The sequence below is a fragment of the Salminus brasiliensis genome, chromosome 15 (assembly GCF_030463535.1).
Source record: "Salminus brasiliensis chromosome 15, fSalBra1.hap2, whole genome shotgun sequence".
In the NCBI taxonomy this organism is placed as follows: domain Eukaryota; kingdom Metazoa; phylum Chordata; class Actinopteri; order Characiformes; family Bryconidae; genus Salminus; species Salminus brasiliensis.
The window spans coordinates 26,987,018-27,057,268 of record NC_132892.1 but is presented as its reverse complement, the minus strand read 5'-3'; the positions used below and the strand labels follow the sequence as shown (position 1 = coordinate 27,057,268).

At 41.7% G+C, this 70,251-nt stretch overlaps 1 protein-coding gene across 10 annotated transcripts; it reads left to right on the top strand.

Annotated features, from left to right (window-relative positions):
• Positions 1-10,511: 10,511 nt before the first annotated feature.
• lmo7b (LIM domain 7b) lies at positions 10,512-54,000 on the top strand. 10 transcript variants are annotated; one of them, XM_072656768.1, is made up of 29 exons: positions 10,512-10,684; positions 10,847-10,938; positions 15,241-15,311; positions 15,908-15,977; positions 16,938-17,044; positions 21,466-21,496; positions 23,771-23,884; positions 24,871-25,069; positions 26,518-26,689; positions 32,583-32,612; positions 33,161-33,368; positions 34,541-34,689; positions 35,016-35,496; positions 37,145-37,417; positions 38,639-38,753; positions 40,304-40,465; positions 41,692-41,867; positions 42,950-43,013; positions 45,457-45,482; positions 45,602-45,709; positions 46,298-46,387; positions 47,167-47,366; positions 48,028-48,072; positions 48,214-48,269; positions 48,373-48,538; positions 49,818-50,087; positions 51,194-51,302; positions 52,444-52,549; positions 53,832-54,000. In XM_072656768.1, the coding sequence occupies exons 2-29, from the start codon at positions 10,870-10,872 to the stop codon at positions 53,852-53,854; spliced, it is 3,690 nt and encodes a 1,229-aa protein (XP_072512869.1). In that variant the 5' UTR covers positions 10,512-10,684; positions 10,847-10,869; the 3' UTR covers positions 53,855-54,000. The 10 variants fall into 10 exon arrangements, with proteins under 10 accessions (XP_072512869.1, XP_072512870.1, XP_072512868.1 ...); XM_072656769.1 differs by having other exon boundaries at positions 10,512-10,734; XM_072656767.1 differs by having other exon boundaries at positions 10,512-10,744.
• The last annotated feature ends 16,251 nt before the right edge of the window (positions 54,001-70,251 follow it).

Here is a 70,251-nt window from a genome sequence, read left to right as displayed (position 1 = left end):
TACTAGGCTGACCATATGTCCACTCTCTCCCGGACATGTCCTCTCCTTGAGATGTGAAAAGTGCATCCAGACAGAGCTTCCACATTTTCTGAAATGTGTAAGATTTCACATTAATTTCTCGTCAGTTTGCTTCTAAAGGATAAAGGATAAAGGTGCACGTATTTGTCATTTTAGACAAATATGCACGTATTTTTCTATAGACACCACCCATTCTGCGTACAGATTTTTACAGCTATAAACATGTCGGTTTAAATCCCGCCTTCTCACTACCACTATTGGTCTACATGTACCTGCATCCACAACATCCATTGGTCAAACTGTTTAAGAGGGGAAAAGCTCACTTCTACGATAATGCTATTTTCTGCTAGCCTCACTATGGGGATCTAGTAGTGTATGAACTGAATGCTAATGGCAATGCACTGGCCATACAAGATTAAACATATCGTCATGCAAAAACCTTGTATCTCGACATTTGCTGATTTTGGCTTTTTGACATGATGTGATCTGGCTGCTTGTCTTCACATTGTACATTTTATGATGCATGGACCAATAGAAATGCTCCAAAATTACTTGGAATAAAAGCTTTTTGAAAGTTAGGCAGGTTCTTGCCCTCTTGTAAAGTTGCTGTTTCAAAGATACAAGGTTTTTGCTTGCCAGTGACAATACACATCATTGTTCTCATCTAATTTGCAAGATCCCGCCAGAACGTCAGCTTGTGTTCATTCTAGAGGTTTATGGCACAGTTACTGTGGAAGTCCTGAAATGTAACACAGTACAGACACACACACACACACACACACACACTAGGGCGGATCCACAAGCTGCTTCTTCTAACAGGCCGAGTTCCGGAACTCTCTCCCCCTACGGATTCCACAACAGGGAATCGCTATGGCAACGTCTGTCACTGTCTCTCCTGGGGTCCTTTTGAGGACATGCTCACATACAAACACACACGCACACACACACACACACACACACACACAGAGATGATCTAACTTTGTTCCACTTTACATAATTCGGCACAGGCTCCATTACTCATTAGACTAATAATCGTATGACAAGAATATTCAAATTGTTCCTAAATGAGTGGTCGTTACAGTCATACATGATTACCAACGAACAAGCGAATTGAGCAAATAGCTTTCTTTAAACGTACTGGCTCTGAATCACGCACTTTTATGCCTGTGGAGTGCTTTGCGCTTGTCATCACATATTTCTCGGATTAGATTATGCCAAGCGCAAGGGTGGGTGTGGCCCCAGAGAGTGGTAATGGGGTGTGTATGCACGCGTATGTGTATGTGTGTGTGTGTGTGTATGTGCATGTTAAAGAGACCAGAGTTTGCCCTTGGCTAGACTAACACAGCTGGCTTCCTCTCTCCTGCTGTTGTTCTCTGGTGCCAGGTCAGGACAAAGCTGCAGTGTTTTGGAGCCCCGTTCCTGCTGCTCCCGCAGTACACACACTCAACAGCTGGGCAGCTCCAGGTGAAATACGCCACCAGTTCTGTGGCCAGGGATGACACACATCCACTCATGCGTACAAAGAAAGGACAGTCTATGTTGTTGCTGTAACACCGAAAATATTGTACCTCAAATTTTTGCTGATTTTCACTTTTTGACGTTATTCGAAACTGCTAAATATGTTTTTTATATTTATATCTTTATATTTATATCCAAATTTAATGATGAATGGACCAATAGAAATGCTCCAAAATGACCTGGAATAAAGTCTTTTTACACTGACTTCCATTAGGAGATAAGAAGGTGATTTCCTTCTCCTGTAAAGCTGCTGTTTTGGGGATACAGTGATTTTGCGTGACAGTGACTATACGTGTCATTACAGCATACAGAAGAAAACTCTATGGCTATGGCTCTAAGGAAAAGAGGTACTTGAAATCCGAGCTGACTGTTCACACTCATGTCGCATGCCTACGAATTGGATCCCTACTCACATGTCCATGTGGGGCCTGTATGGGTAGCCCAACTAGGAACCAGAAAGTTTTGTCCTTGGCTTTCATGTTGGCCCCACATGTGGACACCGACCAGGGTCAGTAATGTGACCGGGAGGGGTTAAGCACGGGTCACATCTGGGTTGTACACTGCACATGGGTCATGGATGGGTTGTGCGTCCCAGTAACAAAGTATGCACAAACCCACTCAGAGTCCACCTATTCCACGGCCCACTCCTGTGAGCCCCACAAGAGCATGTTGGTTGGGATCGGATCGCATTGGATTGGTGGGATCGGATTGATGTGCTCACCTGCCACTTTCAGCCTGGTAGCCTTTTGTACACAGTGTATCCTACTACCACAAATGTAAGCGCTTGATCGAGACATCTCGAGACGAGTTTTGACTCAGTAGGTTTGTACTGAAGCTATTAAGCTAATGTCGCTAACAAGTAACCGTTTTGAGTCTTGTTTCCTTTCAAGGTTTCTTCCTCTCGATCTGAGGGAGTTTTTCTTTGCCACTGTCTCCCTTGGCTCACTCAAAACAGGCTCGGACACGGATTTCTGCAATGCTGCTTTGTGCTGCACTGTACCACCTCTTGTCAGTCAATAAATCCTGTCCAAATGCGATTCTAGTAGTATATTAGTTCTAAGCTAACACCAATGCACTGACCATTTTTGGTCATTCCAAATTAAACACATATATTTACAGCATGTAAAAGACCTTTAACATGTCTTGACATATATTTCACCTTGTATGCAACTGACTGACTACATGTGGAGTAAAGAGGAAATGGTGTAAATTAGTGTCTTCCTGAACTTCTCCTTTTAGCTCCAGTCAAGAGCCGACAGACTGAATAAAAATACAGAATGATAAATCCTGATAAAAACTATCTGCTGAGCTACCTTAGCGTCATTGGCAGGAAGAGAGTGAGAGAGAGAGAGTGAGAGAGTGAGAATGAGGCAGAGAGAGAGAGAGATACTGCTCCTGTAAATCGGTATACAGTACGAAGCTAGCCAGCAGCTCCGACCAGATGTTTATTTTGTTGGCAGTGGCCTCAGACTTCATTGTTTACTGACCTAATGCTTCTGACGCAAGTCCACAGCGCTCATTCACGCAAACCCTGCCGTTTATTTATTCGGACATCGATATTCATTTTGTCACTGTACTCTAACATGAAACTGAAGGCACGACTCCCCCTTGCTACAAACCCACAGGCCTGAAAACACTGAGAGGGATTGTTTTTTGTGACAAAGCTCCACAACACCTTTAATAAACATCACCTACCTCATAGATTCAGCACAGATTTCCTTAGCCTGGAAAGAGTGTAGTCTCAGAGTCCAAGAGCACAACAACAGCAGCTTCATTGCCTCATTTTTTCAAGGCCAGACTGCAAATGTTTAGGTCCGACTTGGCTCCTATATCAAACTCACTGCTGCACATAACATGAAAGCCCAGTGTAGATGAGTTTGGCCTGACCATTAGGAAAGGGCTCAGTGTGAAGGAAAACATATTCAATACAAAAGAGAGAATGTGGGATCAAAAGGTTGTGAATATGCAGAGATTCAGAAGCCTGAGAGGTTCAGAGGTTCACTGGTGGAAATGCTTCTGTTTTGTCTTCTTAAGTTAATATAAAGTTTTTGTTCTCACGTGATACCAAACAAAACAGTTAGAGTGAATTTGCTTTAATGAAGTGTTCACTTTACCTGCAAGGACTCCATAAATAAAAGAGAGACGACTCAAAAAACATGTGAATCATTTTACTAATTATAACTTTATTTGTTGGATTTTTAAAAATAAAAGTAAACTCTCTGTTTATTTCCAGGTTTAAAAAAACAAACAAACAAAAAAATTCAATGTATAAAATTTATTTTATCACAATTGTTGGTTTTTGTTATGTACAAAATTAGAACATACATATTTTATTCAATGGTTCAATTATTTTTACATTTTTACAATTTTACAATTTCCAACCTTCTAATTAAACAAGTCGTTTTTTACTGCACCTTTAAGACAGGCACGCGCTTAAAAATAAAGGTGCTTGAAATAGTTCTTTGGTTGATGCCATTTTGGTTGCATAAAGAACCATGTTTGTCAAAGAGATGTGTGTGTGAAGAACCTTTAAAAGGCCCAAAAACATTTTCTTGATGTAAAGGTTCTTTATCAATATGTAGATCACATCTCTATTCTGCTGCGTCTGCATCAATTAATGTTATTATACGCTATTATGTAACAGTGGGTGGCGACCTTCCGAATGTTCACTTTCCCACTGGTCACCATGGCAACAGATGAAGCTGAAACGCCTCTGATGGGCTGCTTTCTACCCATTAAGCCCCTCCTCCACACACTGGTTATCAACCACCTAACGTGTATTTGGGAGATCTGCTGATATAGAGAGTGGATCCACTCCTTAAAAAAGGATTCACAAATGGCCTTAATATAATTTTAAGGAACAGGTATTCAAACAGGCGTTTCTGAACAGGGCTGGTTGCACTAACAAAGTACTGTTTTTGCTGGACCCTATTAACTAAAGCATGTGACTTGCAGAAAAGGGTTTATCCCCTTAAACCCTTTAGCGTCCATATGTAAGCCCACACTTCACTGCTGTCATAATTTACAGCAGTTTCATAGGCCCTAAAATAGAACCCTGTGGGACTCTAAAAAATCTGGTAAATGAAATTGCTATACAATAGTTGTTGTTTTTTGTTTAGGATTGATAACTAAATCATTGGCTTAGGGTTTAAGGCGTTTAAGTGAAAATAAGGAGGTTTCATGTTAGCAAAACCCTTTTTTTGTAGTAAACAGTGCAAAGAACCTGTGATCTTAACTGTGGAGAGCCTCTGATACAAGCACTGGCCGACTCTGAACATACCTGAATACAAATGCTACATGGATATTTTTCCACATTGTGTGTTATTTTGCAATGAGGGCGAGAGAGGCACATGTTACAGCAATTAACAAAAAGGCCAGGTCTCTCAAGTGTCTCCCCATAGTGCTATGAGATGACAGCACACCTGAGAGAGAGAGAGAGAGAGAAAGAGAGAGAGAGAGAGAGTAAAAGAGAGAGAGAGAGAGAGAGAGAGAGAGAGAGAGAGAGAGAGAGAGAGAGAGAGATGGATGTTATTTTTGTGGTGAGAGATCTCTCTCAAAGCTCAAAGCAGAAAACCAGAAGTTTAAACCACACTGCATAAAAACAGTTTGACCTCACTCTGTATTTCTCTACATTGCCGCTGACCTTTTCGTTTCATTGTGTTTCTGTGTTTGAGAGGTTACAAAGTAAAGACTTACAAACTTTGCTCTCACCACAGATCACACCAAGTGAGTAAAATGAATACTGATCATTTTGAAGATTTTTGAAGTTATTATTTGTGTTTTTTAAAAGCTGAACAGTAAAATGAACTGAACATTAACAACCATGCAAAGCCTTTCAACAATTCCAGGTTTCTTCATAGATGAGCTAGGTGATGAACCATAGGCGATTTTATGTGTTTAGCTTTGTTTTGGTTCAGTCCATGGAATAGAAAAAGTGAAGTTGGACGTTCTACAAGAAAACATTCCCCACTTCATTACACCACCCTCACCAGCCTGGACTGTTGACACTCTTTGGGTTCACGGATTCCTGCTGTTGGTGCCCATCTGAGAGCCCATCAACACTTATCAGACCAGGCTGCGTATCTCCAGCCTTTACATAAATCCAGCAGCTTTCTGTTCTCGGGTGACTCGGCTGAAATGGAAGCTTGTGTGTTATTCAGTCTTAGGATTACCCCAATCGATCTGAGAGTTACCGTAGCCTTTCTGTCATCTCTTTCGATTAAAAACTCTGGGCCCTATTTGGGAGATCTTTTTGTGTGTTGTGTGATGTGTTTTGGCAGAAACATGTTCCCTTTAAGAGCCAGGTGTGGTCTGGTTCAGTGGTGCAAAGTGGGGATGTACCTGTGCTGACAATTCACTGCCAACATAGCAATGAACGTCTGACTGTTGATGCCTGCCTAGGTTGTTATCGGTAAGTAAGGGCACCTGTGTTTTTCAATGCCAAAATGGCAATATGCCAGAAATGTAACTGAATACACCTCATTTCGAGAGCACCACGCCCATCGGCGTAGACATATTTGCAAGCAGTGTTGCTATTTAAACTACGCAAGCAAAAGGTGTGAAAATAGACTGTTGGCGGGGTGTAAGAAACCAATGAGGCCATCAGGCCCCTGCAACTTATCCAGAATGCAGCGGCACGGGTCGTCTTCAATGTCCCTAAATTCAGCCATGTCACTCCACTGCTGCGTTCTCTTCACTGGCTTCCTGTAGCTGCCCACATCAGATTCCAAACTCTGACTCTGGCCTACAAAGCCCAGAACGGACCAGCCCCTCCGTACTTGATGGCAATGGTCAAAAGCTGATCCGCACCTAGAGCCCTTCCAGCTTCAAGTACGGCTCGGCTCGACCCGCCATCCCTCAAAATCTGCGGAAGACGAGCGTCCAGGCTTTTTTCTGTCCTGGCACCAAAGTGGTGGAACGAGCTTCCCCTGGGAGTCGCTCGCTGTCTTCAAACGCAGACTGAAGACCACCTCTTCAGAGAGTACTTGGACAAATAGCGAATAGAGTACAATGGTCACCTTATTGACTTGTGTTTAGTAATGTCTAAAGCTTAGAGGTATCTTTGAATTTTAGTCTATTCAAACTAGCTGAGGTTTTTCTTGGGTAAATAGCAAAGCACTTTTGTAAGTCGCTCTGGATAAGAGCGTCTGCTAAATGCCGTAAGTGTAAATGTAAATGTAAATGTAAAAGAGCATTGCAACACGCCTAGCACAAGGTATAACATAGGGCCCTCAGTGTGAATGGGCGGGAAGAAATTAGGAAATCTAAACATCACATGAAAAAAAAAAGGACCCGAAATCGGGTTGTTGAAAGTGAGGAGTAAATGCAATGTTTCCACATTTGTTAAACATTGTTTTTAAAGAAAGGAAGGAATTTTATATTGAATAATATCATATTATCTACAACTGATGTTGCAAAGCAGCTTTACAGAAATCCAGTAATAAAACAAAAGATCAGCAACACATAAAACATAAAAAACATAAAGGTGACAGCGGCCTGGAAGATCTCATTTTGTGGCGTTGCTGTCTTTGTTTCAAAAGCTATTTGGGTTAGATGCTAGTGGGAGGCAGCAATGGACTAAATACTGAAGGTAAAGTTCATGCATTGTTTGCTAATCTAAGATCCCTGCAAGACTTCAGCCCTGTAGCCTTAAACCTTTAAAGCGAAGCCTCAAAACTGGTATGAGATCAGCAATAAAGAGATCAGACGTGTGTCTGTCACCAGCCTCCTGCAGAACAGACGTTTGCATACAGTGAGGAAATGGTTAGCACCTAGCAAGTCGAATATGGGACAGCTATTAGACATGAGTTTGTGTGCACGCGACAGTCTATGTGTGTACGTGTGTGCACGAGTGTACATGTGTTTGTGTGTGTGTGTGTGTGTTTATGATTATCAGACAGCGGGCTAGTCACACAGGAAACCAGTGGGCAGACAGTCTTGCATTTCGCTCCAGCTCTGGTTACAGAACTTCCTGTCGCTGGGTGAAGCGCTTCCTGTTCTTGCTCCAGCTGTTGAAAACTGATCTCAGACCGAGTTAAGGCCTTGTTCGCAGATTCTGTTTCATCTAGCTATTAGGGGGGTAATTGTTCACAAAACTCAGAATTCAGCTTGACTCTGTACAACAGTGTTGATCTGACATGTTTTTCAATGCAGCAAAATCAGGAGGGGCTGGAAATGTGCTTTATAATACTTACATATGGGTTAATATGGTTGTGTTATGTATTGTTTATGGGAGCATTCAACATCATACCAGTGATATTTCAGTGGTATTCAGAGGTCCAGGATGTTCTGTAGTTAACTTGGTCAAGCACTTTTCATTCACTTCCTTCTATAGGGTAAAAAATACAATCATGTTAAGACACTCGGCTGGGCAGCAGAAACTGCTTGATTGGTTTAATTAAGACTGTAAAATGTTCTGCAGTCCCCTTTCTGCTTTAGTAGCTAATGCTAATATTATGTCCATGACTTGTCTTGGATTAGCCATGCAAGTAAACTTTCTGTCCACTGCTTTACTTTAGGACTATGTCAGACATTGGTTTGTTTTATGTTGATGTGCTCTTGTTTACTGATTTAAATGGGTTGAACAATGAAAGCAAGTTTATTTGCCCATATGGAAAATATATATATATGGACATGCATTTTTATATGTTTGTATTTTATCATTTGTTATATATTTCATTTTAAAAATACATTTCATGTGATAAATAGTTTTGTTTTTTAAGAATATATTCATTATTTTTTTGTTTGGGGCAATAATAAAAACAATTACTGTTTTTGTTTTTGAAGACCCCTGTTTTTGAAATATAAACCTCTTATAAATATTTAAGATGGCACTTTGTGGTAAAACAAGCACAAACCCAAATACCAACAAAAATGAATGAATTAAAGTGTATGTTGCATAAAGTCACATCATTCTGTTCATCAAAACCTCTGAAACTGTAATATGTCACATGTAATCTTCAAAAGTCACAAATGTGTGGAGAGTGACAGAGAAGTGAAAAGCATGCAATTAAAAAACACAGAGACCTCTAGTGGATTTTTTTAGCCTAACATACCTCTGTTGATTGGTAGAGATATCACTGTTGGAGTGAATTTTAACCCCTTCTTCAATAAAATATAGTGACTCAAAATATGCTGTACCAAAAAGTTGAGCAGAATGTTAAAGCATTATAAACTATATATATATATATATATATATATATATATATATATATATATATATATTTATATATATATAAACTAGATATAAGATACAAGATAAAAAGATATAGTAAAATGCAGTAAAAATGCAGTTGGATGATTTGATAAAGTTTTAAACTGAGAACTAAAGCAAATGTATTTTATAATATACTTCATACAAATATATTCATTGGTCAGTTTTATATTTGCCAAACATGTGTTTAACAAATAAATTGCAAATGTATTTTATAATATATTTACTGCACTTTGCTCCCTCATTCTCTGAGAAAACTACAGGCTGAATTGCCCGCTGTTGTTTACTGAACACAGCAGTGATCTGATCATTTCAGTCCTATCTGGATACACATCTCTGTGATTTTCCAAGCAGATGTCTCCTAACATTCGAAAAAAAATGGGGTTTTGGCCATGTTTAGTCTCTGAGCGCATGTATCCGTCAGAGATCCTCTGATAGATCCTAAACACTTTTTCAATCAACAGTGAAAATTCTACGAAACTACTGTCAGAACTTTGCTTTACCTGAAAGTCTCTTCCTTACTCCAGCGTCTCTACAACAAGCTTTAATTGAATTACATATATATATATATATATATATATATATATATATATATATACATATATATACACACACACACACACGCACAATGTATATGTGTTGGCTGGATCACTAGATGGAGCTCTATCACTCCAGAAGAAGGAATACCACAACCAGACTAGCAAAACCCACCCACTTTCGGGTGATGTACCTTGAAGGTGGGAGGAACATTTCTTTAGGAAACACTGTATATTGTAGTTTGTTGGGGAATTGGTGGTGTCCAAAAAGGGTTTGAACAGCCCATATCCTACAGTTATCTTTTGTTTTATTTGGTCCCTGGGGCCCACATTTAACCTTTGTGTGGATTTACATCCAAAACCCATTCAGAAATCTAACAGACTCAGGACATAATTGAGGATCTTCTGTCCTAAATGGCCTCGGCCTCTAAAAATCAATCTCAAAAGAATATTAGATGTTAGGATTGATTCTTTTAGTTTTCAGCATTTGTGCCAAAAGCTTTTCTCAATTCCCAAAAACAGATATCAGCAAAATATAGGTTTTCAAGATTTTCAAAATACAGTTTTTGGGCAGTGGTGGCTAAGCAGTTAGAGCACTATGCTATCGATGACAGGGTTGTGGGTTGTGTGATACCTGAAACTCCCTTGAGAAAGACCCTTCACCCTTTCTGCTCCCCAGGCGCTGCAGCGATTGCTGCCCACCACTCCGGGCACGTGTACTCACTGTCTCTGTGTGTGTGTGTGATCACTAGTGCGTATATCTGTGTGTTTACTGCACATATGGGTTAAAGGCCGAGGTCAAATTCCATCTGTGTCCAACAGAAATAGTAAATATGGTTGTCTTATCTTGTCTTATTTGGGTAAGTAAGAAAACGTAGTCTAATTATATTTAAACACTTTAAAAATACAGGAATTAATTCAGAGTGAATCTACTACTTGCATTTGTAGTATCCAGTCTAAAAGTGCAGTACTGAGACCTTTTTGGTGGGACAGCAGATGTTCCAGCAGATGTTCCAAAACTAGAACGAGGCCTAAATGTTAAACGTGGCTGCGTTTCAGTCACCACTGATGAGAAAGAAATGCGTTTGGCGCCATCGTGTGGTTGACCGCGGCGGTACACTTGAAATCCGCAGTCCCCGCTTAGACCTTATCGCTAGAGGGCGTGACCTGCGTATTAAAGCCTCTCATTCAGGCTGGCTGGAGCTTCAGACCTCACCTGCGGTCCTGCCCGAAGCTGCCAGTGTAGAGCCCAGCACTTCTGAGCGATACACTGTTGCTGTACTCGCGTTTTCGGGTCACAGGGGGTGGAAGGTGGACTGTGCACTTCTCTGGCTCTTTGGTAGGACAGGAGGGAAGCAGAGCGCGTTGGCGGCAAAATCAAGGCGCACCAGGTTTGTAGGTGAGGACCGTTTCACCACGGCGTTGGAGTAAACGTTTGCCTGGGGTGAGGTGAGGTGAGGTGAGGTGAGGTGATGTTATGTTATAAATGTTTGGGGTTGAACACTGGGTGTCCCGAGTGTCACCCTGCACCATTTAATGTGGAACCTTGGAAACTTCACAGATACTGGAAAGAGGTGTTTGGGGATGGAGTGGAGGGAGCAGTCAACGCTCAGCTGTGAGGAGGCCTTCGTTGAGGCTCAACGTTGGGTGGAGGTAAGTCCAGTCCAGTCCAGTCCAGTCCAGTCCAGTCCAGTCCAAGATCATCTACCATGCTAGTTTGGCACATACAGAGCAGGTATGATGTGTGTTAACCTGGTATTGGTCAGGACAGGGGTTTGTCCACCTTATGTTGGACCAGTCATGTTGTGGTGTCATTTCTCAAGTCCAGTCCAGGACAGTCCAGACATGCTAATATAGTTTCTCCAGAGCTTCCTAAGGAACCCTGGTGTTCCTCCACTGCTCACGTTTCTTAATGCTGTCAGATCTGAGGTGTATTAATTAACCTGGTGGTGGTCAGGGCAGGTTTTCCACCACTTATGGCCCAGTCTACCAGACCATCTACCATGCTAGTTTGGCTCATACAGAGCAGATATGATGTGTGTTAACCTGGTACTGGTCAGGACAGGTTCTTGTCCACCTTTTGCTCTTGTGTTGTTATTTCCTAAGTCCAGTCCAGCCAGTCTTCCAGAGTATCTACTATGCTAATATAGTTTCTCCAGAGCTTCCTAAAGAACTGTGGTGTTCCTCCATTGCTCACGTTTCTTAATGCTGTCAGATCTGAGGTGTATTAATTAACCTGGTGGTGGTCAGGGCAGGTTTTCCACCACCTCCGGTCCTGTGCTGTCCATGTAGAACGGTATGAGGCTACAGTGGAGGTAAGGAATGACGTATTTTCAGAGTGATGAATGTGGTTCACTTATGGTTACCGATATCTTATCGAAAGCATTTGCCTTGTGGTTTAATCCCGATAGCACAGCACGCGCACACACACACACACACACACATGCACGTCTGCAGTGTTTTATGAATTTATAGCTGTGCGGTACTTCTGATCGCTTTGAATAATTGATGTAATGCGTTGACTTAAGTAAAGTCTTTTATTTCCTGTATGAACCGAGGTCTGTTCTGTAATGTTTGAAGGTGTGTTATGACTCTTCTCATCTCATCTGACTGTGGAATCGCTGCAAGCCACGAGTGATGCCTGCGTTCACAAAGTTATTTTAACCTGGATGTCAAATGAATTTCTGGACTGAATGGTTGTTGGTGTTTCTGTAGTAACCCGGACTGCTTGTGTTTGTGGTGCTACGACCTAAACCACCATTTCCTGCTAGAGAAGTGATGCTGTTTCCTTTTTCTCTCTCTCCCTTCACAGTTTTTTTGGGCATGTGTTGTAGCCTTTGCATATTGTTTGTACATTAAAAAATGCAGTATGATGTTTGGAGGGGTCTAATGGTACACAAGTCATGGTTTAGTTCTCACAGTTTGGTGCAACATGGGAGGGGAAGTGCAATTAAGCTATATGACTGTTTCTTTGCACGTCTTTTGCAAAGACAGTTGTGCAAGGTACAGTTTGTTCCACCTAGTGTTGTGTAGTGCGCGCCCCTGGGGTAGTTGTACAGCCTGTAGTTTGTAAACGGTAGCACGTGTGTTTCCATACTCAAAATAAAGTGAGACATTTGCTGTACCTGTGGTGGCAGGAGGGGCAGACAACCACGCTATCATACTGTAGTGATGCCCCTAAATCCACTACAATTCCCAGAGTACCAAGCAAATGCAAACTTTCCTTTCCTTGATGACCTGCAGCTTAAGGCTTTCACATGAAACTGACCCTTCCATTTGCCCGTCTTCGTCCAGCAGTAGCTGTGTTCTAAAACCTAGACGACCTTTCTCGGCTGCTACGTCAAAGGCGGCTGCTCCAGTGTGAAGGACCCTTTTTACAGCTTAGAAATGTGGCACATGTGCTGATCAATTTGGAGGATGCACCTAATCTATACAATCCGGCCATCAGTTATTCACTGTTCTCTGTGCACATACAGCGCAGCACCATGAAAATTTACAGAAAATGAAAACTCCAGAACAGTTTAAAAATGTTAATGTAAATGTATCGAATTTGTTGCTGTGAAGAAATTGAAACCAGAGGCACAATGCCAAGTTTTGTGCTGCTATTGCGAGAGGCGGGACCACGCTGCCTCCTTAGACTGCCTCCATTTGTTTGAACAGTGGGCTCCTAAGAAGGCGTCTTCGCAGGACAGCCTTACCGAGGACCTATCTTACCTGGGCTGCAGCCTAAGTTTGGAACCCCAGTAGTGTAATGGTTTGGGATGGATACACTTACCATTATTAGTTTGTGATCACGTGGCTCCCAGTTGTTCTACCTAGGTATGGTTTGCAGAGCACTTGCAAGATCCCACCAGTAAGGGTCTCATTTGCTGTGATCCCATTGTCCTCGTAAACTGAACAAATCCAAAATTAGAGAACACTAGTGGATGCCAGATTGCTCGTGAGTAGGGTTTAAGAAGAAATTTCTTATTAAAAATGATTGGGTGAATTGGGCCTATCATTCTTGTTAGTGCTGAAAACAAAGCTATGCTATCCAGCAGTAATGTGAGCCGAAAAATCATTGTTTCATGCATTCTGAGGTCATATAGCAGGGTTGTTAATGGGAGTGTCTGGGCATTTTTCACCCCAACCAAGGTCTGATACTATTTATGCATCAAATAACAACCTAAAATACAAATTAAATGCCTTTTATGACCCCATTAGAAATGGCTAAATAGTAGTATTTAGAGAGCCTCAGTATGTATGCAAGTTCATCATGCTGTAGTGATGAGTGCAACAGTGAACATGGCTGTGTCAGCTGAGTGCCAGGCCAGGCTGTTGGCTTCAGAAAGAGTATGCTGTCCTTATTTCATTATTTCTCAAAACTCTTTTCTTCTTGCTTACGTCATAGCGCCTCTATGAGCCTGACCACCTCCTGCTTGTGCAACTGGTCATTAACCGGGCTGCATTCCATGTGTTCAAACAGACTGATGAGAGGGGGAATAGAATCTGGGCAAGCGCTGGGCATAGATGCCTCAGCGCCCCTCAATCTACAAGTACAAAGGCCCCTGGAGCTGAATCCCACTGCAGGGCTCCTTCTGTGCTCGCCTAATGCCCGGTCCACCGTGTGACTGGAGGTCAGATGCTTGTTTGCTTGGGTTCCTCCTCCTTTAGTCAGTACACATTTTTGAGTGAGAGTCGGGGGGGGGGGGGGGGGGTTTGCGTGTTCTTGTGAATTGTGAGCGTTTGTGGTCTTAAGCTGTATGAAGAGTTTGAGTAGTAGGTTGAATAAATGCTGGATTCAGTGCAGCGTGTAGCAGCTCTCTCAGTGGGGCTCGGCTAATTGTTGCTGCTTCTGTTCCAGATCAGTTCGTGTGGAACAGCTGAGTGGGCATGAAGTCTCTGCTGTTGTTAAGTGTATAGTGGTGCTGTGGTGCCTTGTCTGGAGCTCTTTAGGAAAAAGGATAGCTGGAGTGGGTTTTATTGTTGGGCATAATTGCCATAATATGCTATGTATGACCTCATTGCTGTCACAAACACCTTGTATCTCCTAAATTTGTAGGGGCGGGGGGGGGGGTCCTGTATTGGCATTTAATGAAAGTCAGTATCAAGTCAGTTTAATTCCAAATAATTGTGGAGGATTTCTATTGGTTCATTCATCATGAACTTCTGATACATTGTAGAACAACTAATGCAGAGAAAAACCACCAAATCTTAATAAAAATGGCTTAAATGCACATGCAAAGTTTTTGCAGGACACCGGTAATCTAGACAAAATATCACAGTGCCTCATGATGTATAAAAAACACACTGCGAGGACCCTGAGTAGTCAAGTGTAAGAAGGCACTATTACGGTGACCAGAGGTTGCGCTGCTAGCCATCAGCAGCTGGGGCCCAGGGAGAGCACACTTTTTTCCCCCCACATCACTCCAGTGCAGTGCTGGCCGGCGCTGGCGCCTGCTGGCCGACGCATCAGATCCAGATGCATGGCCCTCTCAGTGTTTGGGGCATTGCATATGAAGGGAGGGGGGGTTCTGTTTGGTTTGGGCAATTGACGTTCCAAAATGAGGAGGAAAAAGGGAACAAAAACATCAGCAGCCGGCTGCTTAAAAGAGAACAATAGGCAAATGGCATGCTCTCCTCTCATCACTGTTAAGCTGGTGTGATGAAGCTGGGGACCCAGTGCTTTTTCAGAGTGTGTCGGGTGCCTGCCAATGCTGCATCGGTGGCAGGTCGAAAAGAAGTGTTGGCTGGCTTCCCGTGCATGGCAGGAGACCTTACCCTCCTAGTGTGGAGATCATTGGTCGTGTTCTAAGGAGTTATGAACGTGTGGGTTAATTGACAGTATTAATGTTTATTTTTTTAAATGTATTAATTTTATAATTAGTGATTTGTGCAGAATGGAAATGTTGCCAAGATCATCTTGTTTAACTTGTTAAATCTATTGTAATTATTTTCATTTTCATTTCAAAACAGGAGGTCACCAGGAAGAAATTTGGGAGTGGTAACTTCCGATCTGCTCTGGAGAATGGAGTTCTGTTATGCGAGTGAGTGTTTCTAATCTATACCTGGGGAAGAATGTCTCTAAGCCAGGGTACTTTTGTGGATATTGTCGGTGTACGCATACCAATTATTCTATTACTGAGAAGTCATTATTAGAGCTGTTCAGGTTAGCATTCCACACACTGTACTAGAGTTAATCTTACTGAATTCACTGTGGACAAAGGTTTTGGCAAACCCAACCAGAGCTTTAGTTTTTGTGTTTGTTCCAAAGGATCAAGTCTTTTGATAATGTTAATATTATAATGCACCAAGTGGGGGGGGGAAAGAAAGTACAAATATCATATGATTTATGTTTTTGTAGAAATATCCAGCCCATAATCTATATTCACTCATTAATAGGGGTGCAATGACTAACTGGCTAGGTCTGCTAAAATCCATGACCGAATTAGCTAATTAACTAATTTAATAGTTCATTAGATGGGTTAGTTTGGCACCAAATGACCAAAAGCATCTATGTAAAAACCCTTTTGGAAACAGGGTATCAACCAATATGTCTGTTGGTCTGTTACACTTGGCGAGTAACTGCTTTTATGTGAAAATGTTCATAATCTGCTTCTCTCTGTGCTTCACCCCTGTACAGTCTCATCAACAAGCTCAAACCCGGGATCATCAAAAGAGTGAACAGGCTTTCTACACCCATTGCAGGCTTGGTGAGCATGGTTTAGTTGTTAACAGTTTGCATGCAAGATTATTCAGTTGGAGCAAAGAGCCTTGGTCAACGTGCTCTCATTTGTCATCTTGGGTCAAGTAGGAATGGAACCGGTGTGTTTTGCATATATTTGCTTGCAGGTCAGTTCTGAATTTGCTTGCAGGTCAGTGCTGTCTTTTCTTCCACTCATTAAGATGTTTCTGAATTAGTTTTCGGAAAGAAACTTCTCCCAAATGTAGTTGATCAGTCAAGAGTTAAACAGTATCTAGACAATCCCCAGTATCTATTATTCCATTTTGATTATTTTATATTGGCCATTTTCCCCAGCACAGATGGGGAAATTTATAGTTTATCATTTTTACATTCTTAAACTGGGCAGTTCTGATCTGTAAACCTGCTTTTCTGAGACCTTGGGTGTATTTCTATTTCAAGAGCAACATATATCCATCTCAATGATCAGGATAGATAAGACCCATCCACTGTTGACCACTCTAATCACTACACTTCTGCTTGTTGGAGAAAGTGAAGAACAAGACTCTTGGTTGTTCCAGAAGTCTGATCTGATCTGCTAGCTGCTGATCAGAATACGGTTTCCTGCTAAACTTGAACAGCAAATAAACGGCAACGGAAATATCAGAAACGGGAGTTGTTGGATCTCCAGGATAAAACCAGTAGTAGCAGCTTTTCTGGGGCCACAGTTTTGTCTGTACTGTTGGTCGTTTTGACACTGTTTTAGGTGTTTGAGATTCTCATAACTTGGTGTGATTTTTGTAAAAACATTTCATGCAGTTTGTTCAGTGCTAATTGTGGGGCCCATACGCCTGTGTTACTCGTCAGCTATGTTTGCCACACGCTGTTGCTTCATTGTGTTCACACTTTAAGCAGCTCTGTAACTTGATCTTGTCTGCTGTGCCTGTGTGTGGGGATCTGCCTTTAACTACTGCTGGTTTGGATTCTGCAGGACAACGTGAATGTGTTCCTGAAAGCCTGTGGGAAACTTGGACTGAATGACGCTCAGCTCTTCCACCCAGGAGACCTGCAGGACGTGTCCACTCGCGTCACAGTGAGGTAAGCCGGGCATTCCCAGGAACGCAACGAGTTGCAAATGTAAATGTGAGTAAATGGTTGTAAAAGGGGAAGGATTGTCCGTTTTTATATGTTTGATATTTTGCAAGAACAGAAGACAAAGACGCAAATATAACAAATGTCAAGGTTTCTGAGGCAATACCTTTTTTTTTTTTTTTTTTTTTTTTTTTTTTTTTTTTTTTTTTTTTAATTGTTTGTAAATATGAGGTGTTTTGGCAGGAAGTAAATTGCTATAAACATTTTATATAATATATATAATTTTTTATTATTATTATTATTACTAACATGGACTGTACAGTCAGCTACTTGTTACTATACACTAGCCTCTCTACAGACTAACTGTTTTGTGATTATTAGCAGGTTTTAATGTTCTAGAAATACTGATGATGCCTATGAGTTAATTTATTGTAATACACTTTGTCACAGTACTGGTACCATATAGTCATACAGCTTTATTCTTTGCTCGTTTCACAGTTTTTGAAATGTATAAATGGGTGAAAATACAACAACATTCATCAAGTTTTTCCATGCAAACCGTGTCTGTGTGGGCATGGACTCATTTGAATACTGTTAAGTGGAAACATTGCTCATGCATTGACTGGCAGGACAGTACTGTGCCAATGCAGAAACCACACATGCCTGTGTCTGTGTCCGTGTCCCCACGTGCTGTCTATCAGCGAAACTCAAACAGTGAAACTCATCTAACCACTGTTTAAAGAAGTGGCTACAGAAGGTGTAGCTCGCTCCAGTTCTTCTCAGGATTGTATGGATGCAACAATGTTCCAAGTTGACCCTATGCCCTGTGACCTGTCGTTAAACTCACTGACTCTCATTGAACAACTGTTCTGACCGCAGTAACATGATTCCAATTTAAACTGGAGAATGACTTTCAACTAGTTCCTCCCCCACAATGGCTTAGATGTGGACAGGTGGAGCAGAGGAGTTAAGCCTAGTCAGCAGCTCTTTAGGTCAGCACTCCAAGTGGCCTGGCTGAGATTCTGGGGCTGAAAAGAAGTGCTTAGACAGAAATGAGGATGGGTGTTTCTAAGGCTTTATTTAAAAAAAAAAAACAAACAAAAAAAAAAAGGCAGCATTTACTGGTTGGCGAACTGCACATTAGAAAAGTTTCAGAGCTACGGAAAAAACGTGCACTTCTGTATGTAGGTTTAAATTGCTAAGCTTGCACAGCTTTTAATTGTGTACATGAACTCTTGTTAATTTGTGTGTGTGTGTGTGTGTGTGTATGTATATATATATATATATATATATATATATATATATATATATATATATATACAGTGAGTCCAAGAAGTATTTGATCCCTTGCTGATTTTCTTCGTTGGCCCACTAATAAAGACATGATCATTCTATACTTTTAATGGTAGATGTATTCTTACATGGAGAGACAGAATATTAAAAAGAAAATCCAGAAAATAAATCTAAGGAATATATATTAATTGATTTGTATTTCATGGAGTGAAATAAGTATTTGATCCCTTAGTATTCATTAGCAGTTCTGGCTTTTACAGACCAGTTAGACACTCCCAATCAACTTGTTACCTGACCTGAAGCCACCTGTTCTCACTAATCACTTGTGTGAAAAACACCTGTCCACAGAATCAGACAGATCACACAGATTTCAAGTCTCCAACATGGGTAAAACCAAAGAGCTGTCACAGGACCTCAGAGTCAGAATTGTTGACCTTCACAAAGCTGGAATGGGCTACAAAAAGATTAGTAAGGTGTTGGATGTGAAAGTAACAACTATTGGTGCAATTATCAGAAAGTTTAAAGAGTATAACATGACAATCAACAGACCTCGGCCCGGTGCTCCAAAGAAGATTTCGCCTCGTGGGGTGGCAATGATGCTGAGAACAGTCAGAAATCGTCCTGCAACCACTCGGCAGGAGTTAGCAAATGACCTGAAGGCAGCTGGGACCACAGTTTGCAAGGAAACAATTGGCAACACTTTGCGCAACAATGGATTCACATCCTGCAGTGCCCGAAAGGTACCCCTGCTGAAGAGAGCACATGTGGAGGCGCGCCTCAAGTATGCCAATGATCATTTGAAAGATGAACCAAGTTATTGGGAGAAGGTTTTGTGGTCAGACGAGACCAAAATTGAACTTTTTGGCCTCAACTCCACCCGCCATGTGTGGAGGAAGAAAAATGCTGCCTATGACCCCAAGAACACTGTGCCCACCGTCAAGCATGGAGGTGGAAGCATAATGTTTTGGGGGTGTTTCTCTGCCAAGGGTACAGGGCTACTTCACCGCATCACTGGGAAGATGGATGGAGCCATGTACCGCACAATCCTGAGGGACAACCTCCTCCCCTCTGCCAGGGATCTGAAAATGGGCCGTGGTTGGGTCTTCCAACATGATAACGACCCTAAACATACAGCAAAGGCAACAAAGGATTGGCTCAAGAAAAATCACATTAAGGTCATGGAGTGGCCCAGCCAGTCGCCAGACCTCAATCCGATCGAAAATCTATGGAGGGAGCTGAAGGTCAGAGTTGCCAAGCGACAGCCCACCAACCTTCATGATTTAGAGAGGATCTGCAAAGAAGAGTGGGCCAAAATTCCCCCTGGTGTGTGTGCTAAACTTGTGGTTAACTACAACAAACGTCTCACCGCTGTGCTTGCAAACAAAGGCTTTGCCACTAAGTATTGAGTGTGTTTGGCAAGAGGGATCAAATACTTATTTTCCTCATTGAAATACAAATTAATTAAAATATATTCTTTAAAATTATATTCTGGATTTTTGTCTTGATATTCTGTCTCTCCATGTTAGAATATATCTACCATTAAAAGTGCAGAAGGATAGTGTCTTTATTAGTGGGCAAACAAAGAAAATCAGCAAGGGATCAAATACTTCTTGGACTCACTGTATATATATATATATATATATATATATATATATATATATATATATATATATATATATATATATATATATATATATATATATATATATATAAAAAGACCTGAAAAGGAACAATGCATGGATGCATTAAAGTCCTTCAAGCTTCAAGTATGGCTCAGCTTGACCCACCTTCCCTTAAGACCCACAGAAGACAAGTGTCCAGGCTTTATTCTGTCCTGGCACCGAAGTGGTGGAACAAACTTCCATCTGCTAAATGCCATGAATGTAAATGTTAAAATCCTTGCAAAAATGCATATTAAAATTTGCACCAAATCTGTTCATTTTGATGGGTGAGGTGGTACTTTGTGGCGGAGCTGTTCTACATGTGCTGTATACAGTTTGAGTTTGGGACACATATTTGATACCAGTTCTGGCTGCAAAAACACTGCAGAATTTAGCACTCCTCCTCAATCAACGCACCTGATTCAACCCCTCAGCTAATTAGAGAGGCCTTTGTGACTGGAACACAGTTGGAAAGCCCAGTTTGACAACCGTGGTTGAGTGCTTTTCCGAATTGATTCTTCTATTGCCTCAACCAAAAAACTCTGTGGCACCTTTTTTTATTTTTTAAAACCCAAACATCTGAGCTTCGAATGTGACTCAACAGTCCGCTTGAATTCTACTGCCTAATCAAATCCTTCCACTGATTAGGCCTCCCATAACATGCAGTGCATCCCTAAAACGCAGGAATTTCTGCCATTACAGGTAGCCAGATCTTGCAATAGTGTGTGTAGACTGTTCAATTACTAATACAGTTGATGATGCTGGCCTTAATGTATAGCGCAGTCTACTGCTTCACTTTGTTGTCCAGCAGGCAGTTTTCATGTATCAGAAATCTAGTCCTACAATAAATTGTGCTTTGCTGAAAGCATGATGTCCCAGAAATGGACAGTGTGTGTGCGTGTGTGTTAAGCAGGGTAGCATGACTTCCAAATTTAGCCTCAATCAGTCACTCCTTAAGGCCGCATGCTATAGTTGATCTGTCTCTGCGGAGTGGCTATTTTTAACTGACTTGCGCTCACAGTTTTATGACTACATATCTCAACTAAACACCGCTTGTGTGTCAGTGTAGTCTCTGCATGCGTTTGTGTAATGATTTCAGTAAAACACAGGGTCCTCAGTGTTGTTTTTACAGGTTATGAATACTGTAAGAATGTGATCTTCATTGCGTAACCCCTTCAGCGGGTTATTTATGATGGCCTCGTATTTGAAAACCCTTGGTCTGTCTGTGAAAACATGTGATGTGTCCAGTGTTGCCTACTAATCAGGAGATTACACTAAATTAAAACGTCAAGTGTTTGTGGTTTTCTAGGTTTGCGTTGCTGTTGTTGGCATTCACAGTGACGTGAAGTCCATTTAAAGTGATGACGGACAGCCAGTGGCATTAGGAGGGGTTCAGTTACTGTAATCTGCAGTACAGTAAGCCTATGTGAGTGGACCTGTAAGACTGATCTTGATTCTTTTCTTTAACTACAGGCGTGAAGAGACGACCAGAAGACTGAAAAATGTAAGTTAATTATAACTTTATATGTTGTTGCTGTTATGTCAAAAAAAAAAAATCTCCATTTTTGCTTTTGTGTTTTGATATGAGTTTAGCAGTTGTATGGTGTTTTTGTTTGTTTATTTATTTATTTTTATTTTGAATTTTTTTTAATTGTCAGATTTCACAAGTGATTTCATAATAGAAATGCTTGAAAATTATGCAATATTTTTTAATAGTCATTGTATCATTGGAGCGATTCAGTTTCAGTATGAAAAACATTACTGTTATCACAAATATCAGCATAGTTGGAGCACTTCTTAACCAATCAGATTGAGGTTGGAGGTGACTGAAGACTACCACAACCACTGCATAGCAGTGTTGTACCCGGTCTTCAGATCCACTGTTCTGATTAGGTAAAAAGTCTTGCTTGGGATTTATGCAAATAGTAGTATGTTGTTTTTAAACTAAAGCCCTATTCGGACAGGATTCGTTTTTTTGGGGGGGTGGTGCAGTAATGTAACTTTGCTACAGGACGTCTGTGAAATTAGTGACCAACCTCCACGGGATAAGAAATCTCTGCTTAAACAACAGGGATAGGAGTGGCTACTCGATTTGCGCACTGCAGTCACCTCCAAAAAACGTGATGATAATCTTATGATAGATCTTATGACCTACTTACAGTAGTAATGATCTTTTAGTGTAAAAATGAGCAGCTACATGTCCATAACATGTATGTAGGCTATATTATTCTTTACACAGTGACTTGCCTAATGCTAAAGGAAGTGTCATGCTTTTTTGGAGTTTTCTGGGTTTGACTGAGGTTTGCCATAGGTGTGAACGGCCCAGGGTATCTGTGCCATGCAAAACAAAAGTAAATGCCTCCTCAGGTGCCTCCATACTGGAGAAGGAAATGCATAAAACTCGATGTAATATTTGCCAACCTGTCAACTCACGTAGGATTTAAATAACTTAAGGTTATGTTATGGCTTGTTTTACAGAAGGTAAAAGGTGCTGGAATCTTTACTAAAAATAAATAAATAAATAAATAAATTGACGCGGCACAGTCGATCGGGGATAATATCACTGAGAAACACTGGTATTAAGTTACCCCACCTCACTATGTAAAACAAATCCCGTCCAAATAGGCTGTATGACTGGAATAGGGATTTTTTTTTTTTCATTATTATTATTATTTTATTTTATTTTTTATTATTTTTTTTATTGTAATCAAATGTAATTAAATTATTTATTAAATGAAAATAATAATAAGTGCACAGTGCTTACAATATTAAAATATGACCATGTAATGTAAAACTAGCCCTGTAATAATGGTGTTTAATAATAATATTTGGGGCTATACAGTAATGGCCCTAAACATCAGCTGTAAAGCCATTTGAATTGCGTTATCTGTTCAAAGTGCCGTTCATTTCCAGACAAGGCTTTCCGTTGTTTCTGCTTCTGCTAGTCATTAGTCTGCAGTTTCAGTACAGTGAGTTTGAATGTTCTACAGCTGTACATGTGTATTTGGATCTTATCTATGTCCTGCACTTTCAGAGGCTGTAAAAGGAGTCCATGTGCAAGTTCATGTTTTGCATGCTGAAGTTTTGCATGTGGTTTTGGAATGACTTGAGTGGCTTTATTGCACAAGTCATTGTGTTTTAGATGCAGGTTATGTTGCAAGTACTTTTTAGTGAAGTATTTTTGGTGTTTGCAATATTTCTCCCAGTAATGTCTTAGATTTCTGGATGCCCATTTGTTCTTTGAGCTTGTGTGTGTGTGTGTGTGTGTGTGTGTGTGTGTGTGTGTGTGTGTGTGTGTGTGTGTGTGTGTGTGTGTGTTTTTGTGTCTGTGCTCAATGAGGGTCAGAGTTTTCTGGATGAGAGGACACAAAAGGAACACTGGGACACAGAGCCATTCATACAGTCACACACACACAGCTCACAAAGTGGTGCTGGAGGGCTAGAGATTGGGGTTTTAGCTGCAGATTTAGGGCTGTGTGTAAGTGACAGTAGTGTCAGGACGTCATTGAAAACATCTTATGAAACCCGTTTGAAAAGCAGAGTTGAATGCCGATCATATAAAGTAGATTGGTGAGTATGTTGTATATCTGAGCATTTCTGGTTGAATTGCTAATATTGAACAGTAACTGAGGTCATGTCGTTTTGTGCTTGTGACTCTGATCTGCTGGGGTTTCAGTCAGTAACACGCATGCATTTTAAATGATTTCAAGCTTTGAAAGTTTAATAATTTATGTTTTTAAATCCTGTCAAATTTCTGTATGTTTCTTTTTCTTGTCAGGTTCTGATAACAATATATTGGCTGGGTAGGAAGGCCCAGGCAGATCCCTCCTACAGTGGACCACAGCTCAACTTCAAAGCTTTCGAAGGCCTCCTGGGTGTTGCCTTGTCCAAGGTAGGTCCAAGAAGTATTGGGACAGCTGCTTATTTATTGTTTCTTCTGAAATCAAGGGTACTAAAAAGGAGTTTATCCTTGAGTAACTGTCTCTACTGTCCAGGGAGGCCCTAACTCCCCAACTCGCCCCAAAAGTATTGGATGGAGCACAATCGTTGCAGAGAACACCGTGCCACAGCTCAATGTTGGGGTGCCTTAAATTCTTCTAGTCCACGCCTGGCTTTATTGAGATGGTGCCAAAAGGTTCATGTTTATCTGGTCTGAAAAGTCCTGTTCTATTGGCAGTACTTCGCAACATAGGTGTGCAAATGTGCACACATAAACACACACACACACACACACACAGTTTGTCTAGTCTGTGTCAACAATGGCTGCAACTTAAAGTAGCTGAATGCATTTATTAAAAGGGGTGTCCGTTAACATTTGGACATGGTGCATGTCACATCCATGTACTGAACTCTCATTATTGACCATGCTAAGGTAAATACAGTGTTCCATTGACTGGGCCCCTTTAAATCAGTAACTGGTTCTGATACTAATAGTAGGCTTCATCAACCGGGCCTAGTATCCTAACTAATTAACCTGGTTGGCCTCTCGGCCGCTTTTTTTTACAATGGCAGTACATTGGTTTCCTCAATAAACACCACCACCCCCCCCTAAACCTCCAGACTGAACTTGTACTACTGAATGAGGGTACACTGATGGCTTGAAATATGAGTGGTGACTCACTGCGTCCAGATGCAGCACAGCTGTCTTTGTGTCCTATGTGAAATTCCTGTGTTTGCTTCCATGATTCAAGAGCTTATCTTAGCAATGTAGTGCATGTGGATTATTTGGCACTATGGTGTTGCACTGATTTGAGGGGCAACTGTTTTGTTCTTACTCCCGTTCGTGGCTACATATGAGCTATAATGCTATGGATGACCTCTGTTTGCTTCCATTAACTGTGTGCCACTACTGCTGTATTGCTCTTGTTCTTTCTGTAGGCACTAGAGGAGTCTTCGTGCCCCAAGCCCAGTGTGCGGGACAGTGGATACGTGGAGAATTGGTACCCTGAGAAGGAGGACCTGTTCGACACTCAGCAGCTGAGCTACAAGAGGGGAGATTCAGTAGATAGCATAGACTCTGTGGAGTCACGAACACTGAGCGTAGCGTCTGACTGTACGCTCATAGCAGGCAGTGAAGGTAAGCGCAGCGAAGGAGACAGTGTGCGCACCCTGTTGCTTCTCTTTGAACATGCTTAGTTCACCCTGATAACAGATAAATTGACTGTATTTAATGTATATGTGTCAAGCTGGCAAAAGAATTCTGGCATTTTGTTTTTGCAATTGGTTTTGTTTGGTTTCCTCAGCAACATTATGTGGGGTCTGCCCCCTAGTGAGGGTTTGTGTGAAATGCAGTTTAAGAAGTAGTTTGCAGCCTGGCTTTATTTATTTATTTGGTGCGTTTCCTTCATGGGAAGTGTGCAGGACATCACAGCCAGGACTCGAGATTCTTCTGTCCAAAGCACCTTGATCCAAAAGTTCTCGTCTTAGTCTAGATGTTCTCTGGCAAACTTGCTCTGATATTTGTGGTGGTGTTTTTTTTTGGGGGGGATAATGCTAAGGGTTTCCTCCTTGGAAAACCTCCCATGAAAATGGGAGGAAATGGGAGGAATGGGACTGCGTACTCTGCTGTACTCTGACCTAAACTGTGTTGAGAGCTACATGTAGGTCCCATGATGACATTTTAGGATTGTTTGAGATTTCTGTACTCATCCTGAGGTCTGCGCTTGGGCTAAACTTGCTAGGGCGGCCTGACCTGCCCATGTTGGAAGTTGTTCAAAATTATTTTGTGAACAGTGGAGTGGCTGTTCTGAGATCTTTTCAGACTCTCTTGCATCTACAGCCTTTTTTCTGAATGCCTCAGAGAGCTCTACTGGAACTTTATTTTACCGGGAGCTCTGATACCCCTTAGCAAACCAAACTAAATGTCTGGGGTTTAAATTGGACTCCTCCTAAATCTTTAATGACCATCTTCGAATCATCTTCATATATATATTTTTATAACTGATATTTATTATATATATATATATATATATATATATATATATATATATATATATATATATATATATATATATATATATATAAAATAATAATATAGAATTGTCCATATGTTTAAATATACTAAAGGCAAAGGTTTCTAACCACTATGCAACACCAAAGCAACCATTTGGGATGCCTTTGCACTGGGCACCCACTGCAGCAGCTCCCTGGCAAAACATATTGACTACATAAACACAGCCTTGAACTTTAAATTATATCTAATCTTTAAAATTGGATTCCATGTTGACAGCCCTAAACTTTCATCTGTTTACATTCCCTTTGTAATCCATTAACCATCAAACACATGTTAATGAAAGTTCAGCACCTCATGCTCATCGCATCATTCTCACTATTCACGTAAGTGTGACATACTCGGTCATTCCACTCGTGTGTGGTAATGCACAGTCCTGCGAGCAAACATAAGAGTGTGTGTCGTGGACGGTCCTGGACTGAAGGTGCTCAGTGGACTTGGGTCTGGGCCTCTTTTGGGCTTTACCATAGTGTTCCATACAATCTTCCTCTCATTCTTTCTTATTTCCCTCTTAGGGTTTGGAAGTGACGCAGAGGCGGAGCACTGTTTCATGATGTCTGAAGGCAGTAGGAGTGAAACCCACTCTGGACCCGTTAGAGAGAAGGGGAATGTCCCGATTGCTCTGAGGAGGAAACAAGGTGGCCGGCACCATGAGGGAGGCAGAAGTCACGTGAGCCAACTTCCCAGGTACTGTTATTTAGGTTGTGCTCAATAGGTTAAGTGGACTTTTTCCAAGCATGCTGTGATCTGAACTGGGCTTTTGGGTCATGGTTTGCTTCCCATGTGTTTCATGTTCAGTCCTGATGAAGCGCTTCAGATTGTAGAGTAATGGTGTTACTATGTGATTATTTAGATGACACTGGTCATTATGGATGTCCCGATCTGAACCAGTGGATCGGGATCAGGGCTTATTCAGGCATGTTGTAGTGAATGGGATATCGTATCGTATCAATTCGTTTCAGAGTATTTGTTTTAAGCACAGTGTTCAGAGCACCATCTGGTGTCCTCAAGGCGCCATTAACTGATTATTGCCCACCCAGCAGAACTAGGGAGCGTTTTCAGAAGGTAAATAAGAGTTGAGAGTCTGCAGTGTGGAGCTATTTTAAAGTGGAACCTGAAAACAGACTAATATCTGATTTTACCAGCGGGAGAACCGCTCTCCTTTCTCTGTTTTTAAACCAGCCCTGAAGAGCCCATTCAGAACCGAACACTAATGCTAATAATATACACACACTATAGAAACCCATATCACAGCACATTTACCCACTATAAACCAGTTATTTCACACCAGTAGACCAACAACAACAGACATCTGTCCAAAGTGTGTACCACTATATATACACACACACACACACACACACACACACACACACACACACACACACACACATACTCTAAGTTATTTTTAACTGCAGTGTTTTTAAAGGAGGTGGGAGATGATTGGTCAGGGAGGAGAGTTTTATAGTGTGTTTAATATCTTATAATCCAGTTATTTTAAGAAAAGTCTCTACTAAACTAAATCAGTCAGTCCAGTTTTATTTGGGTTTTAAAAATAGCCTTAGGTTGTGCTTTTTTAATATATATTATTTATTTATTTATGTATTTATTTATTTTATATAAACTTTATTGAATATATTTGCAATGAAATAAAATTTGTAGAATCTGCAGACTCTATTTGCATCATAATGCAGCAATGCATCACTGCCCATAGCTTACTGGGGTTTTATACTAAGGCTGTGTATTGGCAGGAATCTGGCAGTATAACGTTATACTATAAGCAAGACAATTGACTTCAGTATATCAACATTTTCTTACACCTCTAGTTCTCACAAGACCAAAGGATATCTGAAATGTCATTTGCATGTGCAAGCGCTCCTGAAATGTCTTTGCCGTTCTTACCTGCTTCCCGTCTTTTGGCTGTAGTGAAAATGGAAGGGGCTTATTTGTGCCCCCTCTTGAACTCCCTCCTGCTTCTGCCTTCCACCAATGGGCGAATTCTTACCAGAGTGACTCTGATTCTGACTCTGACCGGCCAGAACCTGACCTCATCCAGGACGACCTTGCGAGTCGGCGTTTTCGCTCGACAACCTGCGCTACTCCCATGAACTTTGCTATTCCTCAGAAGCCCAGAAGTCAGAAGCTGCTCCCCTCAGTGACCCAGAGTGCTCGGAGGTCATGGGTTGCCATGTCGGATGCCTCGCGGCTTGCTACAGTCCCCCACAAAAGGCCAGACCAAAGGTCAGGGTTTGGAGTGACCTAATGTGCCATGGCATCCTAACACTTGTGCTTCTGCACGTATGTCAACTTCTGATGCTCCTTTTGGGCTGTAATGCTCCTCTGCTTGATGCGTGATGTACATTTATACATCTCCAGCATGAGTCGAAAAGCTGACGTTCCTAAAATTGACCTAACGTTCTTCATCATCTGTTCTTTGGGATTGTTTTTGGCAAATAGTATCTGGCTGACCTTTTGAATGCAGTGGTGAATCACTAATCTGCATTTATTCTTTCATCTGCGCTGGCAATATTAATACTGTCCCACTAACCTTTTGTGGTTCATTGTGCCAGGAGTGACTGTTTCCACTACTCAACCATGTAGATCTGTGCTTGAGTTGTCTCTGATCCTTCCCTGCTGCCTGTTTAAAGGAAATCTTTGCATCTCGTGTGGGCAGCTCTCTCCAGGAAGGCAGAACGGCACTCCCACCTTGTAGCACAAACGGGCAAGACAACTATGACCAGGTTTCCCTAGAGGACGAGTTTCTGCTGCGAGCTTTGACTGAAGACTCGAGCGAATCAGACGATGGCAGAGGCGACGCAGACCCCGTTCAAGATGACCTCTACTCGCGCAGAGTTCTTCAGGCCACCCATCAGACCTCATCCAACACTGACTCTGACAAATTCCTGCCCAAATTCTGGACGCCTGAGGAGGAGGCTCATGTGGGGAAGATCAGACTGGGATCCCAGAGCAGACCCTGGTACAGGAAGATGCAGGGCTTCAGGTTGGTCCAAATAGCAGCATGGTGGCGCCACCTGACAGAACAACTTGAGCCACTTTAAAGTCACACCTGGAGTGTGGAGATTCCAGAAGCCACTAATAATGGAACCCCTTGCTAGGTTTTTAATTTAAGACACTAATATGACCGAAATAATCTGATAATGGATCTTAACTTGATGAATCTGAAACCCAAATGTTAGCAGGAGTGTCTGTCTTGAAATGAATGAATCAAAGGTTTTTCACAACAGCACTACCTATATCTTTACTGGGAGATGGCTTTACTTCTAGTATCTACTTTCTTAAATAAAGGTGCTGCCAATTAACCCACCTCTTCTTGGCTCCCCCTATCAGTAGTAATTCTCCCAATACTAATAGGGTAAGTGCCTCTCTGATGCATGCAAAGCCAGCCATCGCCTCTTCTCAAACCACCACAGATGCAGTTCCTCAGCTCCACCACACCAGCTAACAGACACCTGTGTCAGACAACATCCCAATTGTGCTCTCTCAGACTCCGGCCACTGATGGCAAAGCAGAATGGGTATTGATTTTCTGTTAAAATATGTGACTGGTGATAGGCCAATGTGACCCAAAAACACAGAACTCGTTCTTGGAGTGAAGAAGAATAACTACTGTTGGTTCCATGACGAAGCATGTTTGTAAAAGAAATTATGTGTATAAGAAGAACCTTGAAGAACCCCGATCTCTTTTACAGACTTGTATTTTTATGGAACCAAAAGTGGTTCTTTTATGTCACTGCTCATAGAATGCTTTGTAGCAGCTCTGCTTGTGGTGGTTTTGTAGTTGTTGCAGAGGCCAGTTGATCTTTTATTATGTAAAATTTATGTCCAGCTTTTGCATCTAGATTCAACCGGAGCCCAACAAGATTCTATTAAAATCTGACCTAAACCTAACCATACAAAATGTAAAGAATGAACACTACAGTCTGCAATTTAGGTGTGTTAGTTTTAGTTTTTTTTTTTAATTAAAAGAACCATCTATTTAAATGCTCTCCAGGAAGTGTTTCTCTAAATCTTTTTTGTTTTATATATAAATGGCCTTTTTTTATTTTCAAGAGTGTCATTTACCTAAGGAGGAATAATAAAGAGGGAAAAACTAAATGAGGAGTAAATGTAGGCCAAAATCTGTTGTACAGGCTGTGAGAAATATGAACCTAGCCTGAGCCCAACAAATTACATCAAACCCAGACATGAGTAATCTGGTCCCATTGGGTTCAGACCAATATTTCAGGGTCTATTGCTGTACTCTGGCTGTCCAGGATCAGAACTGGGTACTGTAATCCACTGTTTCTTTGACCTTCTAAAGTCGTCTTTCTTGTATTTCTTTTCTTTCTCTTTCTCTCCCTCTCTCCTGGCTTTAGCCGAAAGACGTCTGGCTCGTCTGAGGAAGACTCTGACTATGATGTCACTCCCTGGCTTGGCGCACCTGCTCGCAATTTCTCACCCCCTTCCAAACCCCCCCACGCCTTCTGAGACACGAGCACTTCTCCCATCCCCTCCTCCTTCTTTCTTTCTTTTAGTGCCTCTTAGGCTAGACTTTTTTCTGTTACTGTTCTCAACACACCTAAAACAGAACACACATATGAACTAGCTTGAAGACCTTGATGACTGGGTTAGGAACCTTTGCCTTGGGTGGAATGTAAGCCATGTGTACTGAAGCTAACACAATGTTTTGTTTGTTGGTGGATAAAACAACTACCAAAGTATTTACATGTTATGTTCATGAAGGCCAGGAATGCTTGTGAAGTTTAGTTCATTACTGCATAGAAAGGTCCTGTGTTCTTCACTCTGAAAGGATGAATCCTGATCAGTTCAGCTGGGAAATGCAAGGTTTAAGACTCTGGATCCTATGGCTGCTGCTTCCTAGACTGGAGTGGTCTTAAAATGGCAAAAAAAAAAATGCTTGGATTCTCTCGCCAGTGGAAACCTGGACAGTGTAAAAACTGTCTGCTCCTGCATCGTGTGGAGAAATCTGGAGAGCTCCGGGTCCTGAAGGGGAAGACGGTTAGCAGGCCACAGTGTGACCGGAGATGAACCATTTCCAGGGGGATTTCTGAAGGCTTTACTGGACTTATAAAAGCACGTTTTGATTTATAGTCTGTGACTCACTGTCGGAGTACAGAAACTGTATAGACACAGTTCAGATGTTAACCACAGGAAAGGGTAATTTTTGTCCATAGGGTCCATAGTACAGTGAACCTAAGACCTCAATTAAACCCCTTAGTTGATTAATGATTGCCCAAGCAGATATGAGAATTATTGTGAACGTCTACATTAATTGATGTAAGTGTACCTTGCAAGTACTTATGTCTGCAACCATTCTTTGAAAGTCTGGAAGTAATGTTGAATGGGGGTTTGAAGGTGGTGTTATTCATTAGACTCTCAATTTGTAAATTTAGAAGAAGCAAGATCATAGGGTGCTACGGTATTGGTTTTGCATCAAAATTGGACTGATTGTTTTTTTGTTTTTTTTCTGTTTATTGCAGCAACAAATATCATTATACTCCTAATTCTGTTTTTAAGGTTTACACAATAGCTCAACAGCTTGCAAAATAACCTTTGCAGTCCAGTGTCCAGTGCCCCATAAAAGTGCACATTGCTCTAAGAGCTGAGAACTGCATACACGTCACACTTGTAGTTTGTTTACTTTGGGCGTTTTCCCCTTGGTTCAGTTTTTCACACATGGAAAAATTCAGGCACCCCAAAATGTGTCACTATAAATCACCCGAGCTTGTTCTCTCTGCTTATTGGTCAGACCTGTCTGGGGGAACACCTCCTGCAGAGCAGTTTAGCTCAAACTTGCAGAGTACACCCGATAGTTGGATTGGATCAAGGTCCGATCATGGTATCGCCACAAACAACCCGAACAGCATTTCCCCACTTTGTTTAGCCATAATGAGTACATATGAACTAGCTATGCTCTTCATGCATTTGGGAATAGTAGCCATGCTAGCAGGGTTCTCCTATTTAAAGGCCATGTTGCTCGTGTAATGTTGTGTTTTACAGCAATGTCAGGTCTCCAATTGGATCAAAAGGGATTTTATAGGCCTTGGACTACACACACACACACACACACACACACACACACACACACACACACACACACACACTCTGAATTTGCATCATTCATATGATGAATGTCTTGGAGTTGCTTCTCTTTGATGATCTCACCCCGGTGGGAGCAATGGAGGCCTACTGACCTTTGCTTGTAATTTCTCACAGACATGGAAATGGCACTGAAAGACCTTTTGAGCTGTGTAGAATTTAATAAAAGAACTTTATGCTGGAGGCTTCTCTGCCTACTGCTAATCTTCTGTGTCTCGGATGACTTTTCTTTATGTATTTTTGCATTTTATAACATCCTTAATGTTGTGGTACGACTACGTTTTGCATTGAGGGAGAAACTACATTAGCATAGTGAAGAACAAACGCCCCTCTCTCCTAATGCAAACCTGTCAAAGTGAGTTATTATGGATTCTCTAAAGACGTCATTGTCTCCAAAATCTCTTCTCAGTTATGAAATTGAGAATAACTTGGTTCGATTTGTCGTTATCTTCCTGATCTCCTAGAGTGCCAGTGAGACGTTCTCGCCGCGCCGGGTGAGTGAGTGCGCTCTGTTTGTGGTTGTGTTTTTTTTTTTTGTTTTGTTTTTTTTGTTTTTTCTCTCCTGCCTGCAGTTCTGCTACGGTGGCTTCATCCGCCCGCTGAGTTGACTGGTCATTTGATTGTGCAGCATCTGCTGTTATTGTCAGATGTGTTTACAAATTCAATTTGGGCTGGTGGGCTTTGCTGACCCTCCATTCACTCCAACTGTCTTGAAGCTATTATGCTATGCTGTTCTTCAAACTGTGCTGGCTGTTCCAAACACGTCATTGGCACTTCATTCTGCTCGAAGGTGGTGCTTCTGTGGCCAGCGTTTGTCCTTTGCTTTAATGCAGTAGATGCTGGGGTGACCTTTTATTTGCACACTTGCAGCCTAAAGGCTTCTTTAACTGCTTGGGAAGGTGCGTATAATAAGGAAAAGCTGATGTAATCCAAAGAATTTGCAGGCTTCAAGCTTTTGAATGTTATACTGCAATAGATTGCTACATTACACTGTGACACGCAATTCATTTCATTAAAGCTGCTTATTTTCTTAATCCAACAGGAGCAAGTCCATGAGTGACCTCGCCTTGGAGCCCATACCACAGGAGTCTGAAAGCAACATGGCCTTTGACACCTCAAAATCTTGGCAGAGTCACCAGGGGAAAGCTGGAGAAGTAGTCCTGGACTCGTCAGCTATAGATCAGGTGCAGCCAGGACAGATCCAGCACATTCAGACCAGGGGGAAGGACAGCGAGGCCAGGTGGCAAGATGTGAGTTCTGCATTACTGCCCAAAACGGTGTTCTGCATTCCCAGTGACTAGGAGAGTAGACTCTCCTGCACTGCATAGTTCATGAGTTGTATAGTTATGAAGGCTTTAAGTTGTAGTGACTGTGCTGCTGTAGTTCTCCAGGAGCGGATGCTAATCCTCTAGAATCATCCAAGGGGATTCAAAAAGAAACCCATATTTGAGGGTGGTTCGGAGAAGTCATAACTTTTCAGAGCCTGTTAGTGGGAACTGCAGCATCTTTATGATGCGTTGGGTCGGGTTCTTTTAAAGGCACTGTCACAGGTACACGTTCACGTTTATTAAATGCTTGTTAAAGTCTGTGGCTCCAATTCTAAGATATTTGGTCCATTTTGATAGTCAAGGAATTGTTGCATTGGCTGTTAATATACATTAGCTCATCAGCATACCTTTTTTTTAAGAAGCTGTTACTGAGGTCATGTGTTAATAAATAAATAAATAAATAAAGAAATACTCCATTGCTAAGCAGGAAACACCAGAATAGTAAGTTCTACAAATACTGTACCTCACCTTTTTTTTTTTTTTTTAAGGCCGTTTTTCTGTTCCTGTTGTTTTATGAGTCTTTCCAACAGAGGGCATCAGTGAGCTTTCATGAAAACACTGCACTCCTTATTCAGCCGTAAGAAACCGCTTGATTGATGCACTCTACCAACTATAATCCTGTTAGTAGCATCTAGGGCTGCATGACATGAGCATTGCATTTTTATTGGTATTTATGGAGGTCCTGCAGTGTAATACAACGATGAGTCAGTCGTGTCCAGTATTACAAGTTTTGACACAAGAATGGTTTCAAACTGATTTATAATTAGAAGTTAATCATATTGTACAGGCAAATGTTCACCCATATTTAAATCATTTTTATTTGATGGTGAAAATTGTATTCCTGATCTGCTGATCTGATTTCTTTCATGGTGGTCCTAGGACGTTTTGACAGGGTTCGTCATCTGCATTAGCCGTTGATATTGACACTAATTTCTTCTTGTCCCATTAATTGGTTGCATAATTTTGATATATATATTTATATTTCATCACTTCTTCATTCCCTCAGTCCTTCATTGGTTGGTCTCCTGCGTTCACTGGTTTAGACATCTCATCTCATTCTCTCTCTCTCATATGTTCACTGTTGGCTGTTGTAGGACCTGAACAAGTGGAAGAGTCGCAGACTGAGTGCCAACTTTGATCTGCGCAGAAAGAAGGAGGAAAGAGAGCAACTCGAGCTCTCTGCTGGCGGGGGAGGGACTGATGGCATGAGGACTGCTGTCCTTACAGGGGTGCAGGAGGAGAGGTGACACCCAAACCGTTTGTATATGATTGTGGTTGTAAGTCGAGCTCTGAACAACCCTACCCAACCCTAGTTCTGCAGGACCCTTACCTTATGTATTTTGGGGGTTTCACTCTGGACACCTAAGCTGAGGGAACTGGCCGCTAACATGTTGTGTGCCATGGAGGAGTAGTCCAGGACTATGATCTGGGTTGTTGATTTGTTCCGTACCTGGTCCTGGAACTGTGAATGTTGTCTGTTTAGTTTGGGATGTGCATGTGATATTTGATAGTCCCATCTGTTCTCCTCTTTTTTTTTTTTTTTTTTTTTTTTTCCCTCCTCCATCAAAGTGATCAGCGTGTCCCGCTGTATGCTGCACACCAGCAACCCCAGGCCAGACCTCGGGGACCCTCCGCTGCCCAGGAGCCCTCCAGCAGAGCCCTTCCACCTTCGCAGCCTCCTCTAACCCTGAAGGAGGAGCCCCAGCTGGGCTCACTAGCTTCGGACCAATCTTTTCCACCTTCTGTAGCCTCTCTGCTACCCTCAAGCTGCAGCATGCCTACGACCATGAACTCAGCTAGGTCTTTCCTGGTGGAACCCTCATCCCTTACTCTGGAGTCGTCTAACCCAGAGCTCAGTCAGCAGGATGCAGCACCTGTCCAGCGTGCCAAGTCCCTAGAGGGTATTTTTTCTGGGGGTACGCGGATGTCCGCCACCCTGCCCAGGGGCTTCCGAAGGTCAGAGGGAGGCTCCCGACTCTCTACAGGAGTCACACCAAGACCTTTCAGTAGCAAGACCTCCAAGGTATCATCTTTGCCCAGGTTATGTTCTGTGAGTACTCTGCAGCTAGTGTATGCTTTTATGTCTGTCTTTGCGTGTGTTTGTGGGGTCGTCACTTATTAGGAGTGTAAGCTATGATTTAATTAGCTATTTAGGATGACAACTAAGTCATGAGACACTTATACTTTTACATATATATATATATATATATATATATATATATATATATATATATATATATATATATATATATATATATAAAATCAGCACAAAGGTTCATGTTTACACCAGTCTGTAAGCTGTTTCTTTGCCCACTTACTTTCATTGTCAGAATTGTCAGTAGATAAACTGCAGCATTCTGTTCTTCCTTCTTGGCTCTTTTTACGTCTGTTCTCCCCCCTCTGGCTTCTTTTCTTTATTCTATTACCTTGTTTGTGTGTTTGTTGATTATCTGTCTTTACAAGCTTCTATGCATCCTGTACCACAACTTTGCTCCTGACCTTACTTTTAGTATACCCCTGAAAAGAGTTGTGAGGTTTTGTTGTGGTAGCTTGTAGTCTCCAGTGACTCCAACCTTTGTATTCCTGTTTCGTTGCTGTGTGTATGCGTGTGCGCTTTTTCGGGATGTGTGTGCGCGATGTTCTACCTGGGAAGTTTAGTGTTACTCCTCTCTGCCTGATCGTCTTGCGAATCACATATGAATAATAGAACATGGCTGCCATGCCACTTCATTCTCCGGGCACATATTGAAACCCAAGCTTTTGCCCTAGTGCCCTTTTATCTCCCTCTCTCTCTAGCCCTTCCTGTGAGCATGTTTTATTTTAATACACTCTTAAAGAAGTCTCAGTTTGTCTCATCCCAAGTCCTACCTGATAAAATTCACTGTAGAGCATTAATTATACCCCTATGTGAGTCTATTGGGGCTGTACCCGACTCAGACTTTTGTCAGTTCGTCTGTTTGACTGTTTGATCGGATTTATTTTTGTTTGTATGGTTGTTTTTTGTTCCCTATATGGGAACATATTTTTTTAGCATTTAGAAATCAGTAAGGAGGTCCTGCGTATGATGAAAGGGTACACACTGTTTTAATTTACAGACATAACATCAGGCTGCTATATAGATTTGTGAAGTATATAAATACATGCTTGTAATACAAGTTTGTTTGTTTGTTTGTTTATTAATTGGTTTAAACATTAAAATTGCTTCAACAGGCTCAGACGACTTTCTCCCGTATTATGACGTTCAGCAGACATATACAGAACGTATATTTTGCATTAGCCTGTAAATGGACTTACTGCCAGCATTACACCTGCCCAGATCATTAGAGAGTGGTTTGCCATGTTCGATAATGTTGACTTGCAGACAGTGCTCGCATTTAAGTTCGGATTCCCCTTTAAAAAGTAATGAATGCCTCCATAGTTTAGTCCTTTTCTGAAACGCTTGTTAGCCTATCTTAACACTCCAACACTCCTCCTCCGCTTCCAGCAGCGCATGATGTTGCATACATTTTCTTTAGCCAGCGCACCAAATAGACCTGGCTAGAATCTAAAAATATTTGATCAGATTGAACTTGAATTCCTTAGTCCTCAAACCGAGCATGAACAAAGACCAGAAGACTTCTTGATCCTGTTCTCAAAGTAAAAACTCCCAAATGTCAAAGTCTCAAAGTTTTCCCAAATGTCTCCTTACCTTCCTGCAGATGGATGACTCCCAGACTTGCCTCATCAAAGGTACGCGAGAGCGACCCCAGCTTCCTGCATCCTTCATTTGCCAAGAGGAGGTCATAATCCCAGCCAGTGACGGGCATACTGGCTCCGGCAGACATGACGGCAGCCACCTGAAGAAGGAGAATGAAGAGGAGGTGAGGGAGGAGGAGGATCACTCTGCTCCTAGGATTCACTCCTTCATGTCTGCTAGCATGGTGGCTTCTTCTCTAAAGCAGAGGGCCACATCTGAGAGCGAGGAGGCCAAGGTAAGGGGGGTACTGCTCATTGTCTGGGCTCAGCTTTAGGTTAAACTAAAAGTCATCTACTTCAGTGACCATAGCAGAATGATTTAATCTATATGATGAAGTCCCACAGGGTTCTATTTTGGGGTCTGTGAAAGTCAAGTCAAGTGGGTTTTATAGTCATTTCAACTACATACAGAGTACACAGTGAAATGAAACAACGTTCCTCCAGGACCATGGTGCAACACAGACACAGTGCATACAAAACACAAGTGCAAGACAATACAAGTGCGGACAGATGACACAACACAGTACAGACAGAGAATAATAAATAATTAGGGGTAGTGTGCAAATTATGCCATGTATAATAAATATTGAGTCCAGTAAGGTAGTAAGGTTATTAGTGCAAATGCTTTGTTCAAAAATGCTTCCCATTTTATCTGGGGTAAATGGTTGGAGTGCTGTTATTTATGACCGTACTGTAGTTATCTATTAGTAATCACGGACGAAATGACCGGGTGTGTAGCACTCGACAATTGGTGAAGCCAATGCATGTCTGTCGTTTATTGGCTAAATTTACGCTTTTGTACTGTGACCTTGTATGTAGTGGTGTTCCACCTCATACACTGTAAAATGTCCAAATGTTGTTCTAATTCAGCTATTTTAAGCTGACATGATGTGCAAATGTGTGTAAAAAAATTGTCTACTACTGCCAATAGAATAGGACTCTTTAGAGCAGACAAAAATGGACCTATAGGCACCATGTCTAATACCAGGTGTGGGCTAGAGGAGTATAAGTGGAACTGTGTTCTCTGGAATGATGGTGCTCCATCCAACACTTTTGGAATGAGTCGTTTTGTCCAGATAGTATAAAGTTAATCAGCCAAGATATGTAGTGTTTTGTAGAGTACTGCAGTAAAGTCAGTCAGAACGGATGAGCGAGTGTATTTACCTTACTGTAATTTTAGACTGCTGCTCATGTTTTGTAAGTGTAGATTAAATGATGTGTGTTTATGGGGTTCAGAGCAGAAAGCGCTGCATCAGTATGTCAAGGTACTCCAGTTTCTCCACAGGATGCAAGTGACACAGTAGCCGTGTGTGTGTGTGTGTGTGTGTGTGTGTGTGTGTGTGTGTGTGTGTGTGTGTGTGTGTGTGTGTGTGTGTGTGTGTGTGTGTGTGTGTGTGTGTGTGTGTGTGTGTGTGTGTGTGTGTGTGTGCGTGCGTGTCTGTGTGTGTCTCTTTCAGGTGGGTCACTCTGATATGCGAGTCAGTCTGAATCAGAAGCCCAGCAGTGGCAGGGACTTTGGCTTTCAAGCTCATTGGGATTCCACTGGTGCTCGCATCAAGTCTGTCCAACCAGGTAAGACACACATGATTCCATCCCTGAATCAGCCTGCTTTTACCTTTATTTTCAAATGATTATTTCAGAATCAACCCTGAAATGATCTCACATGGTGTTTTATAAACTTGAGGTTTATTAAAGGTATGTAGTGTCATTTTCTCTGCTGTGCTTTAGACTGGAATGTTTGAGAGTACTGCAGTTGACTCTTTGTCCTGGTGAGGTGTTTTAGGGATGGTGCCCAGTACTTCATTTAGTAGAACTTAGTAATATGAGTATTTAAGTATTACAGACTTACAGACTTACAGATATGTCAGAAATGGCAGTATGTAGAGAGCCAACCCTTGCGTCTCTGTTTTTGCCTCAATGACACAGTGTGAATCTGGCAGTCTTACAGCCTAAACTCCCAACGTATGAACTTCAGGGGAAAAAAGGACCCGTTTGCGGCTTGGTCCACGAAAGGAGACTAGCATGAATGATTGATGGTGAACAGTGAAGGTGTTGCTTACTGTGCATCAGTCTCATTAGTTATGCGTGCTTGAGAGGTCGTGCTGATGTAGTGTGATCCACATCTTAGGGTTGTTGGCGTGCCGTACGCATGAATGAGCCCAACGTTGGCTTTGTCCTGTGTATGACTAGGTGTAGGCACACACAAAGGTAATCATAAGCATAGTGGGCCACATTAGTGAGGTTGGTTTTCATCCGTCTCAGGTGTGGAAAGGTTTGCTAACCTCTGTCAATGCCTTTATTCTGTTGTTGGAGGTCGGAGGTCACTTCTGTCACTATCTGATTATTTTGTCTGCTATACACTCTTGGGTCCTAACTGGATTTTGGAATACACTGTAGTTGATGGACATGTTGCTTCAAAATTAAATTAATTTAAAAATATACACTGACCATGTGTTTGGAGACTCTTTCACTTCAGCGGCTTAAAGCCAGACCCGTTGCTGACACAGGTGTGCAAATGTGTACACACACAGCTTGTCTAGTCCCTGTAGAGAAGTGCTGCCAATAGAATATGACTCTTTTGGCACCATGCCTCTTTATGCATGCATTGAGCTGTGGAGCAGTGGCACTATGGCTAGTGCTCCATCCAATACATTTGGGATGAATTCAGGAGATGGGGATGAGGTGGGGTGGCGATCATCCAAGATCCTGACCTCACTAATGCTCTTGTCACTGAATGTAATCAAATCTACACAGCAGTGCCTTCTAGAAAGCCTTCCCTGAACAGTAGAGACCGTCACTCCAACAAAAGCAGGATCAACAGGAAAAACTTTGGAATTAAATGTTCAAACTTATCTGAGATGTTTGTTTATTTTTTCAACCCTCCTCTGATCTATTCCAAACATAAGCGTCCTACATACTGCTTAGAAGCCTGTACAATAATTGTACAACAAAGGAGTTGTAGATCAACATTTCAATCTTTGTGCATCGATAAAGGCTCGTTGTTGCATTACCATTTTCCAAATCTTCCAAATTTTGGGCCTGTTTGGGGCTATTTTCAAACTTCTAGAGCAAGATTTGTTGCTAGGTTTCATCGCTGTAATGTTCCAACTCTCTTATCACAGGCAGCCCGGCTCAGCTGTGCCACCTGCAGGCAGGCGATGAGATTGTGGCTGTGGGTGGGCAGCGCGTGGCTGAGATGAGCTACGAGCAGTGGAAGGCCAGCATGGATGCTGCACTGAAGGAGGGCAGCCTGCTGATGGACATTCGGCGCCATGGCCAGAATGGTGAGGCAGAGTAGACTGGGCATGTCCATCTGTGCTGTAGAGTGTGTGTCACCAGGTCATGCACGGTCAAATACAGCAGGGCTTATTGTTAAACATCTAAAGTCCACATGCGTTGGGTGGGCTTCTACCAAAATACCAGCACTCTTGGTGGCGGCTGCTGTACACTTGCAACACTCTTCTACTACTTTCACCTGGTTTATGTTGTCTTTAATGAAAGCTGGCTTTAAATTAAAACAAGTCTTTTACCACAGTGAGGCGCTGCAGTGCTCGTTTTGGTTCTGTACTCCAGCTCATTGAGTATGAAGTGTTTGTATGTAAGTAGATGGATAGATTGAGGTCTGCTGGGCTTAGAATAATGAACATGTAAATAGGAAATGACTAACATACATACCCTTATTAATGCTTATATTGCACACATACTGATCTACTTAAACTGAGGCTTGTTTAATGATCAAGAATTATGTAAATGCCATGTAAATGACTATCCGTAAGGGCAAGTTTTTTGGGTTACATTGTATATGTATTATATTTAAGGCATTCTATGCCTTTTATGTTCTGGTGTACAGAGTCAAAACAGCAAGACTGTTTAATGTGCAATAATTACAGACTGCAGCTTTGTTGTGTACCTGCTTCTAAAGCTTTACTGTCAGGTCATCACCTCATCTGTGTTGGACAGTGTAAAAATGATGGTGCGCTTTACAGTATGAAGCTATGGCTTTTGTTTTTGTGTCAAGGTGGGGAAGGTGGTCTCTGTCTCTTGGTGCTCTGTCCACTGCTCAGTTTATGTCCTCTTTATTGCCAATAGGTAATGTACCCTAAAGCTTTTTCTGTTGTAGTTACTGCAGACAGATTACGGAAATGTATACAAACCTGCTAGGCATGTTGGTTTTTTTTTTTTTTTTTTTTTTTTTTTTTTTTAATGGCTCATTCCAATCTAATTTGCTGTAAGATTTGTAAGCTGCTTTTTTTGCATTCATTTTAGCCCACTTTTAATCCACTTAATTTCTTAAGATAATGTTCCTTTCCATCTCACTGGTTCTGCATGTGCATTTCTTTTATTAACAAAGAACAGCAACACTTTCATTGTACTGATTAATCCCAAGGCTTATTCGCGCCATTCATTTAACTCAAACCAATTACGATTGACTTCAGCAATCTCCATTAATATCCAGTACCAACTGTCTCTGGTTCTGTGGATGTGTGTATGTCTTGGACACTGGACTCAGCCTGGGACAGCGGCCACCCATCCCTACCATTTAAAAGCCATAAGACCATCAATTTGACCAGTTCGGATTCAACACTTGTAGGTCGGCCTGAGCACTGTGTCTCAATCAGCAGCAGCAGCTCCACCTTGCCTGCGGAGAAGGCGGTTGAAGCGAAGGTTAACGGCCATGCTGTTAATGTGAGTATGCTGCATGAGAGGAAGTACGTGACATTGTATCTTAAACCACCTGTTTTTGTTCAGCGGTGGGTGATAAAGTTGTGTGAATGACTGATGTTTTCGCCCGTAATTCTCTACACTTTTATTATCTACACTGTAAAAAGATACAACATATAAAAAATAAATAAATAAATACAGTGTATATTTAGTGGTAACAAGCAATTGGACTATTGAGTGTAACACCTGTAAGTAAATAAATAGATAAATAAATAAATAAATAAAAGCACACTATGACGCTGTGGCCCGAGGATTGTGAGATGGGTGAGAATCATGGGTCATGCTGCTTCCGCATCATCAGCCAATTGACCATGCTCTCTCTCTGGCTGGGCAAATAGGGTTCTCTCTCTCTCTCTCTCTCTCTCTCTCTCTCTCTCTCTCTCTCTCTCTCTCTCTCTCTCTCTCTCTCTCTCTCTCTCTCTCTCTCTCTCTCCCTCATCCCTCCCATTGTGATGCTGGGCATCTTGTGCTGTTCGAATGAGTGTTAGCTCGAAAAGAGGCGGTGGCTGACTTCAAATGTAACTGAGGAGTCGTGTGCTTGTCCTTACTCTCCTAATGTCGGGAGTTTTGCAATTGATAGTGAGCCCTAGTGAGCAGGTGGGTTAATGGGATTGGCTAAATCAGAGAGAAAATTGGGTAAAAAAAAGTACTTATGTAGTAAAAAGCAACTGGATTTGATTTATTAAACTCAAATAATAAAAAAAAAAAAATTAAGGCTGAATTTTAAAATATGCAGTTGAGTTGAATTGTTCAATTGCTTGTAAACACATTAAATAATTTTGTTTAGATTGAACGGTCAAACGGTCAGTTTTTGCAGTGTAGCTCAAGTGCAAGACTAAAGAACAAACTTGTTTTGGTGAATTTAGAGGAAAATTGTATGAATTGGATGTTTGACAACTTCTAGATTCTATATTAATATCTGAAGCAGTGCCAGTTTATCTGCTGGAGTTTTGTATGAATGCAGTGTTAGTGTTCTGTGTATGTTATTTACTAATATGTACCAATGCAATAGTGTCTTCTTACATCTGTCTTCAACATTGGCTTAGGGTTTGCCAGTGAAGGCGGTGAATAGAAACGCCCGTGATGTTCCGGCTGCACCGAGAAACAAAGGTGAGCATTGTTTTGGGCGTAATTGCTGCATCAGATTAGCCTCTATTTAAATGTGCCATTTCTAATGTCAGATGTACTGAAGTGAGAAAGTTCAACAGTTAAGAAAAGACCTTCACTTTTTTGTGTATATTTACTTACACATCCTCTCTTACTGTGTAGAATATGAGCGCATAATTCTGAGCAATCGCAAAAGGAGGTTAGAATTTTTCATGCGAAAAGGTAAAATGACCCCTAACCACCAACAGTGGTCCCCCAACCCTGGTCCAGCTCATTTTAGTGCCTTCCCTGCTGCCAGCACACCTGACCCCAACTAATTAACTCATTATCTAGTCCTTACTGAGCTCAAGTGGGTGTGCCAAAGCAGGGGAAACACCAAAAACATGTAGGGCAGTGGGCCTCCTGGGCCAAGGTGTGGAACACTACCCTACAGGCATCGACTTGTTTGTGCTGTGTTGGTTATGAACTGCTTCCAGTTAATTCACATCTGTGCTGAATGTGGCTTCGGTGGGGCAACAGTTTAATTCCCAGGTTCCTATTTGGGTTAAGTGTGGTTCTGACTGGTGTGAAACCCCTACTGAGGCAGAGGAACATCTGTCAGCTGTGACACTAGGTGTAAACAAAAGTGCCCTTGCACCATAAACCAATGTCTAAAAGAAATAGTTTACATGACTGCCCAGAGGAGGAACTTGCCCCTTTGAGTCTCTGAGAGATGCCATAGCACATGTAGAAACTTTAGGGGCCCTAGAATGTCAAACTAAGTTTTCCTTAGTAAAGATGAATAATGTTCTGTACATGCAACTGACATATCGTGAACTTCAAACGCTGGAATAACCAAAACAGAGCCGTAAAACGGATCAATATCAAACCCTAACCCCCTAAACTGTTACAGAACAGTCTTGGCTCATATTTATATGCCCCCAAAATGTACACTCACCCAGCCCTCTAGTGATGTGTAATCAAATAATCAAAGCTGACGAAACTGTAAAATGTGACAATGACCTTAGCCTTTCATAAAATTGAAATTAAATAAGCAAAATAACATGGTGGTAAATAAGCCAGTAAAACCACATTATTGTTGTAGTTTTATTTTATTATTTATTTATTTATTTGCCAAAACCATATTTAAATACATTCTTTGGGACCTTTTAACCATTCAAATTGATTAATTGATTAAAATCTATTTTAACAAAGACAACATGATAACCTGCAATTACACATTAACCAACTAGCCTGTGGTTGTGAAAATTCAAACGTTCTTTCAACTTTAAAAGGTTCTTTACACTCCACTCGCACACTTACTTTTGTACACTTATTATTACCCTTCTACAAGCATTGCCATAGGATTGTAAAAAAGGGACCAAAATTGTAAAAAAAAAAAAATGTCTAGAGTGTAAAGAATCTTTTAAAGAAACTTTAAGGAACTTTAAACTGGCATCTTTAAACCGTTTGAAAGGTTTGTCACATGTACTGTGCAGAGGTTTTAGTTTTTTTTTTATTTAAAGTTAAACATAAGTAAAGTAAAAAAGGAGCCAGATTTTCTCATTCTGAAGAAAGTAGTTGATATCTTGTGAGCTAGTCTGAAGAAGAAAGCTTGGGTCCAGATTTCTCCTGGATGCCCCCAGCCAGTGCATGGCCTGTGTTTTCAATTCTATCAGCAGCAGCTCATCTGATTTAACCACATTAAGCAGTGATCCACCAAACCAGGTGTTGAATGATCACTATAAATAATATTAGACCCCCATGAGGTGATGGAAAACCACGACTTTTAGTAAGAACGTTCTTAGTATTTATTCTAATATTGGTGTTTTAATGTTGGGGCCCAGATAAGCAGCTTTTTATGCTAGTTGCCACATTAGTGGTTCTTCACATGGTTCTTCGATGGGATCGTCTTTGTAGCACCTTTTTTATTCTTGTATGAAGTGCAGGGCATTACTACTAGGGCATTATTACTTTATATAAAACTGTATTTTTAGAGATGCTGTGCCACACTGGTAGCTCTGGGCATGTCATGTATCTATAAAATAATTTAATCAGGAATGCATATCTAGGATCAATCTGTAGGAATCAAAGGGTCAGCCATTTTGGGGGGGAAAAAGGTGTGTTTAATCAGGCAACTGTTAGTTTTGCTTTGAGATCATAATGCAAAACCTTATACCTCTCCAGGTTCCTCTGGTTCCACAGTGGACTCTTGGGTCTACCTCTGTGGTAAATGAAGGCAGTGTGCGCTGTCTGTGTGCTGTGTGTGGTGTTTTTGGTTTGTTTTTTTTGAGAGTTGTATCATTCCAAGTGTGCATGGCCTTCAAATTAATCTGTGTAAATTTATGATTAGCAAAATTACTGTGTGGGTGCGGTGATGTTTAGTGCTGTCGGGTGGTGTGTAAGTTGAAAGTGCCTGTTGAATATTGGCCCGTTAACTTGGCTTCTGCTTTCTCTCCTCTGCTAGGAGGGTCAGAATCCGCCATTTCTGATGTAAGTCGGCTCTCTTGACCATTCTCTCCCTCATTTAATAAAAATGTTAATCGGTTGTTAAATTCCTAATTCAATGTTCCGTCCTTTTTTTTTTTTTTTTTTTTTTTTTTTTTATTTAGCTGCAGGTTCCCTCCATCAGTGCGTCATCTTCACGTTGGTCATGGGACACAGAGGAGGAAAGGAGAAGGCAGGAGAAATGGCAAATGGAGCAGGAGCGCCTCCTGCAGGTAGGTAGAAGTAGTGCAAAATTAATGCAGAAATGTGTACTATCAGATTAACTTGAGTGGGCTCAATTTAAAGGGGGTCCTAATCAGAATCAGCATCGGACTTTATTGGCCAAGTATGCTTACACATACAAGGAATTTGTTTTTGGTTACAGTAGCTCTCAGTGCACAATAACTGACATTACAGAAGTAACAAACACACCCAACCTTCACACAAACACACACACACACACAAACACACACACACACACACACACGTAATGTAGCTCTAGGTGTATGTTAATAGGTTAAATCTGATAACTGCTGAAATTAGATAATGACCGTGATGTTAGTGTGCATGTGAATGCACCAAGTGTTCATTCATCACTGTTCAATTGTGTATTTCAAAAATGGTAAACTTATTTTGGAGCATTTCTATTGTTCCATTTATCATGAAAGGACAAATCTGACAAAGAACTGCAAAGTACAAATCATGTCAACACACACAGTCTACAGTGCTGTTTTACTGGTGTTTCTCCTCTGGTTAAAGCATTTAAACACTGAGCCAGGTGCTTGTTTATAATAATATTGAAAATATTGTTTGTGTGTCAGGAGAAGTACAGGCGTGATCAGGAGCGACTGGAGGAAGAATGGAGGAGAGCTCAGCTGGCAGCGGGAGGAGAGGAATACTGCGGCCCTGAGGTCAGATGGCCAGATGCATCACTTGTCACACTGCAGCCGTACTGTAGTGGTAGTGGTCCCCAAAAACGAAATAAAAAACAGAAACCAGGAATCCAGTCCAAGCCTAAAACAGTACATGCATGCATAGCAACACATTTTGTAGTACTGGCGTCTGCTTTCCTCCAAGCATGTTGAATACTTGGCGCTGCATCAGCAGCAGTTAAAAAAAGAAAAAAGAGGTTCTGGCTGGCTGTGCACATGTGTGCCTTGACTTGTGTCTGGAGCATTGTATGGGAGGGGAGGGGATCCCCTGAATATGATGATTAAAATCATAATCAGAAAAGTGGCTCAGCAGCTTCAGGTGTTAAGTGAAAAGCGCATATTTTATATATGTAGTGGGAACAGCAAATCGGGCTGATACTGGCTCTGAGTGGCAGAAATATCAGTCTAAAAGGGAATCTTGGGTTTCTATATTAAATGATGGATATATTCCATGATGCATACATTAATTAAATTAATCTGGAGTAATGATGTTTGACATTTCAATGATTTGTAGTCTGCTAGATTAACCTCAGGATCCAGTACTCAAGCTTTTTAAGGGGATCAGAGAATGCTTAATGCTTATAATGCACCGTACACTGTGGACCACCTTTGATCAGTCTTGCTAACTACTCAAGCACAATTGAGTAACGTTACAGTTAATAGACTTCATAGAAAAGAGAGTATTTCAAATGATGTGCTGTTTTATATATATCCTATTAACTATAATTATTTCCCTCTTCCTCATCTTCTATCTCCAGCAGAGACCCCTTACTATGTCGAATGGAACCACTGCTCCTTTCACCCCACCCCCTTTCCTGTACCAGTCAGCTTCCTCCACTCTTTCTAGTCAATATGCTGCAGAGGTTGCACCTTTACAAGGCAGGCAGGTCACTATGCAAATATCAACAGGCCATCAGACCAAGGAGGATTGGGGGTCATCCACAAAGGATAGCCAATGGTGAGAAGTGGAAACCTCCTATTACCTGTTGTGCACTGTCCAGTGCTGTTGTGTATTACAAACATTAAAGTGTTGTAAAATGGCATGCTTAATAAGAAGTAAAATTTTGCAACTAGCCTAATGGCTTTTATTTATTATATAAAATATACCCCCACACAATATGGACAAAGGTATCAGGAGGCTATTGAAAGGCTATTAAAATGGGTTATCCTGCTTTTGTTGGAGTAACCGTCCCTACTGTCTAGGGAAGAGTGCTTTCTACTAGATTTTGGAACATTGCTGTGAGCGTTTCATTGCATTCAGTGACAAGAGCATTAGTGAGGTCTGGATGTTCTTCCCCACCTCGCTGAAGTATTGGATGGAGCACCATCATTCCAGACAACACGGTTACATTGCTCCACAGCTCAATGCTCGGGGTGTTATTGCCCTGTAGCCCATGCCATGCCTTAGGTATGGTGGCAGTAGATTTGGCGGTGTGTTTGCTCCAGAAAGTCCTATTCTATTGAAAGTACTTCTCGACAGGGATTAGATAAGTTGTGTGCATTTACACATCTGTGCAATTAATTAGATATGTTGTGTATTTTTGCTTTGATTTTTAATATGCTGCAAATATTGCTGTTTTGTTGTGTCTGCTGCTTGCTGTGGCTACGCTGTATGTCAGGTCTAGAGAATCCTGTGGATTTGCCAAGCTCACAGCCACGGACAGGTTAGTATGCTTCTGCGCTTGGGTGCATTGCTTTGAATGTGAAGTTCTTGTGTATGTGTAATTTGTTTTCCCTATCAGATAATAACCTAATAGGCTATCTTTGTTTTCCCAAGCTTTCCTAATTGGTTATTTTTTTAACAGGAAAAAGTCCAAATCAACACCAATCCTTGACAGCAGTCACAAGCAAGATTCCAGAGGTCTGACCTGTTCTTGACAGCTTATGTACTTTCCATGTGCCCTAATTAGCTCTTGTTGTGTCTCCTGTCCTTTGACTGCATTCCCTCTCTGTATTCCCGGTAGCGAGTTTTAAAAGGAGAGGACGGCTGTCTCAGGCAGAAAAGGAGCGTCAGCAGATCCTGGAAGAGATGAGGAAGAAAACTCAGCTCCACACTGACAGCAGCTGGATCCGACAGCGCAGTACCTGCACCATCTACAAGGAACCCATCAACGTGGCACCGATGCGGAGGTCTGTCTGTCACACAACGGCTTCTGACTCTGATATGCTTAATCAGCTGCTGCAAGGCATAAAAATGCAGCTCAAGCAGGAGTTCAACAGAATCAAACTTGGTGTATATGCTGGTAGGGCTCTCTCATCTTAGTAGCATTGTTGCCCCCCTCTGAGTATTGCTCATGTGGGTTATTCGCACAGTGCACAGCATGCTGATGTGAACAGCAGAAGCAGTACAGAAATTGCAAATTACAAATTTCAGATTGTTTCCACATGGAGGATGTTGGGGCTCCCATTTATGAGAATTTCAGGAAGTGGAAATGCAAATTCAGCAAACACAGACCTTTACAATTTATGCAGAACATCCCATTTAAATTTGTATTAATAATAAGAGTGGGGGGCATCCTTCTATTACCATGTTATATAACCCTCGGAGTCTGAGTTTTGCATATCTTCCTAAATTCACCTTTTAAAGGCACTTGCATATAAGCTAATACCCACATGTATCAAAATGAACAGGCTGAGCTCTCTCTGAGACTCCATGTGACCTAGAGCCCTGACCATAAACCTGAAAAAATTAAGTCAGATTAAAGAAATTCTTCACACAACTTTACTCAAGAGTAAGAATTGTTTGGGCGCATAGAATAAGTTTATCACAGTCTTCGGTTCACAAAAGTAGTGGAATGTAGAAGTAATTTAGTATAGAAATGACCAGAGGCAGAAGGCTAGTTTCTGTGTCTGCTGGTCAGTTTAACACAAAACCATTGGCCGACGCACAAATCCAGCAATTACAGATGAGGGGCAGATAATTGACTCATGAATCCACAATCAACAGGGTGAAGGGAAACGATGAGTATTTTGACCCGTCTTCATAACCTCATAATCCGTAACTGTGAGTCATATAGTCTTTCAATAAGATGCAGTGGAAAGAGCAAAATAAGCTCTACAGATTCAAGAAATATTAGATTATAATATTATAAATGTAACAAACATATGTCTGCACTGTATTATCATCAGGATATTAATAGAAACATTAGGAAACATTACCCAACACAATTGTGGGTTAGGTGCCTTGCTCAAGTGTTTAAGTGCACCTCAGCTTTGAACCCTTTCCAGCCAGTCCTTGGAATCAAACCAGCATGCTTCTCTACCAATAAGCAGTGAATTACTACTCAAAGAATTAAACAAAAATATATACTTATATATACTGTTCTCAGACACTGTGTTTAGTATGGAGGGGAAACTGCTGAACAAACTCTGAACTGTCTTTAAGAATCCCGCTTACTTCCGTTTGCAGATATGAGTCTCTGGACAATCTCCCCAGCAGCAGTAGCTCCTTGTCCAGGCAGTTTTCCACCATGTCGAACCCAGCCCGGCCACACTCCGCCCTGGACAACATGACGCCTTACAGAGGTTACTCTGGTCGTTGCAGCCTGGGCCCTGGTGCTGCCATTTTCTCCAACACTTCAAGACAGAGCTCCTGGTCACGGCCTTCTTCCACCTCCTCCACGCCCCCAATCACACCTGGTGCTGAGGAGATGCGCCCTAGTACACAGCAGCATGGCAGGTATGACCAAATCTCAAAATCTGAGGGTTTTTTGTTTTGTTTTGGGTTTTTTTCTCCATTTTCAGATGATTGTCAGTTATTCTTAGATTACATTTCGACATAAAGGATTTACTTAACCACATGTGTTAACTTTGTTAATATCTAGAATATATGCTGTGGGGAATAGCAGGGCACAACTGCAACCTCATTTTATTTATTTATTTATTTATTGCAACTAAATGCCCCGTCAAGCGTCTCCCTACTTTAGAAAAGCTGCAAAAAAACTTTTCCACAGAACATGACGGAACTCAAAATACTCCTTTTATCCAAAATACTCCTTTTATTTATATAGCATACACTAAATGTCCAAATGTTGACACCCCTTCTACGGAATGCATTCAGCTACTGGAAGTTGCACCCATTGCTGATATGCAAATGCCCATACACAGCCTTGTCTTGTCCCTGTAGAAAAGTACTGCCATTAGAATAGGACTCTCTGGAGCTGATAAACATGAATCTTTTGGCACCATGCCTGGTGCCAGGTGTGGGTTAGGGGGTTTTATTTAGCCCTTTTGGGATGAGGTAGGGTGGTAATCCTCAAACATACAGACTTCAATAACATTTTTGCCAACCAAATCAACACGGCAATGCTCCAAACTCTAGGCCTTCACTAGACAGTACAGACAGTTACTCCAACAAAAGCAGAATAAACATGTGCCTGTTGTCCCTCCCCTGATATGTGGAGGCTGTACTTTTTAAAAAGTGGTCACCCTCATATTATAACCACCGAGATGATGTTTAAGATAATAAAGGAGTGGATTATGTGTCTTGTTCATTCTCAACTCTGAATTAAAATGTGATTGTCTAATCGTCAAAGTTCTCATGATGTTGATATGAGATTGCTAAAATCAGACTCTACTGTTTAAAACTACGGTCCATTTTTGTCTACAGCAATTTTACCCTTTGTTACTTTGTGCCCAGCTCTTCCCTACTCCCGAATCAAGATTTAACAGAAATGCTATTTAATGTATCAGTCTTGGCTCCTTCGTTCATCCTCCAGTTCCACACAGTCAGACCAGAGGGTGAACCTTGTTTTAGCCTAACCGTGCCATTGCCGTGTCCCATAGGCTGGTGAGTGGCAGGCGGCTTTGCTCGCGCTGTGAGCTGCCGCTGGGTAAGGGAGCAGCCATGGTCATCGACACTCTGGACCTGTGCTTTCACATTGGGTGCTTTAAGGTGAGCCCGGAGGTCACCTGATACCCGAGACACCTGCTGACCTGCCATGTGTCTCCTACAAATGGGCTGGTTGAACCCTCTAGGAGAAGAGCACCTTATGCCTCACAATACTAACAGAAGATCCCTCCTTTGTGTTGGGCTAGGCATCAGATCACATGCTGCTTTATGAGCTAAGGCAGTGCTCCCCTTCCCTGCACATTTAGCCCTAATCCCGACACACCAGAACCGTGTTGCAGCAGGGGAACACTCCAAGGCTAATGTAATATTTAGTGTTAATTAGCAATGTCCCAATTTAAGGAGGTAATTGGGAAGGTCTTATGGACAGTTCTTAATCTCAGCATTTTCTCAGTGATTAATCAAGCGATGCTGAAGCCACTGATTCAGAATTCTGTTGAAAATAAATGTAATAAAAATATTAGTGTCTTGCTCTCCTAGACGCTGCATGTGATTTGACTGCCTCTATGACAGACCCCCCCCCCCTTTTCTGTAGGTTCATAACAGTAAATCAATGGCTCACCTTTCTATTCCTGGGAAAGTCAATTACAGATCCTGCTGCCGTTCACAGAGCTGTATTGCCTTGGGTTGCCTAATCTTGTCTTCACAGTAATTCTAACATTTGCACAAGCTTTTAGATTCTTGTGGTCTCTTCTGGCTCACGCTGGGTTACAAGTGTTTTCTCACAAAATGGCAGATAATGGTTTTACTCATTCATGTTTTACATTTGTCCTGGGCTTGTTTAAAGCTGTACTTCTTACAGGTCTGTTTTGGGTTTTCATGGTCATTATATCTTGGGTTGGGCCTTGGTGGAGGGTCTATTTGATCTGATCTGACCTCAGATCAGCTCAGCTTGCTTTGCAAATGGGTTCCAATCATTCTTCTTGAGTGATTTTGGATCACTATGACTCCTCTTTGTATCTGTTAGGGCTGCAGTGATTAGTTAACATATGCAATGTATTGGCATTAATGATAATGTTAAATTGGAAAGCTGCTATTCTTCACTGTTTATTAAAAATCATTACAGTCAGCCTTTAATTATTTGATTTCTATTTCATGCAAGAGGTTCATACCAGGGGTGATCCATAATCAGTCAGTCAAGCTGGGTTATCCCCCACTGTGTCTCACTGATTTTGCTGTTCTTCAGTGTGTCAGCTGCAGGACTGACCTTGGCCGAGGCTCCCAGTCCAGAGCTCAGGTGCGAGTCCGACACAGACAGCTCTTCTGTGACACCTGCTACAGCAGACTCCGAGGTGAGCCTGACCACCTCACTCCAGTTATCCTTTTTGATGATTAGCTTTGATTTCATTGTGAAGTTTTCAGGATGTGCCCATGATTTAAACTTACCACAGCACTAGGGCTGGATATTGACGTTTAATACTTTTAATGGTAACTGACCGTTACTTCAGGTTGGCAATACGTCACAAAGAGAGACTGACGAAGACTTGTATTTATACAAACACAAAATACAGCTGAACATGGTTAGAATGTTGGTGACCTGGATCAGGTAAACTGTCCAGGATCAGATGACTGCAGACTGGTGTCATGGGAAGTACAGTTTTTAGAAGTGTCAGCAGGTTGAGTGTGCAGAAGCTTGATCATGTCTGTCATGGATTGCATCCAAAAATCCATTTTGGATGCAGTCATATTGCTCATGTACCAACACCCCCCCCCCCCCCCCCCCCTCTCAATCTGGAACAATGCAGCGGAAGAGCAGGAGTTGATAAAATGGGACAGCTCATCCCTATAAAATATGATGTTTACTACCAATGAACTGAGCCCTTCACACCATTTGCTTTTTAGAACATCCCTAATACTCCCCAGCTAATCAGTTTCTGCACAGAGCCAGCGCAGCCAGCAATTCGGTCCATTTCATTGTTTTAATTGTGTTAATTTTGAATGTTTAAACGCCTGCTTAATGCAAACATACAGTGAACATCCATCCAGATCTGAGGTTTAACTGTACAGATGATAATGACTGGGTTCACTCTTTGACAAACAAAAGGTCACTGTTGCTCTTTCTTTTTGTGCTGTACCTGCTTATTGATGAAGATAGTCTTACTGTCTACGCTAGGCTAGTTTTACTGTCTATGCTATGGCACATATCCTTCCACCAAATTATAGTTCTCTAGCAAGCAGCTTGTTGCTGCTTCACAGTAATGAACTCCACTCACGAAACAACATGCAGTTCCTTCTCTGGCTCTTATATGCACCAACTCATTAAACTCTGTTTCCCACTCAGTTTTTTTTTTAATTTGTCAGTTGTCCTGTGGTGGTGATGGTTGTTGATCATCCTGGTCTTAATACTTTTAGTTTGGTTTTCAGTCGTTCTTGTTACGCTACTTCCTGGTCGATTATAGGATTTACAGCAACGGCATTTAGCGGAGTGGTGCAGTGTTTGTTGGAGAACAAGAAAAGTGCTGTAATGGTAAAATAACAGCAAGGTTAGAACCTTCTTAACCAGCTTGCGTAGCCGGAACGAAGTGCAGTCATTGATAGCAACATGTATCAGTAATAATGTTGGTGTCTTCACAGTCCGTCCCGGGATCCCCAAGTGATCACAGCACGTTCCAGGAGATCTTGGAGAACACTTCTGCTGAAGAGGCTTCTGACACCGTGGACGTTAGCACAGCGTAATACTGACCCTTACCACAGCCATCTGCTTGCTACCTTTTACTTTGGTCATGAAATAAACGTTAATATTCATGTTTGTGTAGGTCATTGCATTCTGCCATCTCTTTGTGAATCGAGACCAATACATTTCTTTTCTTTGTGGCTTTTCAGTTTCTTTTGGGTTAACAGAGTTTAATCAGGTCGCTGAATCTGGTTATCTACGCATTAGCACTCAAATGGTGTCTTTGTCAGTCATAGGAACAGGTTAGTTCATCTTGATAGCACAGCTAAAGTGACAGCTAATCTCCAAGAAGTCTTTTATTGTTGTTTGTTATTTAGATATATATTCTAAGAGCATTGCTGCTTTGGAACGTGGGCATCGTTTTGATTTTGCTTTTCTTCTCACAGGTTGGTTTAATATATTTATATATGTATAGACTAGTACTTAAATAAGCACAGGATATGAGCACTTTCTGTTTTCTGTCTTTAAAATGCACACAGTTTAATTTTGGGGGAGTAAATTAAGTTTGTTAAGTCTGGGGAGTAAACTTAAATGATTTGTGTTGGGGCGGAGTAGCAGTGTATCTATCTAATAAATGAACTGGCTTATATTTGTAAATAAAAGGATCCCATATGCATTTTATTCACATGGCTAGTTTCACTGATGTTCTTCTGCTTCCACTAGCTGGCACTGTAGGCTTTCTTTCTCTCTGCAGTTCTGTGTAATAGACTACTGAAAGAACATGGGCAGGACACTGATGGAGCAGACTTTTTTACTGACCTGAAGACAGTGCAGTTGTTAATGGCTAGGATTTTGTGTAGCTCGTTTTAAAAGAGCAGCTTCTACTGGGGTAATGCACTATACTACAGTATTTAAAAATCACGCCTATCTCCAAATAAGGACGGTATTAGAAATGTTGGAGTGTCAAATATGTCTGTTCATACCCCTGTGGGAAACTGGTGGTAGAGGGGGGGACAAAAAAAACCTGCCTACACTGGCTGAGGTCAATTAAAAGAGGGAGAGCAAGCAAACCTGGATGAACCAGTCTGCTCAATGTGCTTCAGAACCGTGGAAAACACTCCCAAGACCAGTCACTCTGTAGCCGAGCTAGCTAAGCAAAGGGTGACCTGAAAACCTATTAGGCAATGTCATCTACAGCAGCAGCCGTATGTTTTATTCGGATATATCAGGCAGCAAGTGAACAGGAATAAATGGGCAAGCGTAAGAATCTGAGCCACTTTGATAAGGGCCAAACTGTAATGGCTAGACGACTGAACATTCAAAACATTAGGCAGCTCTCGTGAATGTTTTTCTGGTACAGTGATCCGTACCTACCAAAAGTATACCAAGAAAGGACAACTGGTGATGCAGCGGCAGGGTCATGGACACACAATTCATCAACGCAAGGTCGTTGAATGCGATCCATGGTGCGATCTTGGGGAATGAGGCTTTATCCTCTAAATGTGGGTGCAATTTGCTCACCAACTGCAGCTGTAATGTGTGGTAATCTGTGGACCTGTAGCTGAGCTAGCTAAGCTAAGGTTAAAACCACAGGCTCCAACACCCGTCATTCTCGTTATCATTCAAATGTTTGAGAATGTGCTAGTTTAAAAAAAGAAATTGCCATTAGAACCGAGCATTTCAGTGATAGTTTTATCAAGTTTCATATTTTATTTAAATTATTGATTTTTATATTTAATTATATTATATTATATTTTGTTCTGTGTTTTTGTTCGTTTTTATGTTCAACTGTAATATACCTCCACACTGCAGACTCTCAACTCTTTTATTTGCCTGCTGAGAATGTCCACACTGCTGCTGGCTGGGCAATAATGTCTGCCTTGAGGCCTGGGTTGACCCCTGATCCCTATCCACTGGATTGGATTAGAACATCCCAACGTTAATCGTGGTAATATTTGAAGGCTGTATGAGAAAAATGTGTCCCACCCAATCCTAGCGTCTATTCAATGCAAATAAATACATAAATAAATAAAATCCTCATTTACATCTGCAAAGCTGCTTCCAGTGCACAATGACCATCATTACCTCCCCCACAGAAAGTAGTTTGCTACGTTTCACAGATGTAAAAATGATCTAAAGCCATACATTATTCATTTGTCTTCTAGAAAATGCTTGTAATTTGGTTTGCTACTGACGTAACTTGTTTTCATATCTGTTGTGTTCATGCGTAAATCCTCTAGAATTCTCACGCAAGTACACTAAAATGTAATTTCACTGTAATTAAGATCTGATGTGGGTGTAAGGCTATTCAACACACAGAGCCTCTTTCTGTTTCTCATCAGCTTTTATCATATTTGTCCTGTTAGCGCGTTCAGTCTTTAAGCTAATAGAGAACCATAATGTCCTTCATCTTCATTTGACTAGTGCGGGAGAGTTGCTTCAGAGTTTAAAGTGACATTTCGGCCTTGTGATGTTCATTCAGAGAAACAGTCACCTCAGTTTATTTAAAAAAATGTATAGAGCGTGCTGCTGAATGTACGGCTCTGTGGACTGAGTCAGTGACCGCTGTAACGACTTTTACCTGCATCTTCATTTTCCTGTCTGGTTTCTGTCTTGCTTGTCTGAAACACTACACTTTTTTTTTTTCCCTTAGTCTGTCCTTCTCAGTTCCTCTCCTTAAAAGGTCCTGAAAGGAACTAGACAAGATTGAAGTTGACTGCTGCGTTTTCTCAGCTTGGTCCAGACTACTCTGCAGCTTATTTTTGTGAAATAACTGAAGACAAAGTGCATTTCTGTAATAGTTTAAATGGATAAAGGTGCTCTTTTCGTTCCTTTTTTAATTACTGTCAAACCCCCACCCCGTCCCTCCGGTGCACAATGGGCCTTCTTTAACAAGAGCTTGAGCGATGACCTTAGCTTTGTCCAAAATCACATGCTACTACTCTATCCATGTCCAAATCGATTTTCAGAAACATGAGCCAGTCCAAAGCAGTATTCAAACCATAGCTTGTGGCTGGAGTGTTAGATTAGGACACCATGAAGCACAGCTTGTAGAGTTATTGGTGTTCCAATCAACTGGAGATGGGAAAATTGAAATCTATTAAATTAATTAATTAATTTTTAGCTCTATTGAAAATTAGCTTTATTTAAGCTAATTTAGCTTAGCTTTATTAGCTTTATTGAAATTCACCCAACAAGGACACAACAAGGTAGTGAAGAATTTCGGACACTTGTTATACTTGAGTGCATCGCAAAAACAGTCTGAACATCTGCCTTCCTCAGAGAAGCTGCATGTGAATCTTTAAATCAAACAATGCAATGAATTATGGGTATGATTTGGCTACTAAGGTACATATAAGTTTATACACTTATTATACTACTTTTCATTTTGGCGCATTATGAGATAGTTACAGTGCACTAAAATTCTGTACTACATTTTGGGACTCCACTACATAGGGGCAGAGCCCCAAAGAAGTGCACTATATGCTGAATAGTGGCACAGTTTTGGCTAATCGTATCTTACCCTACCCCTGAAAATAAATAAGCAAGCTGATGTTTTCCCTTCTGACGGTTTAGTTCAGTTTGGTGGTTTCAGTTTGGTGGTCAGCTGAGGAACTGCTTTGTTTTTGAGGGAGTAGACATTATAGAGACGAAATGGTAAAGGCTTGCACCAGTAGCTTTTAGCTTAGTGCAGATCCCTTTCCCTAAGTTAGAGCCCTGGAAAAGCTGTGGTCTGCAGGTGCTGAGCTGCTCTCCAGTATCAACAACAGCATGTTCTTCCGAGGCTGCTGTAGTGAGGTGAATGTGAATTATGGGGGTGTGAATATAACGAGTGTAACAGTTTAGGGGGGTTGAAAATGACCTGTTTTTGGTTTGTTATTTAAGGAAACATCAGTTTGAAATTATAGAGCACCTTTAACCTGATATCAGGTGTCACATTAGTTGGCCTGCAGCCTGAACATTGCAGGGGTAGTAGATACACCAAATACTGATGTTAAGGTAAAGGTTTGGAGTTCATATAAATGCTATATTAAGTAAGCATAGGAATAAGGTAAGCTACCATTCTAAATAAGTATGTAGTCGGTTCTCACCTTCAGTCACAATATTTGCCTGTACACATATGCATAGATTCATCAGAAACCCAAGACTACATCTGCAGCCTCTGAACACAGATGAGACCCAGCAGGCCAAGTTTAGGGACAAAACAGTCCAAATATGGGATAATCTAGCATCTATGTTTAGTTTATGATTGCGTATAAAAGCAATCAGGAGTCAGCTGATGGCTGGTCTGAAAAAAATCAGACAAATTAAATCAAGGCTCTTTCTCTTGTGCGTGCCTGAGGGTGCAGGCTTCACTCTCCCCATCACTGCCAGGTGTCTTCAGCCCAATACCCTTTTAATCTCCACCTTCCTTGTGCTTTTTCATCTGGCATTTAATCTCTTTCTTTATCTACGACCTGCTCTATCTGTGCATTTTGATGCATTCTTTTTTTTTCTTTTCTTTTTTTTTTCTCTTCTCCTCCTCCCTCTGGCCTAATTTGCTGCACATGGCCTTTCTTAAGGGCACATGTAGTACTTTTCTACCTCTTGCTGTACAACGGAACAACATGAAGGTCACATTTTCATTTATTTAACCTCTTCTACCCTTCATTGCAGGAATCCGGGTCAGTCCAGGTCTGGCGCATTCATATTGATGGTTGATGGTAAAATCTGTTAAATGTGACATTTTTTTGTGTGGTCTACATGTACTTAAGCATATTTAAGACGGTAGATTCAGTGGTGGTTCACCAGTAGACCCAGTAATTTGGGTCTCTATAATAAATGTTAGAAAGTCCAACAAATGTTCCTCAAATGAACCGTTTACTGTCTGCATTTCTTTCTGGTCTGTTACTGCGGTTAGTTTAGGAAAACTGAAGCTATGTGAAAGTGCTGTTTACAATTAGGGAATATCGCACAGCATGTAAACACCTACTAGCATTCGGAAATGCTGCTTTCCCAAAGTAGCTCAGCTTGCATAAAAGAAATGGTTCTCTTGAGTGAATGAAATGTTGAGGCTTTATTCGTCCAGGGAGTTTCCCCCTTCCTTTCAGCCATGAGCTGAAACTAAAATACGCTGGGAGTATTTTTGTAACTCTGTGTAAACTGTACGTGCATTGCATTGTCAAAACAAGTTTAAGTGCACATTGCTGGGTTTCCCATGGGGGAGAACTGTTCTGCAAAAGCCTACGATTGAGCCCCACAGACTTTTGGGCAGGTCCTGTGTTTTGGTGTGCAACATACTGGTGGGGAAAATCATGAAGCAGCTAACTTAAAGATGGAGATGATAAAGATTAATTCTTCTAGCAGGACTTCCTGTATTCTAATAACATTTGAAGGCTTTTTGCTAAAGCGAGAGCCATTGATTGAATAAAGGTACCTACAAGTTCTTTGCTGCACTAAAGCTCTGAAGATTTAGCCCACTCCTGGCTTTAGGCATGGTGCCAATAGGTTCATGCTTATCTTTTCCAGAGAGTCCTATTCTCTTAGCAGTACTTCTCTACAGGGACTAGACTACGCTCTATGTGTGCAGAGGTTTCCATAAATATTTGGACAAATAATGTACAATGATTTTTTGGGGTTTTTTTTGTTGGCCTGGATGTGTGATGCTTTTCTAAGAAGCGCCCATGCAGATCAAGAACCATTTATGAATATTTGCCTTTAGGACTGGCCATTGTTTGTGAAATAAAGGGTCTGAAAGCTGGATCTCAGTCAGTATTGATCCTGCAAGATCCCTTTGTGCATATTGGCCTGCATGGCCTTTATAGGTATTGATTCTCGGGCGGATTAGCTGTAAAGCAAATGATTTGCAAGCTTCATCTCCACCGTCCACCGAAAACAAGCAATCTCGTCTGCACCGAGAAAAGTGACGGAGGACACCAAACCCAATAATAGCAGTCATTTCTTTCGGCACCTACTCCCACCCAATCCACATTTAAAGACATCTTTGACAAGCCGTCATCAGAACAACCAGTTATTACTTGGCTGTCTTGTCTGTGCGGATGTGTGAAAGAGAGGGAGAGTGTGTTTTTGTCTTTGGATCACTGTGTGCTGCTTATTCTCTCAACAGGTGGTTTATTGCCATCCTGCGTTCTTTCTCTCTTTCTCTGTTTTTCCTCTCAAAGCCTCTCATATTGTTAACCTTGAAAGCTTTGGATGCTCTGCTCTGTTGATATGCAGATTGGGAAAGCTAAATGTCAAGGAGAAGGTTTGGAGGAAATTTATTCAAATGCATGGTGTATTTTTAGGCTTTCATTTAGGTTAATAGATGCTCATTTCCATAATTCAACACAACATAATACTGTGGGTCCAAATCATTTTCTAAGGTGACCAGTGGCCGTTGATTTGCATTGTTCTGATTTAAGGAAGTTGAGTTCACAAACAGGCAAATGAGTAGATTGAAATGAATGTGAAATAATATTAATGGGATTATGAATCACTCACTTTACATTTAGCTTAAGCTTGTTTTATGCATTTGCTAACTAACACTGAAGACAATAAAGATCAATAATTTATTCAAAATGTCAGTTTTTAATTAACTTTCCTGCTAATATACAAGATTAATATAATTAATATAATCAAAGAAATTGAAGCAAGAATGTGAAAAGTAGCAGAAAACTAAAGGTGTTTCCACTTCATTTTTTAATAATACTCTTTCCAATCAACAACAACAAAATAAATTGTATTAGTGACTTTTATTTTAGTGACATGCTCTGGTCGGAGACACATACACCTGCATAAACCTTCCTCTGCTCGCAGCATTTTGTTGAAGGCCAGGACTTCATCCATAACCAGCAAACTGATTGGTTATTTTTGTTGAAGGGCGGGACTTCATCCATAACCAGCAAGCTGATTGGCTCTTTTTGTTAAAAGCCAGGACTTTATCCCTAACCATCAAGCTGATTGGCACTTTTTATTAAAGGGCGGGACTTCATTCGTAACCAGCAAGCCGATTGGCTCTTTTTTTTTTTGTATAAAGATGCCAGTTACAGAACTCTGGTTTATATTTTTGAGGAGTGGCCTCCGGATTTATTACGTCTCTAGGTTGACTTACTTGACGGTTTCTCTTTTTTTCTTTTTTCTTTTTTTTATCTGGTGCGTGTGTGTGTGTGGCTCTACCGTCTAGTGAGTGATGATGCTGCAGATGTGAGGCTGTGTTGCCTAATGCCTCCATAAGTGTTTTATCTACATGCTCCGTTCACATGACAGACAGCTGCTCAGTCTGCGTGTTTTCACTGCAGCTCTGCGTGCAGATGGAGAGAGTTATTACTGTAAGAAGTAACAGCAGCAGTAAAACTGTATTCCACACTGTCATGGTTAAACTTAGGTGAGCAATCTGTGGTTCATGTGCGTCCCAGTTCTCTCCTAGTTAGCAAAGAGAAACTCCTGAGAAACGTGATGGCGTCACCAACTAATCGACTATTAATTATTTGGACATCGATTTCAGTCAGCTAAATTGATTAGTCGTTGCTCCTCTATACTCAGGGGATGGGGAAACATGAAAATCTTTCAAATGGAAGCTAGTTTTGCAGGATTTACTTTTTTTCCGTTTATTGCTGAGTGTTTTATGCTCTTTACGGGATTGGCTTGTGCACTGGCCGAGCAGAGAGCTGATTGCTAGCTTATTTTTTATGTTAGGAACATGAGGCTCTTTATTGAGACAGTTTATCAGTGGGAGAGAGCCTTTGGGACAGCTCAGGCTGAATGTCATTTTAGGGTTGTTAAATGGTCAGTGACCGCAGGGGAAGAGAAGTGAGGGGAGAGACAGAGAGAGACTGCACCAACGGAGGGAGAGGGAGGGAGGGAGAAGGTCAGATAGAACTGTGAAGTGGGCCCAGAAAGACCCCAAAAGTAAGTAGAAGAGTGACTTTAAATATGAATGAGTAAACCTGATGAACACATTCAGCTACTTTAAGCTGATTTATAGATGTAATATTCCAAATGATGCAGTTAGCACTATGCTAACAGATAGCTATGGTCCTGGCATAATAGACCACACACAGTCACAAAATCATGAAGATTGTCCAGCACAGCCCGGCAGCTGGGCAGTACTAATGCCGAGGTAGCGATGTTGGATGAACCTGGTAACCCGGCATTGGAAACGCTGTGGTAGCCATGCTGGATGAGTCCAGTAGCTGGGCTATGCTATCGCTGTGGTAGCAATCTTGGATGAGCCCTGCAACCGGGCCGTGATAATGCCAGTGATTTTGGATGGGCCTGGTAATCCGGCAGTGCTAAGGCTGTGGTGGCCATGCTAGACGAGTCCGGTAGCTGAGCTATGCTAATGCTGCGGTAGCAATATTGGCTCAGCCCGGCAACCGGATCGTGGTAACGGCACAATAGTAATGTTGGATGAGCCTGGTAACCTGGCAATGCTAGCGCTGCGGAAGCAATGTTGGACGAGCCTGGTAGCTGGGCTATGCTAATGCCGTGGTAGCGATGTTGGACGAGTACAAAGATGACGCAAATATTAAACCCTCCCAACTAATGGTTCTGTGGCCCAGAGTCCGGTTAGCCAACCATGCTGAGAAAAGCACTTGTAAGCGTTCCCTGTCAAACCACGTCCATGTGGAAAAGCCACGGGAATGGTTTTGCTCCGTGCTCAGAACCATCTGCCCTCTGATTCCCCCTCGCTATCATCCTTATGTACAGCGTTATATAGCCATCCATTTCTCTTCAGGGACGTCTCAAATGGCTTTTACTGAAGTTAAACCTCTCCCACTCAGCTTGATGGATGGGAGTCAAAAGTTTACCACAACCATTAATATAGACAAGAGCTCTGTGTACATCCCAAGGGTCATATCAGTGATCCTTCAAAACTGCAGCCAGTCGGAAATGTTTTATTTTATAATAATTCTCCACCTAATAAAAACATTGTTCATATTCATATCCAGGCTCCACAGGCAGCCATGTTCAAAAAGCCTGTTGCATCTGCGGGAATAAAATATTGGATACATGTGAGAAGCTGAAGCTTTTGAATTGGACTTGTTTGATTGCATGCTAGAAGCAGCTGATGCTAAAAGTAAGTAAGTGAGTGACTCCCCACACTTCTCGGCGAATGGACTGGAAATAGCCTTTTCCGTCTGGTCATCTTTGTCGTAAAGTCCGAGGCTTTCCTCTTTCTTTGACGAGTTTGTGAGTTTGCAGTGATGGGTTAAAGAGAAGTTGTGGGTTGACCTTTTGCCTGTTTCATTAGAAGTCTCTGTTTAAGGGAAATTCTTACAGTACTATACCCATACCTAACAACATTTAAATAATGTGTACTTCCGGCCACTTTACATAAACTGTATGTGGACCTACACTATATGGATAAAAATATTGGGACACCTACAGAAGCTTTTATGACTTTCCATTCTAAATCCACAGGCATTAATATGGAGTCGGTCTCCCTTTGCATATCTAACAGCAGGTCTGGAGCTCTGCAGTTATTGAGTCAGCAGAGCGTTGGGGACTTTTCTGCACTATGCACTGAGCTCAGCACTCGGCCCTGACCTCGCTCTGTAACTTTACATGATAGGCCTGACAGTTGTTATTGATAAAGACAAAAAATCAGTTTATTGGAACTATATTTATAATATAGCTCTCTAGATTTATTTAACAGAGCTAATAAGTGCATTGGCTTGCCAAATTCTGGTCTTAGTGATATATCACCCTAAAGACTTTCATTACCTTGATCTAGATTAGAGCTGGAACTAAATTCTGCAGGGTGATAGATCACCATGACCAGAACTGGCCAGCCCTGGCATAGGAGAGGAAGGGGTGCAGCACTAGCTACACCAGTTTTGCACTTTTCCTTGATCTACACTAAAAGGATTCTTTGGCTAAAGAACAAGGCAAATAGACACATTTGCTGTTATAATAGCGTACATCCTTCAAGGGCTCTTGTGTAAAGGCAGTTGCAATCTACATCTAAATGTGTAAATGGTTATCAGTCCAACATGCTTTAATGCAATGAGGAATGCTGAGAAAAGGTTTGTCATAAGCACAGTTTCCTTTGTTTTGTGTAGTGGAGTGGCACCGTGGCTAAAGACACTAGGGGAAGCTTTCTGTAAAGCAGAGGCATTGGCAGGATCCAGGAAAACCAATCAAGCTTAAAAATGAAAGCTTCACTTGTCCTAGGCTCAAGTGTAGCTGCCCTTCCTTTTATTCCTCTAGATGTTTTGTAGATGTGTTTCCGGTGAAAGTTTGATGCACCGGTTGATTTTAGCATTTATAATAAAAGAACATCAGTACCACTTTCTCAAATCACTGATGACCTTTTTACATTTGCTTTTGTCGTTGGACTTAGAGTTTAAAATGACAAGGCTGCAGTTAACTGCTTCTTCTTGGATTTTTTTTTGTTCTGTCTTAAATAGTGCACTTTTTAAGGTGGAATTAAAACACTAAATAGAAAACTTCAGCCAACCTCATACACCACATAACCACATACTACCCTTTATCAGGCACTAGCTTTCCCTTTTACAGCTCCCCAATGTGCATCTTTAATCTGCTCGAGCTTCCAGTTCAGACACTGGCATGTGGATGGTAAAAAGCCTAACTGAAGGTTTGAGGAAATGCCGGATAGTGCCAGACAGTGTCTGAACTGTAACACATTCTTGCACCTTCTGGAATGACACACATAACGCAATGTTGCAGATAGCACAATGATTGTATGGCAGCACTCCCAGAAAAAAACTCTAATTCTCTCAAATAAAGGTTAAAAAAAAACAATGGCTCAACTATGGCTCGAACCCCGAGCCAAGACATTTTGCCATAATGGGCCAAAGAGTTGAAGAGGGCACAATTGGACTTTCTCTCTGGGTGGACAGGTGGCGCTCTCTCCCCTCATCACTCTTAAGCGATGTTAGACGGCACAGGTGTCTGTTGGCTGGTGTGGTGGGCTGCCTGGCAATACCATATCGGCATTGAAAAGAGGCTGTGGCTGACTCTGCATGTATCGGAGGAGATGTTTTAAGTCCTTACCCTCCTAGTGTCAGAAGCACTGCTAGAGCTCAGGGGATCTATGGAGTGGGTTTTGTACCAAATTGGGAGAAAAATGGAAAAATATGACCAACAAAGAAGAAGAGAAAAAAATCCCTGTCCTAGGTTAAGGTCTACCGAGGCCCACCTTTATGTAGGCAGACCCTCATTTTTATAGAGGATATGCATACCTGCATTTTGCATACCATACCTTTTCTTGATAGGTCATCATATGTCACGGTAGGTTCCAGGTTCCTGAGCTGATTGGTATTGTGCAGTGCTTTGTGTTCAGAAACAGATAAAACTAGCCTTTCCTCCATGATTGGAGGGACATTCCAGACACTACTCTCTATTTTTGAAAACACTCTACATGATCCAGTGTGGCTGCTGTGGCAGACTCCATGTATCGCCTGTATCCACCCATCCCATTAAAAAATATGTGTTTGCAGTTTAACAACAACCAACTGTTTACAAAGATTTCATCACTTAGCACTTCTTTGGTCCAGTAAGATCCTTCCATCCATCCATTCATCTGTCTTCACTTCATCCTGGTCAGGATTGCGGTGGGTCTGGAGCCTACCCTGAATCATATCCCCTGGACAGGGGGTTTGACCTTGTCCCTTTACGCTGAGAAAGAAAGACAAATAAAGTGTGAATGAAAGTTTCTCTGACTACAGAGCCCAGAGCTCTGTAAGTTCTTCTGGAAGTCCTCATATTCCGAGCCAGACTGTGTTAGGCCCCCTTTTGCATTCATATAGCAGCCTCTCTAATGTCATCAACGGACTGTGTGGGAATTGTGCTCAGAACAAGAATGGAACACAGTGTGAGGCCCTTTGTGTGGCAATATGCAGCCAAGCCATATACCCTCCCACACCCCCTCCTCTCCCCGGCCTGCGCTAATAGCTTATTTCTTTTCTTCTCATTGCTGTTTGACTCTCACATCTCCGACTAACAGTGGTGACACCTTTGTAGGCCTTAGTCAGAATTCCATCAACACGCAATCTGGTCTATTCATAAAGCAGCAGAAAGAGATGGAGACAGAGAAAGATTGGGGGAGGGGAGAGAAACTGAAGGAGAGAAAGAGAGGAGATGGTTAATAATAAAGACATGTGCAGGTCTGCAAACCTGGGCCATGACCCTCTACAATCTGGGCCACGACACAAACAAAGCTTGCTCCTCACCTTTTACACCTTTGAGTGAAAAAAAGAAGAGCAGAAGAAAGCATGCTTAGAAGGGCTTCTTTCATGTCTTTCGAAACTTAGGCTCCTTCTCACACCCACGGATGCCGTGATTCCACCCAATGAACATGGCTGGATGGATCTGAGGGAGAAAAATAAAAGCAACCCAGATCCGACAAACAAGCAGAGCAGATTTACCAGGCTTTTGGAAGCTAATGCAATCGGATGGTTTTCCAGGAAAAACACATACTTGGCCCTTATTCCCTTGTTCTCCTTGGCCAGCTGCCCAGGAAGATGCCTTGGCAAGCAGAGAAAAACTCTGATTTCCACCAATCAGAATGTGATTCATGAGTTTCGTGGGAATATACATTTTGCTGAAGTAAACAGAAGCAGTATTCACTGGTTGGACAGCTTGACCCCCAGCTTCCCATCTTTTTCCTCTCTTTGAACAGGCATTGTAGTGCTGGGTGGCACAGATTAGGTTTAATGTCATGATTAGAAATATACACAATACCACTTTCCAATAGTCTGACAGCTGTGCCCTTGAATGGGGACCTACACTGTGTGCAGAATTATTAGGCAAATGAGTATTTTGATCACATCATCCTTTTTATACATGTTGTTCTACTCCAAGCTCTATAGGCTTGAAAGCCAACTACCAATCAAGTAAATCAGGTGATGTGCATCTCTGTAATGAGAATGGGTGTGGTCCAATGACATCAACACCCTATATAAGGTGTGCTTAATTATTAGGCAACTTCCTTTCCTTTGGCAAAATGGGTCAGAAGAGAGATTTAACGGACTCTGAAAAGTCAAAAATTGTGAGATGTCTTGCAGAGGGATGCAGCAGTCTTGAAATTGCCAAACTTTTGAAGCATGATCACCGAACAATCAAGCGTTTCATGGCAAATAGCCAACAGGGTTGCAAGAAACATGTTGAAAAAAAAACAAGGCGCAAAATAACTGCCCATGAATTGAGGAAAATCAAGCGTGAAGCTGCCAAGATGCCATTTGCCACCAGTTTTGCCATATTTCAGAGCTGCAACGTTACTGGAGTATCAAAAAGCACAAGGTGTGCGATACTCAGGGACATGGCCACGGTAAGGAAGGCTGAAAAACGACCACCTTCAAACAAGAAACATAAGATAAAACGTCAAGACTGGGCCAAGAAATATCTTAAGACTGATTTTTCTAAGGTTTTATGGACTAATGAAATGCGAGTGACTCTTGATGGGCCAGATGGATGGGCCCAAGGCTGGATCAGTAAAGGGCAGAGAGCTCCACTCCGACTCAGACACCAGCAAGGTGGAGGTGGGGTACTGGTATGGGCTGGTATCATCAAAAATGAACTTGTGGGACCTTTTCAGGTTGAGGATGGAGTGAAGCTCAACTCCCAGACCTACTGCCAGTTTCTGGAAGACACCTTCAAGCAGTGGTACAGAAAGAAGTCGGTATCGTTCAAGAAAAATCATTTTCATGCAGGACAATGCTCCATCACATGCATCCAAATACTCCACAGCGTGGCTGGCTAGTAAGGGTCTAAAAGAAGAAAAATGATGACATGGCCCCCTTGTTCACCTGATCTGAACCCAGTAGAGAACCTGTGGTCCCTCATGAAATGTGAAATCTACAGGGAGGGAAAACAGTACACCTCTCTGAACAGTGTCTGGGAGGCTGTGGTGTCTGCTGCACGCAATGTTGATCATAAACAGATCAAGCAACTGACAGAATCTATGGATGGAAGGCTTTTGAGTGTCATCGTAAAGAAAGGTGGCTGTATTGGTCACTGATTTGTTTTTGGTTTTGTTTTTGTATGTCAGAAATGTTTGTTTCTAAATTTTGTTATATTGGTTTACCTGGTGAAAATAAACAAGTGAGATGGGTATATATTTGTTAATAATAGTTGTAATATATATGTTAGTAATGGTTACCTGCACAAACAGATATCCGCCTAAGATAGCCAAATCTAAAAAAAAAACCACTCCAACTTCCAAAAATATTAAGCTTTGATATTTGAGTCTTTTGGGTTGATTGAGAACATAGTTGTTGTTCAATAATAAAAAGAATCATCTCAAATACAACTTGCCTAATAATTCTACACACACTGTAGTGTGGAAAACTGTTAACCTGGGCATAGTGTAGTACATGGCTATCTTCATTGAAAAGAAACTCTGGCACAACCAAAACAGAGCAGTAAAATGGGCCAATTCCAAAACTCCCAACCTCTTACATAACAGTCTTGGCTCATTAAGACCTAGGCATCCACATTTACCGTTTGTGTTGGATTCCAATGAAATATGGCCTCTGCTTTGAACCCATCCATACAGTAAACACACACATACGCACTAGTAAGCACACACACACACACTGATATTGGTGAGCATGTTTACAGGGTGGAGGCGAACTTGGTTCATCCATAACCTGGTGCTCTAACCATTGAGCCACCACTACCAGCTGCCGCCAAAACAGATTTGATCTGTCAAAGCATGGACTCCACAAGACCTCCTGTGGTTTCTGGCCCCAAAATGTTAGAAACGGATCCTTTAAGTCTTACACATTGTTAGGTGGGGCCTCCATGGGTCGATTTATATGTCATATATCGCATCTAAGAATCTGAGACACTTCAGAACATCTCCACAACAACAGGCAGGTCTTATGGGGTGTTCACAGCATGCAGTGGTCAGTACCTACCAAGAGTGGTTCAGGGAAGGACTCATTGATGCAATCCATGGAGGCCATGGGACAACTTACAGGAGTTAAAAGGATCTCCTGCTAACGTTGTGGGACCAGATACCACAGGACCCCCTCATAGATCTTGTGGAGTGTATCTTGCTCTTATCTTGTCTGCTATTTCCTGTCTACGATTGCATTTGCGACATGCCATACACTTATAGTACCACAGGCTATCACACAGTTCACTGACATGAATGTTATTCAACAATAAATGCTGGTTTTCCAGTATTTTACAAATATGTGAGGCAAAAAATGCAGTGGCTTTTGCTGGATCAGTTTCCATGTAATCGTTTTGGTTAAGGATCCATCCCTCATGGTCACAGCAGTAGCAAAGCTATAAATTATGCAGCAGTTTTTTTTACTATAATTGTAGAGGTTGCTTGTGCTTTTCCAAGCCACTTAATTGTGAAACCTCAAACTGGGCCTTCAAGCCACACTGGCTACAGTCTGTTGGATCTCTTCAGGTTCAGGCTTGTGGGGACACATTCCTCCCGCAGGGCTTCCACGAAAGAGCAACAAAACAGTTAGGCCCAGTAAATGACCTGGATTCCCATTCAAGTTTAGTGTTTCAGCGGCCCAGAGTGTGGCCAGTCGGGTTTGGGGTTGTCTTAGGGTCAGTGGCCTAACTAACCACAGCCTCTTAGGCGGTCGCTATAGAAACAGCAGCTTTGGCAGTGAAGACAAGTCAACAGAGGGGAAGCTGAAGTCAACGGGAAAGGTATGTCGATGAGTCACCAAGGGAGAGAGTGTGTGTATGCGTGTGCAAGTATTCCTTTGGGACCTTTTTTATTGATCGTTCCACTAAAGATTAGGCCAGGTTGTCCCTCTGTTGGAACAGACAGGGAGAAACAGGAGGCATGAGCGAATGTAGCTGTCTCCATCCACCAAGATATAGCTGATGTCCAGAAAACCCAATGAAAACTCACTTTTCCCTTTAAACTCTGCCAGCTCAAGTTCCTTCCTGTTCCTTCAGTGTGTCCTTTTGGCCTTTAGCGCATGGACAGTTCTACAAAGACTTGTTTACAGCGACCTGTTGCAGTCACTAGAACATCCAGCACGGAGGAAATAGCTTGGTTCTATTTCATTAGTATGTCTGTTTTGAATGCTCTCTAATCAAGTCTAATGCAATTCTTCTCCCATTGTCTTGTCTATCTATAGGTCTGTTGTGTCCCATGAAGTATGTCTGAGCTCCTCTGTCTGATGGGAATTCTGAGGTAAAAAAAGGGCTGGTTAAGCTGGCTGAGGGTCATTTGAGTTTGATGGTTTAACAGGTCTACCAGCTTGAACGACCTCACCGACATATTCAGCCGGCATAGCCAAGCTAAACGACTAACATGACCAAGGTGGTAGGACAGCTCAGCCATCAAGACCATATTGGTTTGAGCAGCATGACCAGCCTGACTGAACTAATCAACTAGTATGACCAGCTTGACGACCAGCTTGACGACCAGCTTGATCAATGCTTGATCATGCT

What these genes read in the sequence shown, in the direction of transcription:
- lmo7b (XM_072656768.1), top strand. Translation starts at nt 10,870, where the DNA reads ATGGAGTGGAGGGAGCAGTCAACGCTCAGCTGTGAGGAGGCCTTCGTT. An exon ending in ACAGGGGTGCAGGAGGAGAG is followed by an intron (nt 34,690 to 35,015) that starts GTGACACCCAAA and finishes CCTCCATCAAAG; the next exon opens with TGATCAGCGTGTCCCGCTGT. An exon ending in AGTACACAGCAGCATGGCAG is followed by an intron (nt 50,088 to 51,193) that starts GTATGACCAAAT and finishes CGTGTCCCATAG; the next exon opens with GCTGGTGAGTGGCAGGCGGC.